This window comes from Bufo bufo, chromosome 1 (assembly GCF_905171765.1).
Source record: "Bufo bufo chromosome 1, aBufBuf1.1, whole genome shotgun sequence".
Taxonomy (NCBI): domain Eukaryota; kingdom Metazoa; phylum Chordata; class Amphibia; order Anura; family Bufonidae; genus Bufo; species Bufo bufo.
The window spans coordinates 65,925,671-65,997,759 of NC_053389.1; the positions used below are offsets into that span (position 1 = coordinate 65,925,671).

General features: G+C 45.9%; 2 protein-coding genes across 4 annotated transcripts in view; one reads left to right on the forward strand and one right to left on the reverse strand.

Annotated features, from left to right (window-relative positions):
* Positions 1–214: 214 nt before the first annotated feature.
* Positions 215–46,792, reverse strand: UBE4A (ubiquitination factor E4A). 3 transcript variants are annotated; one of them, XM_040425579.1, is made up of 20 exons: positions 46,692–46,792; positions 40,539–40,708; positions 38,111–38,284; positions 33,027–33,139; positions 32,194–32,346; positions 31,944–32,103; positions 23,608–23,810; positions 22,111–22,302; positions 21,193–21,526; positions 19,325–19,451; positions 17,600–17,907; positions 15,880–16,012; positions 6,879–7,066; positions 6,686–6,786; positions 6,475–6,588; positions 6,163–6,337; positions 5,329–5,509; positions 5,079–5,226; positions 2,616–2,773; positions 215–1,192 (listed from the first exon to the last, which is right to left on the reverse strand). In XM_040425579.1, exons 1-20 carry the CDS (start codon positions 46,784–46,786, stop codon positions 1,054–1,056), a joined length of 3,366 nt encoding a protein of 1,121 aa, XP_040281513.1. In that variant the 5' UTR covers positions 46,787–46,792; the 3' UTR covers positions 215–1,053. The 3 variants fall into 3 exon arrangements, with proteins under 3 accessions (XP_040281513.1, XP_040281522.1, XP_040281531.1); XM_040425588.1 differs by having other exon boundaries at positions 1,054–1,192; positions 46,664–46,721; XM_040425597.1 differs by lacking the exon at positions 46,692–46,792 and adding an exon at positions 42,563–42,694 and having other exon boundaries at positions 1,054–1,192.
* A 21,250-nt stretch (positions 46,793–68,042) lies between these two features.
* LOC120996009 (T-cell surface glycoprotein CD3 gamma chain-like) overlaps positions 68,043–72,089 on the forward strand; it is a 13,149-nt gene continuing 9,102 nt past the window's right edge. Inside the window, exons 1-3 of the mRNA XM_040425612.1 lie at positions 68,043–68,199; positions 68,538–68,558; positions 72,054–72,089. The exon at positions 72,054–72,089 is cut by the window's right edge and continues 147 nt beyond it. Of these exons, the coding sequence (XP_040281546.1) occupies positions 68,139–68,199; positions 68,538–68,558; positions 72,054–72,089 (118 nt within the window). The 5' untranslated portion in view covers positions 68,043–68,138. The remainder of the gene's footprint in view (positions 68,200–68,537; positions 68,559–72,053) is intronic.

Sequence of the window (72,089 nt, forward strand, 5' to 3'; positions counted from 1 at the left end):
AACGCTCATTCGCTCAATCTGCCAGTCTAAATGTGCCGCCGATCACCCGATAAAAAAGCGAAATGCTCGTTCATCGGGTGATCCTGACATTCGTGCAGGCACCAATCATCGTTTCTGGGCAGCAGATCGCACTCTCTAAACAGAGATCTGCTGCCCAGGGATAGTGTTGAGCGAGCTTGTGTTTTCAAGTTCAGCAATTGCTAGGGAGGCTCGTCCCCATGACCCCCCCAAATGTTTTAATCGGGGCGACGGGCAGATGCAGCGGCGGCCGTGCCGGTATGAGAAGCGACGCGGGTGCCCGGGAGCAAAGTAAGTACAACCTTTGTGAGGGGCCCGGGCATGTGGGGGGCTTATAGAACTTGGATAACCCCTTTAAGATACTCACAAGGCTAAAGCTTAACCCTTTATGACAAAAATTGCTGACATTTTGTAATATAGACCAACAAAAAAAATATATATTTTTATTCGGTAAATTGCAACTGCAAAAAAACAAATTGCCCCAGAAGGTGTTTGTAGACTCTAAATGTGTCTCAATGTACAGGCTCAGTCTTACCGCATAGGTGACAAACCATTCACGTGAAGTCGCCATAGTTGAACTTGATTTCACAGCAAGAAAAGGCAGAGATCTGTGGTTGGACAACACTGAATTTTTTTAAAAAAAAGCTTGCCTACCTCTGCTGTAAACGTGTAAAATAAAATATCTCCAAGAATTACATAAATTACATAGTTGAGGATATGCCTGTAAATGAAAGTGCTGGATCGTATAAGGTGGGGATGTATCTACTGTGCTAGTCTTACAAACATTCCCAAATTACAAGAGCAGGCAATAGTCAAAATGACTCCTCAAGACCACTTTGTAGTTAAATATATGTTACATGGGAGAAACTGCCACATTATCCCCTGTAGCTGCTTCCTCCAAATCTTCTCCTCAGCTCAGCCCCCAATTCTCTCCCCATATAATCCGGCTGCGCAGCAGGGGAAGCGCGAGAGCAGGTTCTGAACTATTCTGCTATTAAAGCGATGGGTACCGCACATTTTAGTTTATAAGTCAGTCTATAACGCTTTATTTCTGTTGTCTTCACTCTGCTGCTTCCGCTCAGACAGCCACGTTAAGATCTTCTCCTTCAGTTCACGATTTGGTTTAATTTGATCCATAGTCAGAGGGCTGCGATTAAATGGGTCGGTTTGGTCACTGCAAAAAAAATTAAATAAATAAATGATAAAAATTAAGATAAAAAAATAAGATAAAAATTCTATCTATACACATATCAGACATACAGTACATGTATCTTGCATAAAGGGAACATTGTCTTCAGAAAATGACCTATTTAAATTACTTTATGGTTGTTTTTTTTTGTTTTTATCATTTTTAATGATGTTATTTTAAATTTTCCATGTCAATTGTTATATTTAAACTAAAGCTAAAAATCCTGCAGTTTTTGCACTGGCCATTATGTCTAATAATTGGCACAAATTATTTGTCTGTACAGATCACTTTACTGCAGTTACCTGCTTATCTGCCATTCTAATCCTGCCTGGAATTATATCACCTATGTGTATAGATAAGACAGGATCCACCATTCACAGTAGGTGATATCACATCTTACCTACTCCTCCCTGACAGGTCACAGAGCATGCCTAGAAATCTCCCAGAGGACAGTGATTGGCTGCAGCGGTATATGGAACGTTACTGCTGCAGCCTGGGGAAGATAACAGAGCAGTAGTACTGAATTATCTAACTGTTTAACCATTTTAACAAACCTATGCCTATATACTAGGCTTAAAGGGGTTATCCAATGGATTATACGGTACTTACCTGCTCCCCGGCACTTGTGTCGCTCCGGATCCCTGCATGGCCGCCGCTGCATCTCCGTGACGGTGACCTGCCTTAAGGGGGCTCGCCCCCTCGTGGCCTGCTATTGGCTGCTCCCCCCCCGTCGCCGGATGTTTTGAGTCGAGCAACGGGGAGATGCGGAGCAGATAAGTATAATCCATACAAGGCAGTCTCCATTAGGAGAAATATACCTTAATATATACAGCAAAGGAGACTTCTGAAAAATCTCTTTCAAAGCCCACAAGGAAGTGGAGGGCAACAGGATAAAGCTACTTTCACACTGGCGTTTTGGTTTCCGTTTGTGAGATCCGTTCAGGGCTCTCACAAGAGGTCCAAAACTAATCAGTTTGCATTCTAATGCATTCTGAATGGAAAAGGATCTGCTCAGAATGCGTCAGTTCAGTCTCCATTACGCCAGTCTCCATCCGTCTGATGAAACTGAGACAATCTGGCACAATAAAAAACGTATCCGTACTCCATTGACTTTCAATGGTGTTCAAGACGGATCCATCTTGGCTATGTTGAAGATAATACAAACTGATCGGATGCAGACGTTTGTATTATCTGAACGGATCCGCACCAAATGCGAGTGTGAAAGTAGCCTAAAATAAGTTTCCTCACTGACCACAGTGTATGTTAAAAAGGGGCCTCTGACTGCCAGCCTTGGTCACCTATAATATAGATGCTTTCATTTAATTGAGCAATTATATGTGTCCCCACATATCTGTTTCACACATTTTCCACCATGTATCCAGACATGATCGTCTGCTACCTAAGTTACCTAAGTAGATGTCGAGCAATGGTTGACCTGTCCACAGTCACACGAGAGGAGGGTAGAATAACAGGGTCGGACATGACGGTACTCATTATAGGGTCCAGAAACTCATCAGGGGCATCGGCGTAAGTCTCTTCTTCTCGTTGCTGCTGGTCCGCTAAGGACTGAATGCAGAAAATTATTTACAGTTATCTCGGCAAAGTTCAGTGCGTTGTAAGATTTACAAATTATTTGTGAGATAATTTAGTCTGCAAAAGGAATCCTCAAGAGGCCAAACACACAATACATTTCTGCTTCAGAATTTTATTCTTTGAAATATGCGAATCTTATGGTAAATTGCGTAACAGTTATGGACGCACGCTAAAATAATAATAATAATAATAATAATAATAATAAGGGGTTGGCCCTTCTCATACATTGGGAGCATATTGCTTAGATATGCCCCCAATGTCTGATAGGTGCAAGTCCCAGAGGTGGGCACCCATCTCTAGAGAAAAAAAAAAAGGACTGCACATGCGCGGTAGCGCTCCATTCATTTCTATGGGAGTGCTGATAATGGCAGCGTGCTGGCACGGCTGTTTCCGTCAGCCCCATAGAGGTGAAAGGAGCAGTGGCCACGTTTGTGCAGTGCGCTTCCTATTTATTTTTATGGGACTTCGGAAAATAGTTGCGGGTGCTCTTTTGAGTGCTCTTTTCTAGAGATAGGTGCGGGTCCCAGAGGGGGACATTGGGGCCATATCCCAGCGATAGGGCCCCAATGTATGAGATGGGCCAACCCCTTTAATGGCTGGCTGCAGGATCAAGCAACGACAGAAAATAAAGAAATACACTACTGTGGCATCATCATAAAAGAGAATGATGACATCATCACAATGAAACACAGCAGAGGAATAACGACAAAGCTACTGAGACATCATCACAACCGAGCTCAGCCAAGGAACAAAGTCAAACCTGCTGTGATACCATTAAAATAGAATAAAGCCTAAGGACAAACCCCACCGTGAAATTACCATAATGGAAGGCAGCCCGGGACAAAGACAAACATACTGCGGCAGTAACATAATAAAACAGTTTAGGAATAAAGACAAACACCATAGTGACATTGTCATAAGCCTAAGAATAAAGACGTACACTATAGTGATACCATCACAATGAAATTCTGCCTATGACTGAAAAACTTTCATAAAGGAACACAGCCCAACTAGTGTGATATAGTGAACAAACGCTATTGTGACATCATAATGCAAAACAGCCGAGGAATAAAGAGAATCACGATTGCGGCATAGTCATAGTGCAATACAGAGAAACCCTATTGTGACATCACCATACTAAACACAGCCTAACGATAAAGACAAACAAGACTGTGACATCATCACAATGGAACACAGCCTAGGAGTGAAGACAAACACTGGTGACATCACCACAATGAAATTTTGCCTAGGAATGCAGACAAAAACAATTGTGACATCCTCGCCATGTAGCACTGCCTAAGACAGACAAACTCTAGTGTGAAATCATAATGACCAAAAAGACACCAAAACATGTGGCAGTTATTTGCACTAACAACTTCTAAACAAATAAAAAAACTCCAAAAAAAAACAAAACATAAAAAAGGAAAAATAAGGTGCCGATCTACAGTACACTGAAAAGCAATGTCAAGCAGATAGTCTCCAGGCTGTTTTGCAACTGTAGAGGAAAAAGGAGAAGAACGGGTACAGGGAAACCAAAAGTTCCCTGTGGCTGCTGTTCCTGGCAGCATCTACATTTCTGTTCCCAAAGAAAGCAGTTAAAGGAGTTATCCAACCCCTATAATGACCCCCCCCCCAAGGCCCCGGCACCTCATATAGATTATATTTACCTCGTCCCCGGCCCCCGCATTGCTTCTGATCCCCACGTGGCCGGTGCTGCATCTCCCTGTAGCGCAGATCAAAACATACGGGGGGAGGGTTTGGTGGGGCAGCCAATAGCAAGTCACGACGGGGATGAGCCTCCCTAGCATCGTGGGTGATGCTAGGGAGGCTCAACCTCATCATGGCCTGCTATTGGCTGTTGCCGCCGCCGCCGCCGCCGCCCCCCCGTATGTTTTGATCTGCGCGGGGAGCAGGAGCGACCCGGTTGCCGGGGAGTGCGGTAAGTATAACCTATATGAGGTGCCCGGGCATTGGGGAAGTCATTATAGGGGTTGGATAATCTCTCTAAGGACAAACTACTTCTGGTCCAAAACCAACAGTACTGCACTTAAGAAGTATTACGCACTTTTAGCTTAGGCATGCTTCACATATACGCGGTGATTGAGCTCAGTTTCCCTCCAGTTTGGTACAGAAAACGACGGAGGGAAACTGAGCCAAAACTGATTCCACAGTTTTCTATGGGATCTCTCGTATACATCTGGTGCATCAGTTGTGATGTAAAATAGCGCTGGTCTCAGTATATAGACACCGGAACCAGGGAACTAAGTGCTTATCTCACCTTAATCTTTTCAGCCATGTTTGTGAATGCAACAATCATATTTCCTGGCTTATTAATTTTCTTTAGCACTCGCACAGTTTGAGCAAAAAGCATTGGCGAGTAGGAGCGACCGTCCTTTGGCACCAAGGCACAGAAGTTCTCTTCGTCTCTGGAACAGAGAGAATACGTATTTGATACGACTGTAGCTGTATGAGGTCTCGCCCTAACACTATAGCAGTAATCCTTAACTGTTCTGCTGTGACATATTTACCCCAAGTTCAAGTAGATGGTGCAGATATCGGAAACGAGCTGCTGAGGCTTGAAGTCAAATTCGCTGAAGTCTTTGACCTTCAAAGCTCCCATCTTAGGGCCCACTAAATGCTGGAGGAAGTAGTTAAGCATTGAGATGATCCGTTCTGAGAGAAATGATTGGATGAATAACGAACGAATGTCTGAGAAGAGAATAAAATATATATATTCTAGGTAAAATCTCAAAACATTCAGGCCAAATCCATGGCAAAAACTACATCAAAATCTTACATGTGTTTTTGCCATGGAAATGGCTGTGGATTTCCACTGCAAAGAATGACATGGAATGGCCTAGGACAGTGGTGGCGAACCTATGGCACGGGTGCCAGAGGCAGCGCACTGAATGTAGGCAGGTTATTATAGCTAAATGATAAGGTACATGGAAGATATACTATACTGGACTGTAGTATTCAGGTTAAATTGCCGTGTGGAAACGTTGTGATAAATAAGTGGGTCTTGCGTTGCAGTTTGGGCACTCGGTCTCTAAAAGGTTCGCCATCACTGACCTAGGAGGAGGCCGCAGCACTCACGGAGCGATGTCCTCTTCTAACAGTTGATTGACGGGGGTCTCGAGTGTTGGACCTCCGCCGATCTAATGTTGATGACCTGTCCAGAGGACAGGTCATCAATATTAATTCCCAGATAACCCCTTTAAGAATGGGGCCATCACAGACAAAAAGGAAAAATCCCCTTTGTTTAAGGATCATACAAACACTCTACCATGACACAGGTCATGTGTCAGGTTCCGATTAGAAGCAAATAAATGACATGAAAGAAATGTCAGGTGCACCATTACCTGAGGTGAGGAAAGCCAAGGTTCCAATTGTCTCATTTGACATAATATTGTGAAATCGGGCTAACTGGCCGAACATGAGCAGATTGGACTCCTTCTCCCGTCGGTTGTCGGCGCTCAGCCCGTCCCACTCTCCCTGGTCCCTCTCTATCTCCAGAACTTTAATTTTGCTTAGGTACTGCACAACAGAGAAAGAAAGAAATATTCAGCAAAATGACAGGGGCTTTAAATATGTTGTCTCCAAGGACTGATCAGACAAAGCAGTCCTTGGAGACAACACTGAGCTGGTGCCACACACCAAGGCTTGTTTCTTACCTGGATGGCCTCATCTAGTAAAAATACAGCGTCGTTCATCAACAAATTTAGGAAGCGCAAGAAGAGAGGTGGATTTACAGCCTCAAGGTTTTCAGCAGCGTAATCTGCCAGTTTCTGTAGGGCACAAATTAATAAGATTCACGTAGGACATTTCATACGGGAACGGATACAGATTTACAACTCACTACCGAGGATCTAAACCGCCACTAACCTTTATGGCCTCTCGATAGGTGTCTTGCCCCCACATGTATCTCAAGATAGGATACATAGGACGTCGATAGTTGAATTTCTGCTCAAACTGATGTGGGTCACCTTAAGATACACGGTTTTGTAGATTAGGAGATGTTGCATCTAGACATGCATGTCTCTTCACTAAAATGGATCGGAACTGTTCAACCACCTACCAGTAAACTCTATGTCCACAAACACCTTTATAAGAGCCTCTGCCAGACGTGGTGCGTGTCGGTAAGAACAAAAGATTCTCTGACGGTGGTAGACGCTGGAAATAAGTGGATTTTGAGTTTGCTCCAAATGAGGCATGACCGCCTCCAGGACTTCTGCCAGCTTGGCACGCAAGTGAGGGTTTTTCATCCTAAAGAGCAAGACATGAAATTTATACTGCAATCGTTAATTAGTCATTTAAGAGGGTTGTCTTTGATTTCATGAAACTTGAGAAAATGCAAGAAAAAGAAAGAAAATCGATAACTACCTGTTAAATTCCCTGCTGCTCCAGCGCAACCACTCTGGTGGTCTCTGCCGGTCTTGCAGCAATTATGTCAGATACATCATTTGAGTAAAAAACAGAAATAGTCTCTCAAAACGTTGTAGGGTACTTATCGGCGCTGCAGATCCCCCGCGAGACGTGGGTCAAGTTCACATAGAGTTCAAGTGGTTAAGTAATGGTGGTCGCGCTGCCCAGTACATAGAGGTCCGTCGGGTCAAAGGTATATCGGATATCCAAGCTTTTCACAATGCAGCCACACAATAAAATTCAGGGGTCGATGCACCGAAGGACATCCAAACCGCTGTAATGAAAATTTGGCGCAAAATAGTGAAGTTCCACAAGGATATATTTCCCAAGGATTTTTTAATATACTCACAAGAAAGTAAATTATAAAAGCATATAACCAAATAGTGGTTCCTCGTGTGGGGTGCTACACGAGGAACCACTATTTGGTTATATGCTTTTATAATATATCCTTTTGGAACTATTTTGCGCCATTACATGCGGTTTGGATGTCCTTCGGTGCATCGACCCCCGAATTTTATTGTGTGGCTGCATTGTGAAAAGCTTGGATATCCGATATACCTTTGACCCGGCGGACCTCTATCTACTGGGACCACAAGATACATCATTCACAGGACTAGTATTATATATATATATATATATATATATATATATATATATATATATATATATATATTATATATTTGTTAAAATCCTGGGTGACCCCTTTAATAGAATAAATTCCCTTTTTTTTTTATTATATATATATATAATCAAACAAAAAACAGTAGCAGCACACCACTATATGCGCCAAGACTAAGTGAACAGGTAGATGTGTGAACAGGGTCAAATACATGACGCCATATAGTTACTGCAAAGCAGTGAAGAAGCTCTTAGCGCATATTATTGATCAAACATATGTCGGGCCCACCTACCAGACGGCAAGGTCGCTTCTCATCAGGTGGGACCTACTCTAACACGGAATGTCCAGCTCCATTGTTTCTCTGATTAAAAGCACCAAGGGGTGGGGGATGGGCGGGGAGTGCTAAGTTCCACAGAGGATGCCTAGTCCTCTATACTATATATCAAAAAACGGAACAACACCTCCTAAGACAAATCGCAGGTGCAAGCTACCCGGCATAATACAGCAAACAAAAAACAGTAGCAGCACACCACTATATGCGCTAAGACTTACCTGTTCACTTAGTCTTAGTGCATATAGTGGTTAGCTGCTACTGTATTTTGTTTGCTGTATTATGCCGGGTAGCTTGCACCTGCAATTTGTCTTAGGAGGTGTTGTTCCGTTTTTTGATATATATATATATATATATATATATATATATATAATATATATTATATATACATTATATATACACACACACACATATAAACACAATTTTAGGGCTATAGGGCTCAATTTAGACAACAACAAAAAACAGAAACAAGTATTTTACAGTTTATGACCCCAGTAATGTAAGGGAGTAAAAGGCTCAGTGCCAGCTTACCCAATGATTTAGGGTAGTGGACGAGTTAGTACTACCTTTCCTGATGGTCTATGGTAGTCAAGCAGTTAAAAGAAGTCTGTCACTGGGAAATTCACTGATAAACCTTGTAGGGCTAGCGCAGCTGAGTGTAATGATACTTTTTCACTTAGAGATCCATTACTTCATTCTAGAGAAAAAGTATTTTTATTGCTTTTGCAAAGGAGTAGTTAGGAGCACGAAGGGCGTGCCCACGTCACTCTGTGCACCCTTGCTCCTCCTGCTTCTTCTGCCAGCCCCTCTTCCTCCTTGATTGACAGGGTCAGGTTTGTGCATAGTCATCTCGCCTGGCCCCGTCAATCAAGGAGAGGGAGGGGCTAGCAGAGGAAGCAGGAGGAGCAATGGTGCACGAAGTGGCTTGGTGCACCTAAGTACTCACTTGCATAAGGAATAAAAGGAGATTTTTGTGAAACTCACCTGTAAAATCTTTTTCTCGTAATTTCCATTGGGGGACACAGACCATGGGTATAGCTTAGAGATATTACTAGGAGGGACACTATGCAAAAAAAGAAGCTCCTCCTCCTCGGGCTATACCCCCAGGCACCTCCAGGAGAACTTCAGTCGTTGCAAAAGCAGTAGGAGAAGGAGAACGGAAACAAAACATTATGGAAACCATCACACAGCACACCCTAAGGCGTAAACCAAAAAAGGGGGCGGGAGCTGTGTCCCCCAATGGAAATTACGAGAAAAAGATTTTACAGGTGAGTTTCACAAAAATCTCCTTTTCTCGTTCATTCCATTGGGGGACACAGACCATGGGACGTCCCAAAGCAGTCCATGGGGTGGGAAAAAAGAACAAATCCAACACCGCCAGGAATAAACGTCCAGTAGTCAAACCGGAACCACAGCCTGCAATACCCTGCGCCCAAGAGCAGCATCAGCCGAGGCCAGAGAGTGTAACTGATAAAACTTTGTGAAAGTATGTAAGGACGACCAAGTGGCCGCCTTACACAACTGGGAAACGGATGCGCGATTGCGTCTAGCCCAGGAAGCACCCACTGCCCTTGTGGAGTGAGCGGTAATCCGCGACGGCGGAACGTGGCTGCGAGCGCGATATGCCGCAGCAATAGCGGAACGGATCCACCGCGCCACGGTGACCTTGGAAGCCGCCAGGCCCTTACGGGACCCTTCAGGAATCACAAAGAGAGAGTCTGAACGCCGGAAGGAAGCGGTAGCCCCCAGGTACACCTTCAGGGCCCTGACGACGTCCAGGGAGTGGAGAGCGCATTCCTTGGGGTTCACCGGAGAAGGACAAAAAGAGGGCAGGACAAGATCCTCGTTAAGGTGGAAGGGAGAAACCACCTTGGGCAAAAAAGAAGGCACCGGTCTGAGCACCACCTTATCCTGGTGAAAGACCAGAAAAGGTTCCCGGCAGGAAAGTGCGGCCAGCTCCGAAACTCGCCTGATGGAGGTTATGGCCACCAGAAAAACTACCTTCCAGGTGAGTAAAACCAGAGAGATCTCCCTCAGAGGTTCAAAAGGCGCCGCCTGAAGGGCGCGCAGAACCAAGTTGAGATCCCAGGGGGGCAAGGGAGGCACATACTGAGGAACCGAATGCGCCACCCCCTGCAGGAAGGTTTTTACAGGTCTCAAAAAGGCAATGGACCTCTGAAAAAAGATAGCCAAAGCAGAAACCTGACCCTTTAAAGAACTGAGCGACAGACCCATGTCGAGGCCGGACTGGAGAAAAGACAGCACCACTGGGACAGAGAAACGTAGGGGCGAGTAGCCCGATTTCTCACAAAACACCAGGAAGGCCTTCCAGGTGCGATAATAGATTCGTGAAGAAGCCGGCTTTCGAGCCCTGATCATGGTTCTTACCACCGCATCAGAGAAGCCTCTCTTCCTCAGGATGGCGGTCTCAATAGCCATGCCGTTAAACGCAGCTGCCGTGAATTCTGGTGGAAGAGCGGCCCCTGAGACAAGAGATCCTCTCTGTCGGGCAGAGGCCACGGGACGTCCGCCAACATACGAGCGACGCTGGAGAACCAGGCGCGACGAGGCCAATCCGGAGCGACGAGAATGGTTGGTATCCCCTCCGCCTCGATCTTGCGCAGCACCTTCGGCAACAGAGGAATCGGAGGGAAGACGTAAAGGAGGCTGAACCGCTGCCATGGAAATACCAGCGCGTCCACCCCGTCCGCCCGTGGGTCTCGAGCGCGGGCAAGATACACCGGCACCTTGTGGTTGAGCCGGGAAGCCATCAAATCTACGTCCGGACGGCCCCATCGGTGGCAGATGTCCTCGAACACCTCCGGATGGAGAGACCACTCTCCCGGATCCACCTTGGTGCGACTCAGAAAATCCGCCGTCCAATTGTCGACTCCCGGGATGTACACTGCCGACAATACCGGAACATGAGACTCCGCCCATAAGAGGATCCTCGCTACTTCCCGCATTACTGCCCGACTGCGAGTCCCGCCCTGATGGTTGACATAAGCCACAGCCGTGGCATTGTCCGACTGAACCCGCACCGGGCGAGTCGCCAGGAGAGGAGTCCAATGGGAGAGGGAGTGGAAAATCGCCCTCAATTCCAAAACGTTTATGGGGAGACGGGATTCCTCCGTCGACCAGACACCCTGAACTGTGAGGTTCCGGAGAACACCTCCCCAACCGATGAGGCTGGCGTCGGTGGTGACTATCGTCCAGGAGAACGGAAGGAAGGACTTTCCTGACGATAGGTTCAGGGGAGACTGCCACCAAGGGAGAGACGCTCGAACTTGCCGGGACAGACGAACAGGAGTGTCTAGACCCCGAGGGTTCTTGTTCCAGAGGGCAAGGATCATCTGTTGTAGCGGACGAGTGTGAAATTGGGCGTACGGAATCGCCTCGAAAGAGGAGACCATAAGGCCCAGCACCCGCATGCACTCCCGAATGGTGGGACGTGGAGAGCGTAGAAGGAGCACCATTGCCAGACGAATCTGGGAAGCCTTGGAATCTGGAAGAAACACCCGAGAAATCGAGGTGTCCAAGATCATCCCCAGGAACGAGAGTCTCTGGGAGGGGTGCAGAGAGGACTTGGGGAGATTGATCAGCCATCCGAACCGTTCCAGGGATTGAACCGTGATTCGGATGCTGTCCTCGGCCTGTGGAAGAGACGGAGCTTTTATCAAGATGTCGTCTAGGTATGGTAACAAAGAGATGCCCCTGGTGCGAAGAAGCGCCATGAGAGGCGCCAGAATCTTCGTAAAAACTCGAGGGGCGGTTGCCAACCCAAAAGGTAGGGCGACGAACTGGAAATGACGCCCCCCTATGGCAAAGCGCAGAAAGCGATGGTGGGACTCTGCAATAGGGACGTGCAAGTAGGCGTCTTGAATGTCCACAGACGCGAGAAATTCTCCTGGAAGCAGAGAAGCAATAACGGAGCGAAGGGACTCCATGCGAAACTTCCGCACCCGTAGAAACTTGTTGAGAAGTTTTAGATCCCAGATTGGACGCACTGACCCCTCTTTCTTTGGAACAACGAACAGGTTTGAGTAAAAACCTGTCCCTTGCTCTTCTGGGGGAACGGGGGAAATGACACCACGGTCCAGAAGAGAGGAGACCGCAAAAAAGAGGTCCGAGGCCCTGGCTGGATCCCCCGGAACGCGAGAAGGGAAAAAACGTTCCGGCGGGCTGGACGCGAACTCCAACTTGTAGCCGGACGTCACCACTTCCGGAGCCCAGGCGTCCTGAACGTGAGCCCTCCAGACCTGTTGAAAGGAGAGCAGACGGCCCCCCACCACGAGGGGTGGGGGCACCCCTTCATGCGGAGGGTTGCTTGGGAGCAGGAGGACGGGCTGACTGCGCCCGAGGCCGCCAAGAAGGCTGGGGCTTGAAGAAAGGCTTCTTGCGGGAGTCCTGGGACCCCCCTGCCGATGAGGACGACGGCGTCCTGGCAGTGGAGAAGCGACGAAAGGACTGGCCCCGGAAACCTGAAGGCCGAGACCGAAAGGGACGCTTGGTCCTGGGCTGGGGTAGATGAGTGCTCTTGCCCCCTGTTGCGGCAGAAATGAATTCATCTAGTTGAGCCCCAAAGAGCCTGGACCCTTCAAAGGGAAGGTTAGCGAGGGATCGCTTGGATGAGGCATCAGCATCCCACACCTTCAGCCAGACCTCCCTGCGCTGAATGACAGAGAGGGCCGAAATACGGGCAAAGAGGGAGCCGATGTCCATTGAAGCCTCACAGAGATATTTAGACGCTTGAGACATCTGGATGATAAAATCCAGAGTATCTGCAGAGGCGTCCTGCTCTGACAGATCCTGGTGGTGGCGCTGCAACCACGTTGTAAGGGCTCTGGCGACCCAAGCCGACGCAAAGGCCGGTCGCAGGGAAGCGCCCGCCAGCGAGAAGATGGACTTGGAAAGTGAATCCAAACGTCTGTCCACCGCATCCTGCAGAGAGGAACCGTCTAGGACGGGAAGGGCCGTGTTCTTGGCTAACCTGGCCACCGGAGGATCTACCTTAGGGGAAGAAGTCCACTTTTCCACTGTGTCAGCTGGAAAAGGATAAAGCGTATCCATACGCTTGGTGGCCGAAAATTTTTGATTAGGTCGATCCCAAGCTTTTGATAGGACCGCAGTGAATTCCTCGTGAATAGGGAACACGGCGGACTCCTGTTTCTTGGGTGGAAAAAGGGAGAACTCCCGACTAGTGGAGGGAGGAGAATCCCCTTGTATATTAAAAGTGTCACGGACAGCTGCCACCAACTCGGTTACCATGGTGGAAAGCTTAGGCAGGGGTTCCCGCTCCGTGACTTCGTCCGATCCGGACAATTCCCCATCGGATTTGCACTCCCTGCGAGGGGGAGAGTCAACCGGGCATGCCTCAAGGCGAGGGGGAGAAGCGGAGTCATCCGAGGAGGAATGCTGCCGCTCACGCTGCCTTTTAGAAGTCAGACGCCCTCTGTGAGAGTCGCTGAGAGGGGATGGAGTGGTGGATGCCACTGGATTAGTAGCCGCCATGCGCTCCATGAAGGACATGGCTGCCTTGGCAACTAAGGCCAGATCAGCTGCCGCATTAGACATGGCGGAGGCCCAGGCGGGTACCGCTGTATCCGCAGGGGCAGAGGGAGGATCGGGCTGAGCAAGAGAAGGAGGCTGATCCTGTCCGGGAGCAGGGCATGAGTCACAGGAACCAGTGACAGAAAAAGGCCTAAGGCATATTTTACATGACTCCAGTGGAGCCTGAGAGGAAGCCTTGGAAGGCTTAGGGGCCCCAGGTTTAGGCATGATGGTATTCCAAAAAAGATTTCCTACCAGGTTGCTGCAATTCCTACCACCCAGGCAACAGCAGAAGTCTCCGGTCACCGAGAAAACTGAGGAGCTGCACGGCCGCAATCCAGCAGAGTCTCCGGCGTAGGGAGAGACAGAGCTGGACGCCGAGGCTCCGCCCCCTTGGACGCGTCATTGCGGCGCGAAATAAGCGCGCGCGCATTTCAAATACACCCCTTCGCCAGATACGGCGCAGCGGGGGTTAATATCGGGAGGAGCAGGCCGGCGGGAGCTGCAGAGAGCGCAGCGGCCATAAGATAAAATACACTCCCTCAGTGCCAAGATTGCCGCCGATGCGGCCATAGTCTGAGCTGCAGGCAGGTATCAGTGGAATCACCAGCCCTCCCCAGAAAGGCCCCCTCCCAACGGGAAAAAATGCCCCCAGCCGGTCCTTCTCTAGCTCACCTCAGGTCACAGAGCGCCAGACAGACGACATGAAGGGGAGGGGGGGAGGGGGGGAAAGGAGGGAGATTGAAGCAGGCAATACTTATCTGCACAGCATGCTCCCTCGATGTCCAGACCAGCAGGGATTCACCTCTTCAGACGTCTGACTCCAATCAAGGAGAGCAGTGCTCTGGTGGAGGGTAGGCAGCAGGTGTCCCAGCAGCTGGTGGGATGCCAGAGCTAACATGTCGAGTCTGGATCCACTTTTCTTCTGTGGGGGAATGGGAGGTAGCCAGGAACCTTCAGAAGACCGTGGCAGACCCTCCACAGGGGCCAGGAAAGCGCAATGCTGACCTGCGTCCCCATCTGAAACCAGAAAAAAAATAACAAACAGGAGAAGAATAAATGTCAACCTCCTTGAACGGACACTAAGCAAAGACTGAAGTTCTCCTGGAGGTGCCTGGGGGTATAGCCCGAGGAGGAGGAGCTTCTTTTTTTGCATAGTGTCCCTCCTAGTAATATCTCTAAGCTATACCCATGGTCTGTGTCCCCCAATGGAATGAACGAGAAAAGGAGATTTTTGTGAAACTCACCTGTAAAATCTTTTTCTCGTAATTTCCATTGGGGGACACAGCTCCCGCCCCCTTTTTTGGTTTACGCCTTAGGGTGTGCTGTGTGATGGTTTCCATAATGTTTTGTTTCCGTTCTCCTTCTCCTACTGCTTTTGCAACGACTGAAGTTCTCCTGGAGGTGCCTGGGGGTATAGCCCGAGGAGGAGGAGCTTCTTTTTTTGCATAGTGTCCCTCCTAGTAATATCTCTAAGCTATACCCATGGTCTGTGTCCCCCAATGGAATGAACGAGAAAAGTACTTTTTCTCCAGAATAAAGCAGCAGATTGCTAAGTGAGAGGTATCATTACATTCCACTGAGCTAGTCCTACAAGACATTGTGTCTGGTTTATCAGTGAATTTCCTGGTGACTTCCCTTGTGATCTAGTGCAGTGGAGGGGTTAACGACACCATCCATAATGCTCATCTCTTTTAGCGTTGCTTCCTGCACTGCAATGATCATACAGGTCTAGGCAAAAACAGAGCTGCACACTTCTCTCTTTAATCCCTAGTTTAGATCAATAGCATTAAAGCGACCCTCCGGTCAAAATGACAGGCATTCTTTGAGACCCTCCTCTTTTGCTCTCATGGACACAGGGTGGGCATATCTCAGACTACCCAAGAATACTCTGCATAGAAAAGTTTGAGACTGTCAGCCATTTTGTGAGGATACACATTGGGGGGGAGGGGGGTTCCAGAGAACACATAAACAGTGGCAGGATTGTTCATGAACAGGGCACCAGGTATGACTAGTTGACTACACATGTGCAATGTATCGAAAATTTAACTTTTGGGCCGCTTTATGTATTTAACTAGTATTTTCTGGAAGTTGATGACTCTTCACTCCCCGTGGATTCAACAGTGCCACCATGCAATGTTTGCCACCACTTACCTTTCAACGCTGCCTGTAAACACAGTTATAAAATCCAGTATCTGTTCCAGAGATTCTGCAGCAGTCTCTAAAACGTCGTCTGCAAACCGTCTCAGGAAGATGAAAAAGTCTCCCAGGTTATCGGCAAAGAATTCTGTAAATGAAATAGTAGTGAGGAAATATATGTATCAAAGCACGCCACGTCGTGTGCATTCAGATTCTGGTTACATAGCCTGTAAAAGAACACTGAACATAGAAAATCCACAGAAAAGAACAAGCCCCTTGTATTGCTAGAATATGTCCCCATTGTCTGATAGGGGCAGGTCCCGCACCTATACCAAACGCTCCCCCCAACAGAAGTGAATGGGAGCGAACCATGCTTGCACGGCCACCGCTCCCACTCATTTCTATGGGGCCGACGGAAATAGCAGAGCCAGCGCTCGGCTATTTTCGGCAGCCCCATAGAAATGAATGGACGGCAGCCGCGCATGCGCGGTGCGCCCTCTGGAACTTTGCCGACTGCCTTTACAAGATCGGTGCGGATCTCACCGCTGGGACCCACACCTATCAGACAATGGGGGCATACCCTATCGACATGCCCCCATTGTCGGAGATGGGAATTCCCCTTTAATTTTCCCCTTTCCTCTGATCCTATTTGATATTATATAACAATTGAAACGGAGAAATCAACCAAAAAAAAAAGATCCGCCGTGTCCTCTACTCCTCACAATCTTGTGTCTGGCTGTTAGACAACTGGCTGCAGCAGAAGCCTCCCCACTATTTCTGCAATAGGACACGGAGATTCACGATCCCTGCCACCTTGGCTAAGACCCATTCTTAGCTGTTTATTAGCCAAAGATGCAGGAAATGAATGGTATTCTCTGCACAACGTCTAGAAGACTGTTTTGGGAACATGCACAGAACCCTGTAGATTGAAAAACAGTGGGGGCTCAATTTTATCATTTATTTCTAGGTTTAGTATTCCTTTAAACTGAAGTGCCACCTCTGACTAACACCCACATAGTACTCTTCATTCCCATTTCACTTATTTTAGTTCAGTACATAACAACTCGTGTAGTGGTATGAAAGATCTAGAATGGGTGTTACCCATTATAACATGTATATACCTTGCAATAAATAGATTGCAATATTTAAAAGGAACTTTCCTACCACATATCACTAGGAGATGCCACAACTTTCTGAAAAGTAAGGGGCTGACTGCTAGGACCCCGACCAATCCTGAGAATGAAGTTATTTAAGCTCTTCAGTTCCTTCATTGACTTTCCCCCCCCACAGTGATGCCTTTGGCTGCCCGTTGTGCCTGCAACTGCAACCCAGCTCTTAGAAAGAAGCACCACGGAGCATCGGACAATAAAAAGAAAAATCTTATGAGTGAATCATTACCATAAGCAGGACTGCTGATAATAAAAGCTCCTTAAAGGGGTTGTCCGGTTTTCTCATATTGTTGACCTATTCTTAGGATAGATGATCAATATCAGATCAATCGGGTGAAATTGTGGAAAGCCTGCTGAATTTATGCACTGAAATATGCAGCAAAATAGACATGATTTGGTGCAGATTTTGCCCAGATGCTCTGCATATTTCCCAGCAGACCGCCACATGTGACCGCACCCTATATCCACAGAGCACAAAACAGTTCACGCTGTAATGGCTGCATGGTGCCTATATTAGATGGTGAAGAATTTCCATGAACATCTCCTATCAATATATGCATTGGTACCTGGTATGTATGCGAGGGCACTGTGTTGCACATCAGGGATGGGAAAGGTGAGCGACACTGGTTCTGTGCCTCGATTGCCCAAAGCAATCTGTACTAAGAGAAGTGCTGTGGAGACCTGAAGCTGCAGGCAGCTCTGTAGCGTTTGAGGTTCGCTTAGTGCCGCTTTCAAGCAGAGATAGATGGTCATGAGGCGTTCAAACTGTTCCCGTAGGTTCTCGGCGGTGGGGCTGCCACTTTGCTGGGCATCTCGCCATGCTCCTTGTAGTCTGTGTAAGCTCTGGTTTACCTTCACCATTTGTTCATGCAACCTAGAAAGAGATTTTTGTTTAAATAATGACATGAATGTGATTACGTGTATGCTCTCAATAAAAACGGATCCGCCATAGCAAGAAAACCCTGTTTAATATCGTGTACTGTGCAGCTACCCTGCCCTATATACAGGAGTCTGTAATGCCCTGCGTGATCCGACACCTTTTTGTCAGAGCCACCATTACACTATCCAGTAGTTTGCTTTACAGTAGCTTTTCTGTGGGATCAGACCAGATGGGCTAGCCTTCACTCCCCACATCATCAATAAGCCTTTAGCACCCATAAGGCCGACACCAGTCGCCTTTTCGTGGAGAACTTTTGGTAGGTACTAACTTTCCGACAAGACCTCCCGTATTGGAGATGCAATGACCTAGTCGTCTGTCCATCACAATCCTTACACCTGCCATTTTTCTTAATTCCAACACAGATGGGCAAGATTAATCAAAAGTGGTGCAAAGGAAAACTGGCTTATTTGTCCACAGCAACCAATCGGATTTCACCTTTTATTTTTCAGAGCTCCTTTGGAAAATGAAATAAACAATCTGATTGGTTTCTATGGGCAACTAAGCCAGTTTTCCATTGCACCACTTTTGATAATCTCCCACTAGGAACTGCCTAATATATCCCACCCCTGACAGGCGCCATTGTTCAATCAATCGATGTTATTCTCTTCACCTGTCAGTGGTTTTAATGTCACGGCTGATCGGGGTGTATAAAAAGTGTGGTGCCATCTTGGAATCCACAGAGAAAATCTAGTAATGACAAGACATAAATCGACTAAGGCTACTTTCACACTCGCGTTTTTAGGCGGATCCGTCATGGATCTGCAAAAACTGATCCGTTACAATAATACAACTGTCTGCATTCGTCATGAAAGGATCCGTTTGTATTATCTGTAACATAGCCAAGACGGATCCGTCATGAACTCCATTGAAAGTCAATGGGAGACTGATCCGTTTTCTATTGTGCCAGAGAAAACGGATCCGTCCCCATTGACTTACATTGTGTGCCAGGACGGATCCGTCTTGCTCTGCACCACATGGCGGACAGAAAAACGCTGCAGGCAGCATTTGGGTGTCCGCCTCCAGAACGGAATGGAGACTGATCGGAGGCAAACTGATGCATTCTGAGCGGATCCTTTTCCATTCAGAATGCATTAGGGCAAAACTGATCCGTTTTGGACCTCTGGTGAGAGCCTTGAACGGATCTCACAAACGGAAAGCCAAAACGCCAGTGTAAAAGTAGCCTTACTTTGTACGATGCAAGATTTCTATACAAGTCCTGCAGACTCTGATAATGTCCCCTATCATACCCGTATAGTCCTGTGTTGTTAGGCAAGCCTGGGGGACCTCAGCGCTGCACGCTCATAACTGAGATAAGCCAAGGCTGTCAACATACAAATGAAGGTTGAGATACCTGTGAAAGCCTAGATGAAGGGTGTACTGTGTCAGTACCAGGTTTTCTGTCACCAAGTTAAAGTTCTGAGGGAAGTCTGGTTGCTGGTCATCGGCAGGTGGAATAAGACAAGTCTCTTTGTCCAGACCTGGAGGTAAACATATGAAAATTCAAAACCATAGTTAGTGGTTTTACCACTATACCCATCGTCAATACCTGATCAGTGGGGGTCTGACTCCCAGCATTCCCATTGATCAGCTGTGATGGCTGCGGCCTCTTTATAATAAACCAAGCTCAGCGCTGTACATTATATAGCGGCCCATTCACTTGAAAGGCACTAACAGAAAGGCCTTGTGACCGATAGACGTGACATTATAGGCAAAAGAAGGGACTGCACAGATAAACTGAGCACTACAGCTGGTCAGTGGGGTGCCGGGAGTCAGACCGCCGTCCGCTGATCAGATATTAAAGGGATATTCCGGTTAAATCTATTCACAGGATAGGAGTTAACAATTTAATCAGTTGAGGCCCGATTGCTGGAAACCGCATTGTTCAAGAGAATGGGGGCACCACACCCCATGGGGCCTTCTGAAATGAACGGAGCAGCAGGTAACGCTGCTGTACTCGGCCATCTGTAGCAGTCCCATAGAGAATGAATGAAGCAGCAAGGCACAAGCTTGATCTTTCCCTGTTCATTTCAGGGGCCCCGCAGGGTACAGGGCTGTGCTCTCATGTTCAGTGGAGGTTCCAGCAGTCGCACACCCACCCATTTAATAGTTACATAAGATAGGGGATAACTTGATATAACTGAAATACTCCCCGAGGATAGGTTATCAATACTTCAGTCCCAATAAACCCATTGAAATAATGAACAGCGGGTGTCTATACAGCAACTGGGAAGTTTTGGCTATTTTGCTTGTGGGACAAAGGAGCACTAGTTAGGCTACTTTCACACTAGCGTTCGGGGCTCCGCTTGTGAGTTCCATTTGAAGGGGCTCACAAGCGGCCCCGAACGGATCCGTCCAGCCCTAATGCATTCTGAATGGATGCGGATCCGCTCAGAATGCATCAGTCTGGCTCCGTTTGTCCTCCGTTCCGCTCAGCAGGCGGACACCTGAACGCAGCTTGCAGCGTTCGGGTGTCCGCCTGGCCGTGCGGAGGCAAACGGATCCGTCCAGACTTACAATGTAAGTCAATGGGGACGGATCCGTTTGAAGTTGACACAGTATGGCTCAATTTTCAAACGGATCCGTCTCCCATTGACTTTCAATGTAAAGTCAAAACGGATCCGTTTGCATTATCATGAACAAAAAAAAAAAATTTGTTTTTTTTTTGTTCATGGTAATGCAAACGGATCCGTTCTGAACGGATCTAAGCGTTTGCATTATAGGTGCGGATCCGTCTGGGCACATACCAGACGGATCCGACCTAAACGCAGGTGTGAAAGTAGCCTTAGAAAATTTTCTAAGTTTTAATGCAGACGCATCCGTTCTGAACGGATGCGAACGTCTGCATTATCGGAGCGGATCCGTCTGATGAAACATCAGACGGATCCGCTCCGAACGCTAGTGTGAAAGTAGCCTAATTCTGCATCTCAGATTAGTTTAGGGGGGCAGCTCGTTTAACCAGAGAGCGGTACTGCTACATAGAGTGCTGAATACATCCATGCATAGACAGCCCTTTCAGCTATGGACATGAGTAATTCATTTCTAAAAAGTTCCCGAGAAATCGGCTTCTTGGGAACATAATGCTAATATTACAGCAAACAAAACTGACATGCTGAGGTTTTATATGACTAGGACACAAGTAATAAAAGGTTTGGAAATATCTGGGTAAAAAGTACAGGTAGAGAGAATGTAAATGTTGGCTTAAGTGAGTTTTCTTCGCACCCTTCATGTGTATGTTCCGACTCCTTTGCTCTTCTTCATTAATCTCTCGAAGAGCGCAGTAAGTGGGGTTGAAGGTCAACAAGCGAGCCGACTTTGGTTTACAGAAAGGCTGGCACAGCCGTAGAAGGGCAGCGCCCAGGTTCAGAAAGAAGCTGTCCGAAGCATAGGTCTGCAAGAAGATTTCAGGAACTTGGTTGGCCCAGATTTTAGCACGGCCTGCGTTGGCATGTAGACAGTTCCCCAGCCAGGACAAGATGAGATGCTTGGTATCTGGAGATAACTGGAGAAGGTTCTTCAAAAGCTGGTAAATTTTCTCATGGAATTGAGCCATGAACTAGACACGAAAAATAAAATTAAAATGCATTAGTGATACAGGCAGTTCATTGGACAGCTTAAATCTAGCCAGCATGGCCTTATGCAGCTTGCATTTACCTTTCCAAAGGTTCCCCCCCTGACACAACCAGCTGTTTTAGCAATATCTAGTAAAAGAACTATTACCCAAGGTAAGTATGGCGGTTTCACACAGATGGAGCCAATGCTATCACGCTTGTGCAGCGAAGCAAAGTATGCTGTCCTCGATTTCAACTGTGCATGTGCCCAAAGCTGCCATACTTATTTTGGGCACTTGCATCCATCTCTAAACCGGGAGTCACACGACCACCATCTCACCTGGTGCTGGTACACCTTGCTTCATTGCACATGCGCAATGAAGCGAGATGTACTTCCCCTTAATTTCATCTTTGCCACAGGCATGTGCCCAAAGCTGGGATACGATAAGTTTTTCAACTACATAAAGACAAGACAGCTGGCTGCCATGGAGAATTTTAAAAGAGCTAGACCCCAGCTGCATGGTTTAGAGGCTCCAATCTAATGACAGGTTCTCTTCAATTTAGGGCCTCAAACCTTGACTTACTCTACCTGATGTATATTGGATTCCTGCACTTTAATCTCCTGTGGACTAGAGCGTGAAGGATTCAGAAAGTAGCCGTGATTTTCTACTACTCCTGGGGTACGCAGAAGGCAGGAAATACTAAGGATCTCCCCCAGCAACGTCTTTTGATACTGGTGTCCATTTGACGGATCTTGAGGTTGAATATACGCCACAAAAACCTGGAAAATATAACAGCAGTAAAAGTAAGAAAGCCCATAGTCGTGTTAAGAGGGGTGTTGATTTACAAAAAATTTTTTTCCCCAAGGCTGTAATTGTGATAAAAAAAACCCACTAATATATAAAAGAAGGTATAATCCATTCACCCCCACCGCTTCCAATGCCACCGCTCTGACATTCCCTGCTGGCTGCAGTTATGATGTACCTGCATACTCCAAGTGACAGCTGCAGTCACTGGCTTCCATGGTCACGTGCCAAATAATGCCGAGGCCAGTGATGGTCTGCAGGGGTGTCATAGGTATATGGGCACATCATTGCTGCAAGAGAAGGTGAGCTCATGGCTGCAGAGACAGGGAGGAATGGACCAGCGGAAGAAGTAGGCGAGTATGCGTTCTTTTATTATTTTATCGCAATTGCTGGCTTGAGGGAAAGTCAAACAAACCCTTTAAAGGGGTTGTCTCACCGGGAACATTGCTGTTTTGCTGACATATTGCACTGCTGGGACCCGCACCTATCTCTAGAACGAAGCTCCCACACAAAACAAGGGCGGCGAGTAGGACCCGCACCTATCTGACATTGGTGGCATATCCTAGTAATATGCCACTAATTTTTCCTGCACTGAGTCATGGTGTAAAAGTGTAATGTGAGCGTTACCAAGATAAAAGGCTTATGGGGGGGGGGTATTTAGGCTGTTTTGCCATGGTGCCAGATATAGATAGATATATATATATAGATATATATATATATATATATATATATATATATATATAAATATAAAAGCATTACAAACACTGGAAAGAATTTATAAATAGAGTTTTTGGAGGTAAAAATAAATAAATAAATAAAATAAAAGTGCGCCATTTTTGAGACTTTACACACCTTCTGAAAAAAGGGTGAGAAAGTGGCCATAGCTAGCTAGGCGAGTGGGTTTATGCAAGATTTAAGAATTGTGGAGGACAATTATCAGACTGGCATGTTGTATGGAGGTCTTGTTTCCTCCTGTCCTGCTGGGGCCAAATTTATGCAGAGCCACAGGCCTTTCATATATTTGGAGCATCCTCCCGCCTTGCCGTGCGACACATATAGATTTAAAGGGGTGATCCTATGACTAAAGTGAAAAATGAAAATCAGACATCATATGGTACAGGACAATCTCTTCCTAACAAAGCTAGAGCCAGCATATGCAGTGCGCCCTCTGTCACTTTGCAAGCACCTATCAGATATTGGGGCATATCCTAGCGATATGCCCCCAATGTCCAAGATGGGAAAACCTCTTGAATGCATCACTTTCAAGTAAAATGAATCACCTTTGCAATGTCCTTCTGACGAGTGCAATAGAGGAGGAGATCAAGGTAAGTGTAGAGCAACATCTGGCACAGATCCAAGTCCTTCACACGTTTCAGGATCACATCAAACACAGGATAAAAAACTTCACTGAAGGAGTGCACCTCCTCATCAGCCAAGAGGGCTTCAATGACCTCCTCCAAAAACTCCACTACCTCGTCAAAGTCTGAAACAGAAGCATTGAACAGGCGTAGGTGTAAGTGCAGGGCAGCCGAAGGGGTTTCCAGGAGATATTTCTTAGAAAGTTGGGAATAACTGAAGCAGTAACGCAGAAATAAACATATATGACAGTTTTTCTTATTGTTAAAGGGGGTGATTTGGTGATGAGTCCAGTCCCCAGCCTGTAAACTTCCAGATGAGGGTGACGTGTACCACTGCAGCCAGTCAGTGGCCACAGCAGTGATGTGTCCCTGCTGGTTCACAACCTGTCTGAGGACATATCACCACTGAGGGCAGTGAATGGCTGCAGCGGCACACATAACCTCATCTGGAAGCATCTCTGAATAGAGCCTTGTTTCTGTAACCGAGCAGTGGGAAGTAGGCGAGTGGATTTCTTAATTCAGGCGAGGCCCATTCCAGAGCCTAATTAAAAGTGAGGTAAAGCTGGAAACCCACTTTAAGGGGATATTCCTTTCCTAGACATTCACTGCAGGATTTATCACGAGATATACCATAAATGTCTGACAGATGCACCTCTCTCCAGAATGGGGTCCCCTCAGACCCTTAAATTCAGGTGGAGAATGAGTCAAAACAAGTCTGCAGAAATGTCTGTGGAAGGAATGAGCGAACTTCTGTTTTCAATTTCGGCGTACAACGTTCGGGTTCAGATTATCTAAGAATTCCGTTATGGATTTCCGCTACCACGGACCATAAGTTATGCTCTCTGATAGCGAAATCCATAATGGAATTCTTAGATAACCCGAACCTTGTACGCTGAACTTGAAAATAAAAGTTCACTCAACACTAGTCTGTGGCTCTCTCTATTCACTTTCATGGGAGTTACAGAAACAGACGAGCATACTTGCTCACCCTATAGAAGTGAGTCCAGCCACCTTTTTATTAACTGTCTGGAACCACCTTAGCCAGGCAGGATGAGGGTTGCACAATCCCCAGCCTGGAGCTAGGTGCAGGTTCCAGAGATGGGACCTGTATGTTTCACAAATTTATGGCATATAGTTATGCTGGCAAAGTTGAATCCAACTTGTGACCAAAAATCCAGCAGACAGAGAATATTACCGTATTTTTCGCTTTATAACACGCACTTTCCCCCCCCCCCCCAAAAGTGAGGGGAAAATGGCTGTGCATCTTATAAAGCGGATACTTCGCTGGCCGCTATCTTGCACAGCGCGGCCAGCGAAGTATCAGTGTGGAGGCGGGGACACTCATGGCGGGGCCCGGTGCAGTGACTCTACTCTAATACACCGGGCCCCGCACCTGTTAAGTACATTCAATCTGAATGGGTCCGCAATTACTGTAGTACCGTATGTATAGCATTAAGGCGGCGCAGACCGGCAGCTCCCTCGGTCATGTGCCTCCTGCCGCAGCTCCCTCCTCATGCGCGCCGCCTGCCCCGCCTGCCTCAGCTCCCTCCTCATGCGCCACCTGCCTCAGCTCCCTCCTCATGCGGGAGCTGAGGCAGGCGGCGCATGAGGAGGGAGCTGAGGCAGGCGGCGCATGAGGAGGGAGCTGAGGCAGGCGGCGCATGAGGAGGGAGCTGAGGCAGGCGGCGCATGAGGAGGGAGCTGAGGCAGGCGGCGCATGAGGAGGGAGCTGAGGCAGGAGGCGCATGAGGAGGGAGCTGAGGCAGGCGGCGCATGAGGAGGGAGCTGAGGCAGGCGGCGCATGAGGAGGGAGCTGAGGCAGGCGGCGCATGAGGAGGGAGCTGAGGCAGGCGGCGCATGAGGAGGGAGCTGAGGCAGGCGGCGCATGACCGAGGGAGCTGAGGCAGGCGGCGCATGACCGAGGGAGCTGAGGCAGGCGGCGCATGACCGAGGGAGCTGAGGCAGGCGGCGCATGACCGAGGGAGCTGAGGCAGGCGGCGCATGACCGAGGGAGCTGAGGCAGGCGGCACATGACCGAGGGAGCTGAGGCAGGCGGCACATGACCGAGGGAGCTGAGGCAGGCGGCACATGACCGAGGGAGCTGAGGCAGGCGGCACATGACCGAGGGAGCTGAGGCAGGCGGCACATGACCGAGGGAGCTGAGGCAGGCGGCACATGACCGAGGGAGCTGCCGGTCTGTGCCGTCTTAATGCTATACATACGGTATTACAGTAAGTACAGTACAGTAATTGCGGACCCATTCGGATTGAATGTACTTAACAGCTGCGGGGTCCGGTGTATTAGAGTAGAATCACTGCATCAGGCCCCGCCATGAGTGTCTCCGCCTCCTCCCTCCACACTGATGCATCTGATGGGGGATCTGTAGATGAAACTTATGGGGATCTGTGGATGAAATAAGTGTCATCCACAGAGCCCCATAAGTGTCAATTATATATTTATTTTAATCGATTATATAAGAAACATATACAAATTCAAATCATCAAAAAATTCCTAGTACATTTAACAACAATATAATAGCGTTTTTCCCCGAAATACCCACCCTCCACCCTTTGGAGAAAGAGAGAGAGAGAGAGAGAGAAAGAAAAAGAGGAGAAAAAAAAACCAAAACACATCCGGCCCTAGTACAGCCATTTTTTCCATATTTTATCAGTTTTTCCTAGTCTCTCACTATATCTCTCAGACACCCGTTTCTGTTTGATCACGTTAGTAACTGCTTCTTGCCACTGTCCCACTGTGGGGGGGGGATCTCCGTTTACCAACTTCCGAAGTATAAGGAGTCTGGTTTGAAATAGTACTTGGCCTAAAACCAATCGTATCTCTTTATTTAATTTAAGATGTTCTGTAGCCCCTAATATACAAACTACTGGGTCTCCAAAAACTTGAACATCCAAAAATACTGATATAATTTCTGCGATCTCTTTCCAATAACCAAAAAGTTTAGGGCATCTCCAAAAACAATGTATTAGATCTGCCTTCTCTCCCTTACATTTTGGGCACTTATCAGAAGTTCTTACCCCCATTTTCTTTAGGACCCAAGGAGATCGATGTAACCTATGAACTATAAAAAAACTTAGAAATTTTATGTGAGTCCCTTTCCGACACCATAATATAGCTTCTAAGGGCATTCTTCCATTTTTCTTCTGTAAGAAACGGGAGCTCTTTTTCCCATTTTCCTCTTGCAAGTATTGTAATCCGTTTTTTTTTTTTCCTCCATCAAAATCCCATATCTTTTTGCTGTTGTTCCTCTTCTTTCTCCTACATTAGTAAATTTATCTATTCTATATTTATCTAAATACACCGGTATCTTGATAGCATTTTTGAGCTGAAAATATTTATAAATATCCTGTTGGGGGATCCCAAACTCCCATACCAAGGTGCCAAAATCCTTCAGTTTATCTTCCTCGAATATTTGACCTAGATATTTCACCCCCTTTTATCCCAGTCAATATAAGACCTAATCCTTTGCACTTCCTTTAGATTGGTATTTTTCCAAATAGGTGTATACGGCAAATAACCTTTAGTATCTAATATTTTTTTAACTTCCACCCATATATATTCCATTGAATTCAATATTCTATTTACTGTAATATTTTTACCTAAGGTTCCTGACTCCAAAACCTCTAAATGATTAATTTCCCCTCTCCACCCCATTTTCATTAATTCCTCCCTTCCCACTAAACCATTTAAACTTCCTTTTATCTGACTATATTGTGTTATTAAATAATAAAAAAAAACAATTAGGAACTGCTAATTCACCCTCTCTTACTGGGAGCTAAAGCACTTCTCTCTTTAACCTAGGAATGGCAGCTTTCCAGATAAAATCCCCCATTAAACCATCTAGTAACCTAAATATTTTCTTCGGCAACCTCATTGGGGCATTTTGTAAAACGTACAGTATTTTGGGGAGGAAAATCATTTTTATTAAATTCACCCGACCCTGAATTGACAAAGGTCATCTCTTCCAGATATGTATTTTTGTTCTAAGTTCTTTTATTAAGGGGAGTACATTCAATTTTTCATATTTTTCTATATTTCTAGAAATTTGTATCCCTAGATATTTAAAACTCTTGTGTTGCTCAAGCACATGCACCCTTGAGCTGTTCTGTAATTGCCCATTCCCTAATAACATCATATGGGATTTCTCCCAATTAATATTTAAACCAGAAAAAAAAAAAAAATTTGTCTATTATATCTATTACTTTATTAAAGAGGGCCTTTCACCAGAAGAAAGCCTCTAAACTGACTATACAGAAGTGTAGAGCGGCGCCCAGGGATCCCTTATGAGCTGAGCGCTGCGATTGGCCAGCGCTACAGCATAGGAGAAGACGACGCCGGCAGGATCAAGTGGGTGGAGCCTAACTACTTACATACCGGAGGCTATAACCGGAGAACGGAGCGGCGCCCGGGGATAACAGTAAGTGCAGCGGGATCCCTGGGCGCCGCTCTACACTTCTGTATAGTCAGTTTAGAGGCTTTCTTCTGGTGAAAGGTCCTCTTTAAACTCATCCCCAGTATTGTGCATAAATAGTAAAATATCATCGGCATACATTAGTAATTTTTCATTTTCTTCCCCATATTGAAAACCTTTAATCTCCCTATCATTTTTTATCATACATGTCAGGGGTTCTATTGCGATAGCAAATAATAATGGGGAGAGAGGGCATCCCTGTCTAGTGCCCCTATCGAGGGCAAAAGGCAGGGACAGGCTCCCATCCACCATCACCCTAGACCTCGGGTTGGAATATATAAGTTGTATCCATCTTATAAATCCCTCCCCTATACCAACCTTTTTCAAGACTGCCCATGAGTACTCCCACTCGATACAATCAAATGCCTTTTGGGCATCCAATGAGAGTATGGCTTTCTCACCGATTTCTGTTTAGTTAGCTTCAATATTAAGGTACAACTAGAGTTGTTGCGATACCAAATTTTTGATTCGGTTTCGATACCATGAAAAAGTATTGCGATACTCGATACCATTCGATACCACGCGAAAAAAATAAACAAAAAAAGCCACGTGCATTCCTCATTTTTAAAAATGGCGAATCGCGCAGTTTTTATTTTATTTTTTCTGTTCCGGCATTCACCACCTAGATTTTTTTTTTATATTTTAATAGTTTGGACTTTTCTGACGTGGCGATGTAATATGTTTATTTATATATTTTATATGTGAAATTGGGAAAAGGGGGGTGATTTATACTTCATATTTTAGTGTTTTTTTTTTTTTTTCACTTTTTATTTAATAACTATTTCCCCCCTTAGGGGCTAGAACCTGGGATCTTTCATCCCTTTTCCTATTCACCCTGATAGATCTCTATCAGGGTGAATAAGACTCCACACTGTCCCTGCTGCTCTGTGCTTTGTGCACACAGCATCAGGGATGTTACCATGGCAACCAGGGCTTCTGTAGCGTCCTGGCTGCCATGGTAACCGATCGGAGCCCCAGGCTTACACAGCTGGGGCTCCGATCAGAAGCTGCCACTGCACCACCAATGAGGGGGAGTGGAGAGGTCCCTGTGGCCACTGCCACCAATGATTTTAATACTGGAGGGTTGAGAGGGGCCGGCGCACTGTGCCACCAATGATTTTAATGGGATGGGGGGATTGAGGGGGGGGGGGGGCACACTGCACCACCAATGATTTTACCCCTTTATACAGGAGGCGGGTACTAGCAGATCAGCGGCAGTTAACTGCCGCTGATCGCAGCTCCCTGTCAGGGGCAGGGTGCCGGCAATGCGATTCTGCTGCCGGCACCCGCCTCCTGTATGTGTTAAAGACTGACTACTGTATATGAGTCCAGACTTTCACTATTAGGCCACACAGAGCGGCACCCAGCGATGTCTCAGCACTCACCATTTAGTCCTGGGCGCCGCTCCGTTCGCCCGCAGTGCCCCATTACTGTCTCCTCTCCTGCTCCACATGCTGCTGAGCTGATTACTATCGGAGCGATGGGAGGAGACATCAGCTTCACTAGTGGGCGTTCCTTCTCCCTGGCTGTAGCGCTGTCCAATCGCAGCGCAGGGAAAAGGAACGCCCACTAGTGAAGCTGATGTCTCCTCCCATCGCTCCGATAGTAATCCTATCATTGGTGGCGCAGTGCGCCCGCCCCTCCTCCGCCCCTCTCTTCTCATTGCCGCCCCTCCTCCACCCCCTCTCTTCTCATTGCCGCCCCTCCTCCGCCCCCTCTCTTCTCATTGCCGCCCCTCCTCCGCCCCTCTCTTCTCATTGCCGCCCCTCCTCCGCCCCTCTCTTCTCATTGCCGCCCCTCCTCCGCCCCTCTCTTCTCATTGCCGCCCCTCCTCCGCCCCTCTCTTCTCATTGCCGCCCCTCCTCCGCCCCTCTCTTCTCATTGGTGGCAGCGGCAGCAGCACAGGGGGAGGGAGGACAGCTTCCTTCTCCCCGTGCTGCTGAGAGAGAACATGAGCGCGCCGATAGCAGCGCGCTCATGTTCAGAGATACTAGACTGCGCAGCAGCGCAGCCCAGTATCGAAAAAACGGAAATCCCGGTATCGTATCGATACCGGGACAAAAGTATCGATTGGGTATCGAAATTTCGATACCCGCAACAACCCTAGGTACAACCTTCTTATATTTGAGTATATCGTTCTTCCTGGTATAAAACCTGTCTGATCTTCGTGAATTATACCTTTAATCACCTTAGAAAGCCTACCTGCCAAAACCTTTGCCAGAATTTTAACATCCGTATTTAACAAAGATATTGGTCTATATGAGCCGGGGTCTAGTTGTTCTTTACCCTTTTTTGGAATCCATGTAATAATTGCTTCTTTCATTGAATCTGGTAAATCATCTATTTTTTGGGCCTCACAGAGTGTCGCTCTTAACTCTGGTATTAGCACCTGCGCGAAGGTCTTATATATTTCAAAAGGAAGTCCATCGCACCCTGGTGCTTTTACTGGTTTCACCGTACCCAAAACCTCTTCTATTTCTAAGATAGATATTTATTTTTCCAGATATTCCTTTTGGGCTTTAGATATCTCAGTCAAGACAATCTGATCTAGGCATTGGTCCAAGTCTTTTTTTGTGTATTGTACCCTCGACTTATAAAGTTCTTAAAAGTAATCCACAAAAACTTTTTTAATTTCTTCAGGTGAACTAGCTATTTCATCCCGGTTGTCTCTAATCGCCCCTATCCATGATTTCCCTCTCTGATTTTTTACTATACCTGCTAAGATTTTCCCCACCTTTTCTCCCTCTGAGGCTAACCGAAACCCTTGAAAGAACAATTCTTTCCTAGTTTTCTCCATATAGTAAATTTTTTACTTTTCATGTTCCTCCTCCCATTTCTGCTTGTTATTTCCAGTGGGATTCGTTATACATACTAATCTTACTTCTTCTGAAATTTTTCTAATAGATCCCCTTTTTCTTTAGTAATTTTTTTTTCCAATAATTCACTCTTTTAAACAAAGATCCTCTTAAATATGCCTTGGCGGTATCCCAAACTATCAATCTATTGGCAGAGTTGTTATTCTCCTGGAAGAAATTTTTTAACTCCAGCAATATACTTTCTTTATCTGGAATGAACGATAACCAATAAGGGTTGAACTTAAACATTGGCAAGTTTTGCTTTCTGTTCAAGTCCAATTCCATTACCACAGCACTATGATCGGATAAGGCCATAGGCAAGTACTTTATCTTAATCCTATTTTGGGTCATTAAGTTTTTATTTCCCAAGCCCCATATGTGTCATCCACAGATCCCCCCATAACAGTGCGTCATCCACAGATCCCCCCATAACAGTGCGTCATCCACAGATCCCCCCATAACAGTGCGTCATCCACAGATCCCCCCATAACAGTGCGTCATCCACAGATCCCCCCATAACAGTGCGTCATCCACAGATCCCCCAATAACAGTGCGTCATCCACAGATCCCCCAATAACAGTGCGTCATCCACAGATCCTTCATAACAGTGCGGCATCCACAGATCCCTCATAACAGTGCGGTATCCACAGATCCCCCAATAACAGTGCGGTATCCACAGATCCCTCATAACAGTGCGGCATCCACAGACCACCATTAGTTCAAAACCTACCAAAAGCACACCTTTTGATTCAAATTTTTTTTCTTATTTTCCTCCTCAAAAACCTAGGTGCGTCTTAAAGCGAAAAATACGGTACTTCACTATTTGGCCAGTGCTGATCTCGTAATCACAGTCTGACATAGCTATAGAGCTAGTTTATGCTTCATATAAAAACTGCTATGTATCAATGACTTACTTGCTCCACGCAGACCTTCAAGCATGAGGTCTACAACCTGAGCTGGAACATCCTGACCTTGATATATCTCAGGGGTAAGCAAAACAGTACGAACATTTGAGACTGTTAATACTTTGCAGCGCACTGCATAAGGCAGTAGATTCTCTGGCACTTTAGTGACCTGGGGAGACAAATTTTCACGCATCTCAGGTAACAAAAACCAAAACGTAGCATGCATAGTATAACACCTCATGGCATAAACAGCACTTACCTCTTTCTTGGCTCTCTGGAAACAAGAAAATAGGAACGGAATTATATGCTTTTCCCCTGCGTCTCGTTCTGCAGACAAATTGGGAGCTCCCGAGGATGTCATGCAAATCATGTATTTCCCAGGTTCAGGGAGAAGAAGCCGCGTGAACACGGCCTGAAATCAGAACGGTAAAATCCATAAGAAACTATATCTCTTCTAATATTGTGAATACTTCTGTATTTGTTATCTTCTTTGTAACATGGAAAAGCATGTTTTGTTTTATTTGTTTAAAAATTTAATAAAAAGAATTTTACAAGAAACTACTGTTCGACCAAACAAACTACTGACATGCATGTAAGAAAAGACTTCAGGTCTGGGTCTTAAAGGGGTATTTTCATCCCAGACAATGGGGGCATATCGCTCGGATATACCTCCATTGTCTGATAGGTGCGGGTCCCACCTCTGGGACCCACACCTTCATCGAGAACGGATCCCTGAAAGTTGTGGAGGGCACACTGCGCATGCGCAGCCACCCTCGATTAATTTCTATGGGGACCCCGAAAACTGTCTAGGCTGCTTCCGTTAGCCCCATAGAAATGAATGTGAGCAGTGGCCGCGCAAGCGCAGTAAGCTCCTATTCACCTCTATGGAGAGAGTGCTTGGCGGTGGCAGGACCCTGGAAAACCTGGGGTCCTCCAGACACCAGCTTCCCTGATCCATTCTGGGACCCACACCTATCAGAAATTGGGGGCATATCCTAGCGATATGCCCCCATTATCTGAGAGGGGAATACCAATTTAAGAAATTTTTACTAATGTATTTGACATACGTTTGGGGTTTGTCATGTAACCTACCTGCTCTACATTATCCATATCCAACCAGTCCTGCCCATCGAGTTCAGAGCCGAGCTCCTCCAGATACACACAACGCTGCGGTATACCATTTCCACTCTTCAGACTGGGGTCACCTGTAGGATATAAAAACGTAATGACACTCATAAATGAGAGAAAAGCTTCCATATATACCGATTAAAGTGAACCCATCACTTAATTTTTCTAAACCAGCACCGCAGCTAGGGCTGAAACGATTACTCGATTCAATCGAGTAATTCGACACAAAAAAATCCTCAATGAAATTTTTTTTGCATCGAGGATTCGTTTGTGTCATGTGACCACAGAGCGAGAGTGAAGCGCTTGCTATTACTCACCGCTCCGTGGTCACCCACCGGCCCGCACCGTCCTCCGGACCTGACACATCGTAGGGTCATAGTGCGCGCTTACGTGCACTATGACCCGACGCTGTGTAACGTCAGAAGATGGAGGAGCGGTGGAGCGGCCCCCTACTGGAAAGTGAAGTACTGGCGCTGGGGACATGGCTAGGAGGGGGATATAGTGGTACTGGGGGCAAGCTGATGGTACTAGGGGAGGGCAGCTGATGGCACTAGGGGGGGGGGCAGCTGATGGCACTGGGGGGGGGGGGGCAGCTGATGGCACTGGGGGGGGGGGGGCAGCTGATGGCACTGGGGGGGGGGCAGCTGATGGCACTGGGGGGGGGCAGCTGATGGCACTGGGGGGGGGGGGGCAGCTGATGGCACTGGGGGTGGGAACCTGATGACATGGGTGAGCAGCGAGGATGATGAGTTTTTATAAAGAAAAACGTTCTTAGTTTTTTGTTATTAGAGTACTCGGCTAATAGTTGGATTAATCGATAGAATACTCAATTACAAAAATAGTTGATAGCTGCAGCCCTAACCGCAGCATTATATTTCAAGAGCCAAATGCAACTTTCTCCTCAATACTCATCTAGGCAGTGCCAGATTAAATAATCAAGGAGCCAAACACCCCTGATGTCCGGCAGGCCAGGATACGTCATGACAAGTCAGCTCCAGCGCAATGTGCAGATTAAGTCGGGGCCAGTACACCTAGCTTTAAAAGCGCATGCCACTGGCTTGTAATGACATATCTGGTTTCTTACTTCTCCACTACACTGTGACTTCTCCACGTCACATGGACACTTTCTCAGTACGATGGGCTTAGACAAATACAGTATGATCCACTTAACACTGGCTAAGTGTTGACTCTAGCAGGCTTGGATATATAAAGAAAAAAAAATACAATGCAGCAGCACTCTGCAAACACAAATAAAGTACAATAATGCCATAGATATAGAAAATATTCTGTGCTAATGCTATGCTTATTCTTGGCAAATACATTTTGTACAAAATTATTTGGGCAGTCTGAAACATTTGGCTGAATAGGAGCAGATAATATTGCCCGAAACACTTCAGAATTCATCCTGCTGCTTTTGTCAGCAGTCACATCATCAATAAATACAAGAGAACCAGTTCCATTGGCAGCCATACATGCCCTCGCCATGACAATACCACCACCATGCTTCACTGATGAGGTGGTATGCTTAGGATCATGAGCAGTTCCTTTCCTTCTCCATACTCTTCTCTTCCCATCACTCTGGTACAAGTTGATCTTGGTCTCAAGATGTTGTTCCAGAACTGTGAAGGCTTTTTTAGATGTCGTTTGGCAAACTCTAATCTGGCCTTCCTGTTTGAGGCTCACCAATGGTTTACATCTTGTGGTGAACCCTCTGTATTCACTCTGGTGAAGTCTTCTCTTGATTGTTGACTTTGACACACATACACCTACCTCCTGAAGAGTGTTCTTGATCTGGCCAACTGTTGTGAAGGGAGTTTTCTTCACCAGATAAAGAATTCTTTGGTCATCCACCAACCACAGTTGTTTTCCGTGGTCTTCCGGGTCTTTTGGTGTTGCTGAGCTCACCGGTGCGTTCCTTCTTTTTAACCGCTTTACGTCCGCCCATAGGATATAAACGTCCTATGGGTGGACGTCTATTTCTGAAAGCACGTTTTAGAACATCCTTTCAGAAATAGCAGCTGCACGCTAATCGTGCAGCTGCTGATCAGGTTGCCCGCTGTCAGTGACAGCAGGGCAACCCTAAGACAAGGCAGGGACAGTTCCCAGGTGTCCCTGCCTTCACGATCGCTGCAGACACAGCGCTCACCGAGCGCTGTGTCTGCAGAGAAGGAAGCGCTGAGCACTTCCTGTTCCGGGCCGGCGGTCATGTGACTGCCGTGACCGGAGAGTGCAGGGGCTGTGTGAGGTCTCTCAGAGACCTCGATCAGCCCTGCTCTGAGGCTGTACAGCGCTGGATTGCTGCTGTACAGCCTCTCTAGGGGTGTATTTGTCCTGTAACTGGGGCTACTATGTCAGCCCCAGTTACAGGAGAAATCAACAGTGGAAAAAAAAAAAAAAAAAAAAAAGTAAAGTAAATGTCCCCCAGAGGTCTTGTATGACCTTATGGGGGACGAAAAGTGTAATATAAAAAAAATAAAAATAAAAGGTTGAAAATAAAAAAAAGTTTCACATGTAAAAAAAAAAAAGTCCCCAAGTAAGGAATGAAAAAAAAAAGTTAAAAAAATAAAAAATAAAAAAAAGTATACATATTAGGTATTGCCGCGTCCATAAAAACCAGCTCTATAAAAATATCACATGACCTAACCCCTAGGGTGAACACCGTAAAAAAAAAAAAAAAAAATGTGTCAAAACAAGCAATTTTTGTCACCTTGCATCACAAAAGGTGCAACACCAAGTGATCAAAAACGCGTATGTCCCACAAAATAGTACCAATAAAACCGTCACCTCATCCCGCAAAAAATGAGCCCCTACATAAGAAAATCTCTCAAAAAAAAAAAAACTATAGCTCTCAGAACATGGACACATTAAAACATAATTTTTTTGTTTCAAAAATGCTATTATTGTGTAAAACTTTAATAAATGAGAAAAAGTATACATATTAGGTATCGCCACGTCCGTAACAATCTGCTCTATAAAAATGTCACTTGACTGAACCCCTCAGGTGAACGCTGTAAAAATAAATAAATGGAAACTGTGCTAAAACAACCAATTTTTTGATCACCTTGCCCCATAAAGTGTTATAATGAATCATCAAAAAATCATATGTACCCAAAAATAGTACTAATAAAACTGGCACCTTATCCCCTAGTTTCCAAAATGGGGTCACTTCTTGGGAGTTTCTACTGTAAGGGTGCATCAGGGGGCTTCAAATGGGACATGGCATCTAAAAACCATGTGGAGTTCCTTTTCTTCTGCGCCCTGCCGTGTGCCCATACAGCAGTTTATGACCACATGTGGGGTGTTTCTGTAAACCGCAGAATCTGGGTAATAAATATTGAGTTTTGTTTGGCTGTTAACCATCGATGTGTTATAGAAAAAAATTGATTAAAATGGAAAATCTGCCAAAAAAGTGAAATTTTAAAATTTGATCTCCATTTTCCTTTAATTCTTGTGGAACGCCTAAAGGGTTAACAAAATTTGTAAAATCGGTTTTGAATACCTTGAGGGGTGTAGTTTCTACAATAGGGTCATTTATGGGGGTATCCACTATGTAGGCCCCACAAAGTGACTTCAGACCTGAACTGGTCCTTAAAAAGTGGGTTTTGGCAATTTTCTTAAAAATTTGAAGAATTGCTTCTAAACTTCTAAGCCGTCTAACGTCCTAAAAAAATAAAATGACATTTCCAAAATGATGCCAACATAAAGTAGACATATGGGGAATGTTAAACAATAAATATTTTATGAGGTATCACTTTCTGTTTTAAAAGCAGAGAAATTGAAATTTAGAAAATTGCGAATTTTTTCAAATTTTTGGGTAAATTTGGGATTTTTTCATAAATAAAAGGTGAAATATTTTGACTCAAATTTATGACTATCATGAAGTACAATGTGTCACGAGAAAACAATCTCTGAATGACTTGGATAAATAAAGGCGTTCCAAAGTTATTACCACATAAAGTGAGATATGTCAGTTTTGCAAAATTTGGCCTGGTCAGTAAGGGGGCAAATGGCCCAGATGGCAAGTGGTTAAGAATGTTCCAAACAGTTGTTTTGGTCGCGCCTAATGTTTTTGCTATCTCTCTGATGGGTTTGTTGTGTTTTTTCAGCCTAATGATGGCTTGCTTCACTGATAGTGACATCTCTTTGGATCTCATCTTGAGAGTTGACAGCAACAGATTGCAAATGCAAATAGCACACTTGAAATGAACTCTGGACCTTTTATCTGCTCATTGTAATTGGGATAATGAGGGAATAACACACACCTGGCCATGGAACAGCTGAGAAGCCAATTGTCCCATTACTTTTGGTCCCTTAACAAGTGGGAGGCACATATGCAAACTGTTATTCCTACACCGTTCACCTGATTTGGATGTAAATACCCTCAAATTAAAGCTGACAGTCTGCAGTTAAAGCACATCTTGTTCGTTTCATTTCAAATCCATTGTGGTGGTGTATAGAGCCAAACATGTTAGAATTGTGTTGATGTCCCAATATTTATGGACCTGACTATCAGTGACTGACAGCTACATCTGTATACACAGTCATAAAGGGAAAGCTGTCAGTCACTGATAGTTCCGCCTCCTGGACTTCAAAATCCCGAATTAACAGGAAATTAAATGAATGAAATACAAGTTTTACTGAATCTTTTCCCATAAAACTATAAAATCGATCTGCTCAGCTCCTCCTGCTCTATAATATGGTGCCTGAAGATTACTTTGCATTTTTATGGTTCCCTTTAATGTTCCCTAAAGTTATGGTGCCTGATAAAAGAACAGGTCTAATGTCGTAACACTGCCTATGGTACACATCTGCTGGCAGCCTTCGATCACTGACCACGTGGATTCCCTAACAGGATCCGTCACGTTACAATGACTGTACCCCGAGGTGACCAGAGATTTTTTTCATATGCCTGTAGTACGTGTTGTAAAAAATTTCATTTTTACCACTGCTCCAATAACTTATACATTAAAACAATAAAATTACTAAAGGTCTAAGGAGTGGAGGACGTGACCCTGACAACCGTACTAAGCAAATCCATCGATACTCACCGTTATCCAAGGTGATGAGAAAGATTCTCTGGATCATGTGGTTTATATTCAGCTGCTCACAGATCTCCTGCTGGGAACGAAATGAGCGACTTATTTCCGCCACAGAGTCGTCGCAGTCATCCAGGCTTTCTGAAACGCTGTTGTCAGAATCGTCCTGACTTTCCCCTGCATCGTCTGCAAACAGAGAAGTGGGTATCTACTAGGTACTAGGTCAAGTTCTCAAGACGGGCTCCAATACAACATACAGCAAGAGGACGATCAGTGTGTAATGAATAATGCTGCACAGTGGGGATTTTATTAAGGCCCGCTTAAAGGCGTATTCTCATCACAGACAATGGGGACATATCGCTAGGATATGCCCCCCATTATCTTATAGGTGCCGGTCCCACCACTGGGACCTGCACCTATATAGGGAAAAGAGCCCCGCAAAGTGGTGGCTGGAGGACTCTGGCCGGCTCCCTATAGAAGTGAATGGGAGCGCACCGCCACATGACCAGCCACCGCTCCCATTCACTTCTATGGGCCCGACAGAAATAGCCGGCTATTTTCAGCAGCCCCATAGAAAATGAATGGAGGGCGGATGCGCATGTGCAGTGAGCCCTCCGGAACTTTCGGGGCTGCGTTCTTGATATAGGTGCGGGTCCCCCCGGCACCTATAAGACAATGGGGTCATATCCTAGCGATATGTCCCCATTGTCTGTGATGAGACAACCCCTTTATCATATATCTGGGCCCGGTTCCCCTCCGGCATGATGCAGAAAACCAAGGTGGGGAACTGAAGCCAGAATTTATCCCATAGTTTTCTACTTGATCGGACACATCCATCCATCACATCACTTATGATGCCGGACGTCCTGCTTCAGTGTATGGAAGCCGGAGCTGTGCACCGAACTGCAGTACACATATATACGTTGTGTCCGACACCCGTCTTGAAACGACTGCCCTGGCACAACTCATATGTTTAAGCCTAATCCTTCTGACAATGCACCTTCATACATTGGATTTTTCAGAATTTTTAAAGGGATTTCTTGGTGGGGAATCTTAATTCAAAACTTTGCCATATACATAAAGACTATGGACACCTTTGTGCTAATTTTTTTTTAAAACAGGTTTTACTTCCTAAATGCAAAACTGAGCAACTTTCTAATTAGTCTTTACCAACGATCTCTTATTTTGCTTCTGCAGAATGTGTGCAGAATCTGTCAGAGCACTGCTCCTGTTATCTGCCCGTCCTCTCCTTTTCTCATTGGTAGAGATGACACGGAGGGGGGAGGAGGTTTTAAATGGCAGATCAGAGACTAGAGAGGGGGGTAGATCATACAGGCTGTGTGGAGAGAGAAAGCAGAGCATCCATTGCAAACTCTGCAAGGTTAGGAGAACCACACACTCTTCAGCATCAGTGTAAGAGGAGATCCCTCATGAGACGCAGCCCTGGAATAAAACTGTAATGATATGAGAGCTATTGAAGACAGTAGCATCCTGGACACACAAATCTCACATCCAGTATGTGTGACTGGGAGGGACAGACATGTCCACATTAGAAAAGTCTTAAATAGAAGCAGGTTTCAAACTGCATATCAGGGGTCTGAAAATCAATTGCAGAGTGGAACTTTTTTTTGCACAATGTAAACTAAATACTGTAAAAAAAATAAAAATAAAATTAATGTCAAAGGTGTCCCTAGCCTTTAGCTGTGCAATGTTTTAACAGTTCCTCTTCTACAGAGTTCCTGGCAGGTCGTCTGCTTACACATACTGAAGATAAGTTAGGCTACTTTCACACTAGCGTTCGGGGCTCACAAGCGGCCCCGAACGCATCCGTACTGCCCTAATGCATTCTGAGTGGACGCGGATCCGCTCAGAATGCCTCAGTCTGGCAGCGTTCAGCCTCCGCTCCGCTCAGCAGGCGGACACCTGAACGCTGCTTGCAGCGTTCGGGTGTCCACCTGGCCGTGCTGGGGCAAGCGGATCCGTCCAGACTTACAATGTAGTTGACACAGTATGGCTCAATTTTGACACAGTATGGCTCAATTTTCAAACGGATCCGTCCCCCATTGACTTTCAATGTAAAGTCTGGACGGATCCGTCTGAAGCTACTTTCACACTTAGAATTTTTTCTACAATATAATGCAGACGGATCCGTTCTGAACGGATCCCAAGTCTGCATTATATGAGCGGATCCGTCTGGGCAGATATCAGACGGACCCGCTCTGAATGGTAGTGTGAAAGTAGCCTTATATGACCACCGCCTGCAACAGAGGCAACTGGTCACTGAGGTCACATGACAAGTCAGTATGGACTACACAAAATATTACTGTAAATAGAAGACAGTTTAAAATTTTTGCATTTTAAGGCTTATTTTTTATTATTGCATTTCAAGGCTGTTCCCCCCCCCGGCCAAAGGGCTTTAACCCCTCCTTATTGTACTTGCCAGTTTGCTGTCGCAGCTGCTCCTTTTGCCCAGCGGCAAACTGCTGAGCTTCTGCCAGTGACCCAAAGAGAGCAGCAAATGGGTTTGTTGAAATGCTGTTGTTGTTCTCTTGATCTGTCATTTTACTAAGCGGCAGGTTCCATGTAGTCCGCAATCTGGAAGAGTCCTGTCTGTCAAGATAGGACACAAACACGGTGAAAAAAATTGTTTTTGTTATAGATATATATTATATATCTATCTATATTCTATATTCCTTTCAGTGTTAGAAGCAAATTCTAATTTTCTACTTTGAGTCTGGTGATCGATAAACTGATTGACATACCCACCGCAAACGGACATCTCACTCCAAGAGGAGAGTCATTATTCTGGTCAGCTGGACCACAACATCTCTCATGTCTACATAAACTCAACCGGATCTGTGCTGATGAGATCCAAAAGAACAAAACAGATTTGTCTAAAGCTGCCCATGCACATATATTAGAAGGGTAGGCTAGGCCATCAATATCTGAAGGGTGGGAGGTCCGACACCCGCGATCCCCACCCATCAGCTGTTTCGGGGTGGCCTCAGAACTACACAGCTCCATCCAATGTGCAGCAGATGAAACTAATGACTGCAACGCTGCTCTCATTCAATTAAATCGGAGCAGTGCTACAGTAGATGGAGGTGTCCAGCATTTGGTCGCCTAAGGCTACTTTCACACTAGCGTTTTTCTTTTCCGGCATAGAGTTCCGTCACAGGGGCTCTATACCGGAAAAGAACTGATCAGTTTTATCCCCATGCATTCTGAACGGAGAGTAATCCGTTCAGTTTGCATCAGGATGTCTTCAGTTCAGTCGTTTTGACTGATCAGGCAAAAGAGAAAACCGCAGCATGCTACCGTTTTCTCTCCGGCGAAAAAAACTGAAGACTTGCCTGAACGCCGGATCCGGCATTTTTTCCCATAGGAATGAATTAGCGCTGGATCCGGCATTCAGAATACCGGAATGCCGGATCCGTCGTTCCGGCATGCGCATGCGCAGATCGGTAAAAATGTGAAAAAATGTACAAGACGGATCCGTCGGTCCGCATGACAAGCGGAGAGACGGATCCGTCCTTGCCATGCATTTGTGAGACAGATCCGCACCCGGATCCGTCTCACAAATGCTTTCAGTCAGCGGCAGATCGGCGGATCCGGCGGGCAGTTCCGACGACGGAACTGCCCGCCGGATCACACTGCCGCAAGTGTGAAAGTAGCCTAAATGGTGTTGTACGAGTCATTAATACTAACGACCTTTCCTTAGGATATGTCATCAGTATAAGGCCTCTTGCACACTACCGCATGTATATTGCGGTCCGCAAAAAATACGGATGACGTCAGTGTGCATTCCGTATTTTGCGGAACAGAACAGCTGCCCCTTCATAGAACAGTTCTATCCTTGTCCATAACGCGGACAATAATAGGACAAGTTCTATCTTTTAGCAGAACGGATATTCGGAAATACGGAAACAGAATGCACACGGAGTACATTCAGATTTTTTTTGCGGACCCATTGAAATGAATGGTTCTGCATACAGTCCGCAAAAAAAACAACAAAAAAACGGAACGGGCACGGAAAGAAAATACGTTTGTGTGCAAGAGGCCTAAGATTGTTGGGGGTCTGACTTCTCGCACCTCTGCCCATCAGCTATTTGAAGAGAGCGTGGTGCCACAGTGAGGCAAGGGAAGTCATGTTCATCGGTCACATGACCCAGGCGCAGCTCAGTTCCATTCAAGTGAATGGGGCTGAGCTGCAATACCAAGCACAGCCACTATACAATGTACGGCGCTGTGCTTGGTGAGCTGCGAGGAGGAAGCAGCGCCCAGCGAAGCGGCCTCTTCCAACTGCTGACTGGTGGGAAAATTCAGACCGTATTTGCAAGGTCCCCATTTTGGGGTGTGTATATATATATATATATATATATATATATATATATATATATATATATATATAATGTATTGAATATCCAGCACCAGCAGAGAGAGAGAGTGAACAGCGGCGCTCACCAGATTCCAAAGTCCAGCAATTAATTCTGCATTTAAAGCCAAACAAGCGCTCTAGGATGTTGGTCACATAACCGGCAGCGGCCGTGCTGCGCTTTGTCAGAACTTTGAAGACCTGAAGAGGGGGCAGCACATGTGAAGCGGCCGCTGCCAGTTATCTGACCCACATCCTAGAGCGCTTGTTTGGCTTTAAATGCAGAATTAAGTGCTGGACTTTGGAATCTGGTGAGTGCTGCTGTTCACTCTCTCTCTGCTGGTGCTGGATATCTGCTTAGAGACTATTTGGCTGAGCACCACCATATTGGACTGACTTGTGGCGCACAAAGCAGATTTTTTTTTGTTAAGGGGGGGGGGGGAGAATTGGGTGAGAGTAATAAGCAAATTATAAAAGGTTTTGGATGCCTTTTTTTTTTTTTTTATGTGAGTAGGGGGGTAAGAGAAATATCAAAGTGATAAAGATGTTGCATGTTTTACACCATAATGCCTATTGTGTCACAAAAGGTCACAGTGTAGCGTCGCCTGCATTGCAATCGCCACTGTCATGTCCCCCACTTGAGGATTCAGCCTCTGAGAGGTTCAAGGGGCGATTTCGGCAGAGTGTCAGCTTAGACATACAGCAGATATCCGCTGTGGATAACACAGATGCAGCCCCTGTGCCCGCGCCATTCCTGTGCCGTACACTGCCACCGCGTTATGCTACCGGCATAGTCCCAGTGCTGTAAATGTAGGCAGGATTTACAACAAGGGGTTAACATCATGTGACATTTGGCTGCCCAATAAATCAGATCTCCTGACCGACACTGCAAACGGTTTAATATTTACTTTGCAAGTTTTTCAAGACACAAAATCACAGACATAGATGATAGAAGGGGATTATTCCACTGACGTAGCAGAGCCCAATGTGTCGATGAATGATTAAATGTGCAATGTGGCAAGTGAGTCCGAAGCCTGCAGATTCATGTGAAAACACAGACAACACTGCGTGATATCAGCAAGAGCTGTGCCAAACAGCAAAATCAGCTCTGCTACATCTGGACGTAGAAATAAACTGATAAGCAAACGATAGTGTTTATAAACACATATTAGTAGTGTACATATACATACAGTATACGGCAGTCAGTCACTATATACAGTACACACAGCAGTCACTATTCACATAGTCACTATATACAGTACACGGCAGTCACTATATACATAGTCATATACATTACATAGCAGTCACTATATACAGTCATATACAGCAGTCACTATATACAGAACACACAGCAGTCACTATATACATAGTCATATACAGTACACAGCAGTCACTATATACAGTACACACAGCAGTCACTATATACATAGTCACTATATACATACAGTCATTTACAGTCTACGGCAGACACTATATACATACAGTCACTATATACAGTACACACAGCAGTCACTATATACATAGTCACTATATACAGTACACACAGCAGTCACTATATACATAGTCACTATATACAGTACACACAGCAGTCACTATATACAGTACACACAGCAGTCACTATATACAGTACACACAGCAGTCACTATATACATAGTCACTATATACAGTACACACAGCAGTCACTATATACATAGTCACTATATACAGTACACACAGCAGTCACTATATACAGTACACACAGCAGTCACTATATACAGTACACACAGCAGTCACTATATACAGTACACACAGCAGTCACTATATACATACAGTCACTATATACAGTACACACAGCAGTCACTATATACATACAGTCACTATATACAGTACACACAGCAGTCACTATATACATACAGTCACTATATACAGTACACACAGCAGTCACTATATACATACAGTCACTATATACAGTACACACAGCAGTCACTATATACATACAGTCACTATATACAGTACACACAGCAGTCACTATATACATACAGTCACTATATACAGTACACACAGCAGTCACTATATACATACAGTCACTATATACAGTACACACAGCAGTCACTATATACATACAGTCACTATATACAGTACACACAGCAGTCACTATATACATACAGTCACTATATACAGTACACACAGCAGTCACTATATACATACAATCACTATATACAGTACACAGCAGTCACTATATACAGTACACACAGCAGTCACTATATACAGTACACACAGCAGTCACTATATACAGTCATATACATTACACAGCAGTCAGTCACTATATACAGTACACACAGCAGTCACTATATACAGTCATATACATTACACAGCAGTCACTATATACAGTCATATACATTACACAGCAGTCAGTCACTATATACAGTACACACAGCAGTCACTATATACAGTACACACAGCAGTCACTATATACATAGTCACTATATACAGTACACACAGCAGTCACTATATACATACAGTCACTATATACAGTACACACAGCAGTCACTATATACATACAGTCACTATATACAGTACACACAGCAGTCACTATATACATACAGTCACTATATACAGTACACACAGCAGTCACTATATACATACAGTCACTATATACAGTACACACAGCAGTCACTATATACATACAGTCACTATATACAGTACACACAGCAGTCACTATATACATAGTCACTATATACAGTACACACAGCAGTCACTATATACATACAGTCACTATATACAGTACACACAGCAGTCACTATATACATACAGTCACTATATACAGTACACAGCAGTCACTATATACATACAGTAACTATATACAGTACACACAGCAGTCACTATATACATAGTCACTATATACAGTACACAGCAGTCACTATATACATACAGTCACTATATACAGTACACACAGCAGTCACTATATACATACAGTCACTATATACAGTACACACAGCAGTCACTATATACATACAGTCACTATATACAGTACACACAGCAGTCACTATATACATACAGTCACTATATACAGTACACACAGCAGTCACTATATACATACAGTCACTATATACAGTACACACAGCAGTCACTATATACAGTACACAGCAGTCACTATATACATACAGTCACTATATACAGTACACACAGCAGTCACTATATACATACAGTCACTATATACAGTACACACAGCAGTCACTATATTCATACAGTCACTATATACAGTACACACAGCAGTCACTATATACATACAGTCACTATATACAGTACACACAGCAGTCACTATATACATACAATCACTATATACAGTACACAGCAGTCACTATATACAGAACACACAGCAGTCACTATATACAGTACACACAGCAGTCACTATATACAGTACACACAGCAGTCACTATATACATACAGTCACTATATACAGTACACACAGCAGTCACTATATACAGTACACACAGCACAGCAGTCACTATATACAGTACACACAGCAGTCACTATATACAGAACACACAGCAGTCACTATATACAGTACACACAGCAGTCACTATATACATACAGTCATTATATACAGTACACACAGCAGTCACTATATACAGTACACACAGCACAGCAGTCACTATATACAGTACACACAGCAGTCACTATATACAGTCACTATATACAGTACACACAGCAGTCACTATATACAGTACACACAGCAGTCACTATATACATACAGTCACTATATACAGTACACAGCAGTCACTATATACAGTACACACAGCACAGCAGTCACTATATACAGTACACACAGCAGTCACTATATACAGTACACACAGCACAGCAGTCACTATATACAGTACACACAGCAGTCACTATATACAGTACACACAGCACAGCAGTCACTATATACAGTACACACAGCAGTCACTATATACAGTCACTATATACAGTACACACAGCACAGCAGTCACTATATACAGTACACACAGCAGTCACTATATACAGTCACTATATACAGTACACACAGCACAGCAGTCACTATATACAGTACACACAGCAGTCACTATATACAGTACACACAGCAGTCACTATATACATACAGTCACTATATACAGTACACAGCAGTCACTATATACAGTACACACAGCAGTCACTATATACAGTACACACAGCAGTCACTATATACATACAGACTGCGCTCTGGATCCTCTGACTCACCCGTCTAGTCTACCTTCTTGACACTTCCGCTTCCGCCCACAGCTGCAAAGGTATTGGAGAGAGATGCTGGTGTTGAACGGGTTAACGGAGATCATGTGATCTGGTTGTAAGGGGCGGAGCTTATAGCAGTACGCAGGCGCAGTACGCAGCGTGTAGAGCTGTGAAGATGACGTGGCTGACGTTTCCTCCGCTCTACGTCATCTTCACATTCACAGTGCTGCACGCGCCAACTGGGTCCCCCCGTTTTCCTGCCGCGTCGTCTGGACTATGCTCAATGCAAAATTTACTGATATGATGTTCTCTAGGAGGAGGATTCTATGGTGTTATTCAGCGGGATGCTCTGCACATGGGGACTAGTCGGAGGATGGTGGGAGAGATGTGCAGTACGGGGGGCGGACAGGATAGGGGATGTTATCCATATGCAATGAGTAATAACTTACGTTATGTATAATAGATAAAAATAAGACGAAGGACTGGAATCCGTACATGTTCCCACATCCCCCCTGTACACTCGTGTATATTACAGCATATCTCAGAATAATACAGTCATGCATTTAGCAAATAATACTTATATACGAGGACCAAATAATAGGTCCGCACCATGAGTATAGATAATGATCACTAGGGATGAGCGAATCGACTGAGCACTCCGTACAGTATTCAAAGTATTTTGTGAATGGACTTCGGATGTTTTGATTTGCTCATCCCTAAGGCCCCTTTCACACGGGCGAGTATTCCGCGCGGATGCGATGCGTGAGTTGAACGCATTGCACCTGCACTGAATACCAACCCATTCATTTCTATGGGGCTGTTCAGATGAGCGGTGATTTTCACGCATCACTTATGCGTTGCGTGAAAATCGCAGCATGCTCTATATTCTGCGTTTTTCACGCAACGCAGGCCCCATAGAAGTGAATGGGGTTGTGTGAAAATCGCAAGCAAGTGCGGATGCGGTGCAATTTTCACGCACGGTTGCTAGGAAACAATCAGGATGGAGACCCGATCATTATTATTTTCCCTTATAAGGCTACTTTCACACTAGAGTCTCACAAGCGGCCCCGAACGCATCCGTCCAGCTACCAATGCATTCTGAGTGGATGCGGATCCGCTCAGAATGCATCAGTCTGGCAGCGTTCAGCCTCCGCTCAGCAAGCGGACACCTCAACACTGCTTGCAGCGTTCGGGTGTCCGCCTGGCCGTGCGGAGGCAAACGGATCCGTCCAGACTTACAATGTAAGTCAATGGGGACGGATCCGTTTGAATTTGACACAATATGGCTCAATTTTCAAACGGATCCGTCCTTCATTGACTTTCAATGTAAAGTCTGGACGGATCCGTCTGAAGCTACTTTCGCACTTAGAATTTTTTCTACAATATAATGCAGATGGATTTTTCTACATTATATGAGCGGATCCGTCTGGGCAGACCCCAGACGGATCCGCTCTGAACGCAAGTGTGAAAGTAGCCTAACATGGTTATAAGGGAAAATAATAGCATTCTGAATACAGAATGCAAAGTAAAATAGGGCTGGAGGGGTTAAAAAAAAAATATTTAACTCACCTTAGTCCACTTGATCGCGTAGCCCGGCATCTCCTTCTGTCTCCTTTGTTGAACAGGACCTGTGGTGAGCATTAAGTACAGTTACAGGACCTTTGATGACGTCACTCCGGTCATCACATGGTACGTCACATGATCTTTTACCATGGTGATGAATCATGTGATGATCGGAGTGACGTCACCACAGGTCCTTTACCCAGGTCCTGAAGAAAGGAGACAGAAGGAGATGCCGGCTCCGCGGTCAAGTGGATTAAGGTGAGTTAAATTATTATTATTTTTTTTAACCCCTCCAGCGCTATTGTACTATGCATTCTGTATTCATTGATCCCAAGCCCGAACTTCTGTGAAGAAGTTCGGGTTTGGGTACCAAACATGCACGATTGTTTTGCACTCGCGCGGAAAAATCGCGGGTGTTCCCGCAACGCACCCGCACATTTTCCCGCAACGCCCGTGTGAAACCGGCCTAATGATAACATTGTCCGATCCATACAGCAGTCCTATACCAACTCTGCAGACTAACCATACTGTGCAGTGAATACAGCACAATCCAGTGGTTCCCAGGTGATGTCTTCTCTGATCGGATCATTTTCTCTTTATCTGACTCAGACCGCCATGATGACTTCTCCCGACCACATCTCCTCTCTGCAGTTTGCTGTCCCACTCATTCCACTATACAGTCAAGCTTCCTTCCCACAAATTTTTCACAAGATTGTATTTGGTGGCGTTTTATGGTCACACATTTTTTATAGGTATTTTATATTAGACTTTTTTTTCCTATACAAATAGCCTGAACAAAACACCAACCTACAGAGTGCTGCTTACAAAAAAAAAAGCTTATGGACCCAAGAATGCACCTAAATTGGGGAAATAAAGCCATAAAACGCAGTGATTATAATTCATGTGATAATTAATGGTTTTCTATGAAAAAAAAAAACTTGATAAAACCCTGGAAGAAATATGCGCCATGTTCCTTTTGGGGTCATTTTTTGCATTCCACTCATTTTGGTCTTGAAATCATTTTTTACAATTAGTCGTCATTAAAATATTGAACAGTTCGTTCTTCTACAGCTTTCCTTTTCAGCGCTTGTGCAAACTATGGCATTTTTCAGGATCGGGAGTCCTTACCTCTGATCTCCTGACAACTCATAAAACACTTTTATCAGTTTACAATTGGGTTAGCCTAAGGGCTCATGCACACGAATGTATTTTCTTTCCGTGTCTGTTCTGTTTTTTTTTCAGATCGTATGCGGAACTATTCACTTCAATGGGTCCGCAAAAAAAACGGAAGTTACTCAGTGTGCTTTCCGTTCCGCCAAAAAAATAGAACATGTCCTATTATTGTCCGCATTACGGACAAGGATAGGACTGTTCTATGAAGGGCCAGCTGTTCTGTTCTGCAAAATACGGAATGCACACGGATGTCATTCGTATTTTTTGCGGACCGCAAAATACATACTGCAATATGGTTCAAGAAAATCCAGCTCCACTTCGGTAAAGGAATTTATTTTGCTTGCGGTAACATCATATCCAGACAGTTACAAAGTCGTTGTCTACGCGTTTCGGGCTACTGAAGACAATTCACACCCTTACTCATGACACAATACAACATTAAAAAGTGGCAGTGTTTATAGAGGGACTGCACCTGTTTTCACTGATTGTAGTCACATGACTGCAGACACCCTCTAAAACATGCCACACCTATGAACAAGACTTCTCATGAGAAAAAAAGAAAAAAAACACAATGAACAAAAAAGCCTATACAAAAAGTGCACAATATATGCACTGGCTGTGGGAAACAAAATTAAAGGAGAGAGTTTTTCTCGTTCATTCCATTGGGGGACACAGACCATGGGTATAGCTTAGGATATTACTAGGAGGGACACTATGCAAAAAAAGAAGCTCCTCCTCCTCGGGCTATACCCCCAGGCACCTTCAGGAGAACTTCAGTCTTTGCTTAGTGTCCGTTCAAGGAGGTTGAGGCTTATTCTTCTCCTGTTTATTATTTTCTGTTTTCAGATGGGGACGCAGGTCAGCATTGCGCTTTCCTGGCCCCTGTGGAGTGTCTGCCACGGTCTTCTGAAGGTTCCTGGCTACCTCCCACTCCCCCACAGAAGAAAAGTGGATCCAGACTCGACATGTAGCTCTGGCATCCCACCAGCTGCTGGGACACCTGCTGCCTACCCTCCACCAGAGCACTGTTCTCCTAGAAGAAAATGGAAAAAATGCTCCAGCACCACGGTGGACTGGCTTGGGTCCGCTCCGTGCACCGCTGTGCAGGACGTTGAGGTGAGCTGGCTATAACCTTTCCTATACTACACTGTTCTCCTAGTTTGGAGTCAGATGTCTGAAGAGGTGAATCCCTGCTGGTCCGGACATCGAGGGAGCATGCTGAGCAGATAAGTATTGCCTGCTTCTATCTCCCTCCTCTCCCCCCCCTCTTCATGTCGTCTGTCTGGCGCTCTGAGGCCTGGGTGAGCTAGAGAAGGACCTGCTGAGGGCAGCTTTGGGTGGGTGCCTTCAGGGAAGGGCTGGTGAGGAGTCCGCTGTGTAGATCCTCCGGTGACAATATATGTTTTCCCTACCTGCCTACAGCTTGCGGCAACCTGGTATCGGCAGAGGCAGGACGCCGCTGCAGCTAGTGTACTGTATTCACTTAGACTATGGCCGCTGCGCTCTCTGCAGCTCCCGCCGGACCGCTCCTCCATATGTTAACCCCCGCTGCGCCGTATCAGGCGAAGGGGTGTATTTTAAAACTCTCGCGCGCGCTTATTTCGCGCCGCAAGGGGGCGGAGCCTCGGCGTTCCGCTCTGTCTTTCCCTACGCCGGAGACTGCTGGATTGCGGCCGTGCAGCTCCTCAGTTCTTGGTGACCGGAGACTTCTGCTGTTGCCTGGGTGGTAGGAATTGCAGCAACCTGGTAGGAAATCTGTTACATTTGGAATCCATCATGCCTAAACCTGGGGCCCCTAAGTCTTCCAAGGCTTCCTCTCAGGCTCCACTGGGGTCATGTAAGGTGTGCCTTATGCCTTTTTCTGTCACTGGTTCCTGTGACTCATGCCCTGCTCCTGGACAGGATCAGTCTCCTTCTCTAGCTCAGCCCGGTCCTCCCTCTGCCCCTGCGGTACCCGCATGGGCTTCTGCCATGTCTAATGCGGCTGCTGATCTGGCCTTAGTTGCCAAGGCAGCCATGTCCTTCATGGAGCGCATGGCAGCTACTACTCCAGTGGCATCCACCACTCCATCTCCTCTCAGTGACTCTCACAGAGGGCGTCTGACTTCTAAGAGGCAGCGTGAGCGGCAGCATTCCTCCTCGGATGACTCCGCTTCTCCCCCCCGCCTTGAGGCATGCCCGGTTGACTCTCCCCCTCTCAGGTAGCGCAAATCCGATGGGGAATTGTCCGGATCGGACGAAGTCACGGAGCGGGAACCCTTGCCTAAGCTTTCCACCATGGTATCCGAATTGGTGGCAGCTGTCCGTGACACTTTTAATATACAAGGGGATTCTCCTCCCTCCACTAGTCGGGAGTTCTCCCTTTTTCCACCCAAAAAGCAAGAGTCCGCTGTGTTCCCTGTTCATGAGGAATTCACTGGGGTCATATCAAAAGCTTGGGATCGACCTAATCAAAAATTTTCGGCCACCAAGCGCATGGAAACGCTTTACCCTTTTCCAGCTGACTCAGTGGAAAAGTGGACTTCTTCCCCTAAGGTAGATCCTCCGGTGGCCAGGTTAGCCAAGAACACGGCCCTTCCCGTCCTAGACGGTTCCTCTCTGCAGGATGCGGTGGACAGACGTCTGGATTCACTTTCCAAGTCCATCTTCTCCCTGGCGGGCGCTTCCCTGCGACCGGCCTTTGCGTCGGCTTGGGTCGCCAGAGCCCTTACGACGTGGTTACAGCGCCACCACCAGGATCTGGATTTTATCATTCAGATGTCTCAGGCTTCTAAATATCTCTGTGAGGCTTCAATGGACATCGGCTCTCTCTTTGCCCGTATTTCGGCCCTCTCGGTCATTCAGCGCAGGGAGGTATGGTTGAAGGTGTGGGATGCTGATGCCTCATCCAAGCGTTCCCTCGCTAACCTTCCCTTTGAAGGGTCCAGGCTCTTTGGGGCTCAACTAGATGAATTCATCTCTGCCGCAACTGGGGGCAAGAGCACTCATCTACCTCAGCCCAGGACCAAGCGTCCCTTTCGGTCTCGGCCTTCAGGTTTCCTGGGCCAGTCCTTTCGTCGCTTCTCCACTGCCAGGACGCCGGCGTCCTCGTCAGCAGGGGGATCCCAGGACTCCCGCAAAAAAACTTTCTTCAAGCCCCAGCCCTCTTGGCGAACTCGGGCGCAGTCAGCCCGTCCTCCTGCTCCCAAGCAACCCGCCGCATGAAGGAGTTTGCGTCCAGCCCGCCGGAACGTTTTTTTCCCTTCTCGCGTTACGGGGGATCCGGCCAGGGCCTCGGACCTCTTTTTTGCGGTCTCCTCTCTTCTGGACCGTGGTGTCATTTCTCCCGTTCCCCTGGAAGAGCAAGGGACAGGTTTCTACTCAAACCTGTTCGTTGTTCCAAAGAAGGAGGGGTCGGTGCGTCCAATCCTGGATCTGAAACTTCTCAACAAGTTTCTACGGGTGCGGAAGTTTCGCATGGAGTCCCTTCGCTCCGTTATTGCTTCTCTGCTTCCAGGAGAATTTCTCGCGTCTGTGGACATTCAAGACGCCTACTTACTTGTCCCTATTGCAGAGTCCCACCATCGCTTTCTGCGCTTTGCCATAGGGGGGCGTCATTACCAGTTCGTCGCCCTACCTTTTGGGTTGGCAACCGCCCCTCGAGTTTTTACAAAGATTCTGGCGCCTCTCATGGCGCTTCTTCGCACCAGGGGCATCTCTTTGTTACCCTACCTAGACGACATCTTAATAAAAGCTCTGTCTCTTCCACAGGCCGAGGACAGCGTCCGAATTACTGTTCAATCCCTGGAACGGTTCGGGTGGCTGATCAATCTCCCCAAGTCCTCTCTGCACCCCTCCCAGAGACTCTCGTTCCTGGGGATGATCTTGGACACCTCGATTTCTCGGGTGTTTCTTCCGGATTCCAAGTCTTCCCAGATTCGACTGGCAGTGGTGCTCCTTCTACGCTCTCCACGTCCCACCATTCGGGAGTGCATGCGGGTTCTGGGCCTTATGGTCTCCTCTTTCGAGGCGATCCCGTACGCCCAATTTCACACTCGTCCGCTACAACAGATGATCCTTGCCCTCTGGAACAAGACCTCTCGGGGTCTAGACACTCCTGTTTGCCTGTCCCGGCAAGTTCGAGCGTCTCTCCCTTGGTGGCAGTCTTCCCTGAACCTATCGTCAGGAAAGTCCTTCCTTCCGTTCTCCTGGACGATAGTCACCACCGACGCCAGCCTCATCGGTTGGGGAGGGGTTCTCCGGAACCTCACGGTTCAGGGTGTCTGGTCGACGGAGGAATCCCGTCTACCGATAAATGTTTTGGAATTAAGGGCGATTTTCCACTCCCTCTCCCACTGGACTCCTCTCCTTGCAACTCGCCCGGTGCGTGTTCAGTCGGACAATGCCACGGCTTTGGCTTATGTCAATCATCAGGGCGGGACCCGCAGTCGGGCAGTAATGCGGGAAGTAGCGAGGATCCTCTTATGGGCGGAGTCTCATGTTCCAGTATTGTCGGCAGTGTACATCCCGGGAGTCGACAATTGGACGGCGGATTTTCTGAGTCGCACCAAGGTGGATCCGGGAGAGTGGTCTCTCCATCCGGAGGTGTTCGAGGACATCTGCCACCGATGGGGCCGTCCGGACGTAGATTTGATGGCTTCCCGGCTCAACCACAAGGTGCCAGTGTATCTAGCCCGCGCTCGAAATCCGCGGGCGGGCGGGGTGGACGCGCTGGTATCTCCATGGCAGCGGTTCAGCCTCCTTTACGTATTCCCTCCGATTCCTCTGTTGCCGAAGGTGCTGCGCAAGATCGAGGCGGAGGGGATACCAACCATTCTCATCGCCCCGGATTGGCCTCGCCGCGCTTGGTTCTCCAGCGTCGCTCGTATGTTGGCCGACGTTCCGTGGCCTCTTCCCGACAGAGCCTCTCTAGGGGTGCATTTGTCCTGTAACTGGGGCTACTATGTCAGCCCCAGTTACAGGAGAAATCAACAGTGAAAAAAAAAAAAAAGTGAAGCAAATGTCCCCCAGAGGTCTTGTATGACCTTATGGGGGACGAAAAGTGAAAAATAAAAATAAAAGGTTAAAAATAAAAAAAAAGTCCCCAAGTAAGGAATGAAAAAAAAGGTTAAAAATAGAAAAAATAAAAAAAGTATACATATTAGGTATTGCCGCGTCCGTAAAAACCAGCTCTATAAAAATATCACATGACCTAACCCCTCGGGTGAACACCGTAAAAAAAAAAAAACTGTGTCAAAACAAGCAATTTTTGTCACCTTGCATCACAAAAGGTGCAACACCAAGTGATCAAAAACGCGTATGTCCCACAAAATAGTACCAATAAAACCGTCACCTCATGCCGCAAAAAATGAGCCCCTACATAAGAAAATCTCTCAAAAAATAAAAAAACTATAGCTCTCAGAACATGGACACATTAAAACATAATTTTTTTGTTTCAAAAATGCTATTATTGTGTAAAACTTTAATAAATGAGAAAAAGTATACATATTAGGTATCGCCACGTCCGTAACGATCTGCTCTATAAAAATGTCACTTGACTTAACCCCTCAGGTGAACGCTGTAAAAATAAATAAATAGAAACTGTGCTAAAACAACCAATTTTTTGGTCACCTTGCCCCATAAAGTGTTATAATGAATGATCAAAAAATCATATGTACCCAAAAATAGTGCTAATAAAACTGGCACCTTATCCCCTAGTTTCCAAAATGGGATCACTTCTTGGGAGTTTCTACTGTAAGGGTGCATCAGGGGGCTTCAAATGGGACATGGCATCTAAAAACCATGTGGAGTTCCTTTTCTTCTGCGCCCTGCCGTGTGCCCATACAGCAGTTTATGACCACATGTGGGGTGTTTCTGTAAACCGCAGAATCTGGGTAATAAATATTGAGTTTTGTTTGGCTGCTAACCATCGATGTGTTAAAGAAAAAAATTGATTAAAATGGAAAATCTGCCAAAAAAGGGAAATTTAAAAATTTGATCTCCATTTTCCTTTAATTCTTGTGGAACGCCTAAAGGGTTAACAAAGTTTGTAAAATCGGTTTTGAATACCTTGAGGGGTGTAGTTTCTACAATGGGGTCATTTATGGGGCCCCACAAAGTGACTTCAGACCTGAACTGGTCCTTATAAAGTGGGTTTTGGCAATTTTCTTATAAATTTGAAGAATTGCTTCTAAACTTCTAAGCCTTCTAACGTCCAAAAAAAATAAAATGACATTTCCAAAATGATGCCAACATAAAGTAGACATATGGGGAATGTTAAATAATAAATATTTTATGAGGTATCACTTTCTGTTTTAAAAGCAGAGAAATTGAAATTTAGAAAATTGCGAATTTTTCAAATTTTTGGGTAAATATGGGATTTTTTCATAAATAAAGGTGAAATATTTTGACTCAAATTTATAATTATCATGAAGTACAATGTGTCACGAGAAAACAATCTCTGAATGACTTGGATAAATAAAGGCGTTCCAAAGTTATTACCACATAAAGTGAGATATGTCAGTTTTGCAAAATTTGGCCTGGTCAGGAAGGGGGCAAATGGCCCAGATGGCAAGTGGTTAAAGTTTTTTAGCTTTTTTGAGGGACGGCTGTGAAGTGCAGGAACAATAACATGATGGATTTATTGTTGCAAGATTAGGTCTAGACGTCTAGACATCAGGTTGCCGCGTGTTCAATGCGAAAATCCAAAAGGATTCTCTTATTTAATAATTTTCTTTTGTAATCCCCTCCTCTTTTTGGCAAAAAAAAAACTTTCTATACCCTGTACCACTAGATCTGCAATGAGCAGGACACTGGTTCAGTGGGGATGCTATGCAGTGGGTCACTTTATATGTGTAGTAGTTTGTGACACCAATTGCAGCTTGCGCAGGGACTGTAGCAGGGCCCTTTAAAATGTTATAGCTCACGTACCAGGTGAGGAATGCCAGAGGGGGATAATGTCTCTGTGTAGCAGATATGGTAGTGTCAACGGTGTCTCCTACCTTGGTACGGCTGGACTCCGGTATCCTGGCTCACATGCAATAAATTGAGTATGGTCAGTAGGAGTAATTGAGGAATAATTGAGATCCAAACAGGTAATGGGATCCAACTTGTCTTTACTTAGTGGTTTGCAGCTTTGATCCATACAATTACAGCAATAGTCAAGGGTCCCAGCAGGTATTGGCAATATGTGGCAGGAATTTATATGTATTCTGCTTCTTATACATACGCCTAGTAGAGTCTGGCAGGTATCTATCTTCTGCTCTCTCTGTAGTCTGCTTTGTTTGGGTCTGACTAGCTGAAGAGGTATTTAGCTTCTCTTTGTCTTTGGATCTGTACTTACAGGACTGCTCGTAGGGTATGGTGTTCCTGGAGATCTATAGTTCTGTATATGGCTGCTTTCTTTGTCCACCAGCTGAGATAGGTGACTCAGGCTGGGAAGGGTGATCTTGGGCCTTCCTCCCCATGAGGCAGGATGTGGGAACATTCCACTCCTCAAAGAGTGAGGGGAGCTAGGTTGGAATGAACTATTCCAATCTAGCAATACTAAACTGGCTAAGATCCTGTTACATACTGCTGCCACCTGCTGGTGTACATTGAAATGACAGCTAATATACAAAACAGGCATAGAAATACATATAATGGCAATGCACAGGTAGATTACACTAGATGACAATACACATATACACCTAACATTATGAAGCAGGGTGAAAGAAGTTTAGTGACATACTTCAGGATGTTACAGATCCGATGTGTCTCCACCATGGCAGACCCCAAAATGCAGACTAGCTGCAGATATACTGTGGGATACCAGCTCACTATGTCTACGGTAGGAATGTATCCGCGTGCTCGGTGTCCTGGTTTTTCAACCTCCTTGTTCAGGTACATAGAAAATGAGTAAAATTAGACTCCAGCACTCACTTTTTTTCGAAGTATCAAGTTCTCCATTTATTCAAGTTACACACGGATAGTACAGGGCTCAAGATCTCTCTTGGTACAGGCTGTTTTTGACGCGTTTCGAAAAGTCTTATTCGTAAAAGTGGAGTGCACTTGGCGCTCTCAGGTTTAAATAAGAAGTCAAGTGTGTTTGATAGACGCTATAATTTCTCCCACCTGTGACTATGCACTGGGTGGAGAGAAAGAATAGCACGGGGCAGTCATAGTTACTCCCCTTTGCACAACACTTATTTCAAATAGTTGCCACCTGGAGCGTCAAAATCATGATGATTTTGACGCTCCAGGTGGCAACTATTTGAAATAAGTGTTGTGCAAAGGGGAGTAACTATGACTGCCCCGTGCTATTCTTTCTCTCCACCCAGTGCATAGTCACAGGTGGGAGAAATTATAGCGTCTATCAAACACACTTGACTTCTTATTTAAACCTGAGAGCGCCAAGTGCACTCCACTTTTACGAATAAGACTTTTCGAAACGCGTCAAAAACAGCCTGTACCAAGAGAGATCTTGAGCCCTGTACTATCCGTGTGTAACTTGAATAAATGGAGAACTTGATACTTCGAAAAAAAGTGAGTGCTGGAGTCTAATTTTACTCATTTTCTAGCTGCAGATATATTGCGGCTGCCATGGTGGGGCACATCGGAAATGTGCCTGCGTATTCTGGTTTTTATGGCATTAGTGGTGTAACCTACATATTGCAGTTTGCATTTTCTGCATGTGATTAAATAAACTGTTGCAATTAAGGTATGTTTTCATTTGAAAAATCCTGCCAGTTGAAGCTGAAACAAAGGTATTAGAAATCGACATGCGGGTGCAACATATGCACCTATAATGTCCGCATCTATAGCTTCCTTTGGTCGTGAGCCAGACAGGCTGCGGTTTTTTCCTGTCCTGATACAGGCTAGGACTGACATAGTTAGCTATAGTGGGTGCTCTTCTGGCTGCACATTTAACCCCATCTGCAACTATGTCCGTCCATTCTCTATCATATGCCAGGACAGGAAAATGCCTTTTTACAATGTGGCAGATCTGTGTGAACTCTGTGCTGTATTGTGTAACAAACAGATTTCTTTTGTTGTTTCCATTACTTTTGAAGTTTTTAGTTTTGTTTCTGTTGGCAACCACAGCACTGAGTTCCCTACCCCTAGACACACTCTCCTGCTCTGGATGGACCAGAGACCCTCTTTCAATCTCGGACACCTGCCGCAAAATACATACGGTTGTGTGCATGAGGCCTTAAGGCTATATTCACATGACAGTGAAAAGAAATTATTCTTAAAAACGGACACACTGTCAGTTTTTCATGTTGATTTTGCATCAGTGTGTTCATCCATTTTCTGGCCATCTGTCGTTTTTAACGGCTGACTTGTATCAGTTCTGAACGACCATTAAAAAAACATGAATTTAAACTTTTTTTTTGTTTTTTTTTTAATCCCAATACCTGCAGTGGCCTCATTATATATAATGCCCCACTGTAGTGCCCCCTGTACATATAATGGCCCTCTTAATGCCCCCAGTATCTATAATACTCCCCATAGTAATAGTTATGTCCTCATAGTAATAATGCCCCCCACATCACCCCCCGTCAGTGCCAGCAAAACCCGTCTTAGACTTGTTTCGGACTTGCATTGACAGATCCGGCAGGCTGTTCTGGCCAGGAACAGCCTGCTGGATCTGGCATTGCCGGAATGCCGTCCGGCCCCTTTAACTATAATCGGGTTTGACAGAAATCCGAAAATTTGCCAAATACCGATTTGCGGCGATTGTTGCCCGGCCGATTTCTGGCATTTTACGCCGGAACAACCTGCCGGAAGGCTGTACTGGTAGTGTAAAACAAGCCTTAAAGGCCATTAAAAGCGGGTGCCCTGTAAAAAAAAAAAAAGAGGGCCATTCAAGGATTAAAATAAAGCAACACATACTCACCTCATCTTCTTGCATGTGCAGGGACTCTCCCTTTCCTCACTGGATGCACCAGGACCTGACGCTCCCAGCATCAGGTCCTTCTACCTCTAGTAAGGAGCGAGTGTCAGTGTACATGCATTCGGATGAGGTGACTATTTATTTTTATTTTAACCCCTTAATGGCCCTGTTTTTTAGGGTGTTTCTTTTTTTAATGGTCCTTAGACAGCCATGTGAATAGCCCCATAAACTTTAATCGCCTCTGAAAAAGGCAGTTTTTCACTGTCGTGTGAATAGACTCTAATTTAGTGTTTATGAGCTGTCAGGAGTTCAGAGATCAAGGCTATAGAACGCCGCTGACAGCGGCTCCCTGACGGATTCAGCATAATGCCTTATTCACACGTCAGTGTTTGGTCAGTGATTTTCATCAGTGACTGTGAACCAGGACTGGAGCCTCCAGAGATAAGGTATAAGGGAAAGATCTGCACCTGTTCTGTGTTTAGAGCCGGACATCGTTTTGGGTCGAAATCACTGACCAAACACTCACTGAGTGAATAAGCTCCCATTCACATGGCCATGGTGTTGCCTATCCCGAAAAACACGGTTGCCATCCTTGTGAACTCCGCTTCTTGGTGCGTACCTCTTCCGTGAGCTTTCCAGACTGTGTCTCCACTCAAGCTAGGACATGTCCTTTCTTTTGCTAAATCATCCATGTCATGGACCCATTGAAGGCAATTGGTCAGATGCGGAGTGCACGCGGCTAGTGCCCGTGTTTTGCGGATCTGCAGTTTGCGGTTCACAACATGGCTGTGTGAATGGGGTCTAAAACAGAAAGCCTGCTAGTCTGCAAATGCACTTAAAGTAAAATCTGTAGAAGAAAATCGGTTGTAAATCTTTAATAAAGAACTAAAGCGAAAAAAAGTAGACCAAAATGAGTAAAACTGCAGTGACAGAAAAATGCTCCCAAAAGTGTCCTTCGAATCTTTCAGTTCCCATTGTCTGAACACTGGCTTGATGTCAAGTTGAAACCAGGTGTCATGGTCTCTCCCGTAACAGGGGTCAGAAGATCTAAGAGACTGGCTGCACGTGATGTGATCTGACAGCCTCTTTGGTTTTACTTGTTTCTGTGTTGTTGCTGGTTATGACCACACCTCTTGTCTCAGGTGTAGTTTAGGGTCAGATTGGGCTCTAGGTTCCTGCGTATGAACATTCCTACCATCGAGGTCTGTTCATACTGATACTAAGGTTACGGCCACAGGGTGAGAGATGTGCTCATAGGGTAAATAATTCAAGATACAACATCTTCCTTTAAAAACAGGTGGATACAATAAACTCACCTGTTTTTGGTTGCACCGAAATCAGGTGCAACCGTATTGAAGGTAGGCTGTGAGATTTGTAGGTAACAGGTTGGTGCTGCCAGATACGTCAGGAAACCCTTGGGGTGAAGGCCAGGTCGCCACTCGGCTACAGTCTTGCACGTGGCACATGTGGAAGGGACGCGCAGGCAGGGGCGTCCCTTTCAAATGTGCCACGTGCAAGACTGTAGCGAGAACGCTCCAACAAACTGCTACACTAACTCTATCCACAATTGAAACAAGGCACCGACACGCGCCATTTTTAGAAGGAACCAGGCAGTATACACCCAGCTGCACTTAAACTAGGGTGACACAGACTTGATAAAGGGGTCGAGACAACCCCGAAACGCGTTGTCTCGTAATAAACTTTGTTGTATCCTGCATCGGGTTGTGGTAATGCGCCTTACGATCGTCTATTAGCTGGATCACTTTATCGTGACAAGCTGAGATACGTTTTCCATACTGATAGTAGTCAGGGCTCAGTTTAGGAATTCACTAGGAAGTGACCTTTCCCTAGTTTCCAGGCCTAGTACCTCTTCCCTCCTGGGTTCGGTGTGGACTTTACCACCCACACCGCACCGTGACACCAGGTGTCAGGATATGACGGCAATGTAGCATGCACACACAGGGATAGTGTAGCCCTAAAACCCCCCAGACCCACTCTCCCTTCCTACTTACACGGTTATCCTGCACAGTTACCCCCCAACTGGTCGACGGCCCCTGTACTATGTACTATACAATAAGAGTAGTCGTACAGTACCTGGGTCAAAAGCCAGTCAATCAATGAAGTGCCAAGAATGCTAGAAGTCAACCAGGAGGGCATTACAAGACCAAATCGGCAGAAGCCAGAAAACATAGTCACAATACCAGATCCTGAAGTCACAGCCAAAATAAATGCAATACCAACAAGGAACAGCAGGGGGAGGAACAGAAATTCCTCAGCACCTGCCCGCTCAGGAGCCAGACTAAGGGCTCATGCACATGACCGTATGTAGAAAAATATGTTTCTGTGCATGAGCCCTAAGGCCTCATGCACACGGCCGTTTTCTTTTGCGGTCCGCAAAAACGGGTTCTAAAGTTCCGTGATCCGTGTGCGTTTTTTCTTCCGTGGGTCTTCCTTGATTTTTGGAGGATCCACGGACATGAAGGAAAAAGTCGTTTTGGTGTACGCCTAGCTGTGCGGAGCCAAACGGATCCGTCCTGACTTACAATGCAAGTCAATAGGGACGGATCCGTTTGACGTTGACACAATATGGATCCGTCCCCCATTGACTTTCAATGTAAAGTCAGGAGTCCCTATTATACCATCGGATCAGGGTTTTCTCCAATCCGATGGTATATTTTAACTTGAAGTGTCCCCATCACCTTGGGAACGTCTCTATGTTAAAATATACCATCAGATTTTAGTTATATCATGAAAACTCAGATCCGACAGTATATTCTAACACAGAGGCGTTCCCATAGTGATGGGGACGCTTCAAGTTAGAATATACTAAGAACTGTGTACATGACTGCCCCCTGCTGCCTGGCAGCACCCGATCTCTTACAGGGAGCTGTGATCTGCACAATTAACCCCTCAGGTGCCGCACCTGAGGGGTTAATTGTGCGTATCATAGCCCCCTGTAAGAGATCAGGTGCTGCCAGGCAGGAGGGGGCAGACCCCCGTCCCTCCCAAGTTTTAAATTCATTGGTGGCCAGTGCGGCCCCCCCTCCCTCCCCTGTATTACATTAATTGGTGGCCAGTGCGGCCCCCCTCCCTCCCCTGTATTAAATTCATTGGTGGCCAATGCGGCCTCTCCTCTCCCCCCCTTCCTAATTAAAATCCCCCCCCATCATTGGTGGCAGCGATTGGAGTCCCAGTTTAATCGCTGGGGCTCCGATCAGTAAACATGGCAACCAGGACGCTACTGCAGTCCTGCCTGCCTTGGTTACTTAACAATTTTAGAAGCATTATACTTACCTTTGCTGTCTGTGGCCAGTCGGGCGCTCCTCCTACTGGTAAGTGAAAGGTCTGTGCGGTGCATTGCCAGGACTGCAGTAGCGTCCTGGTTGCCATGGTTACCAATCAAAGTCTCAGCGATTAAACTGGGACTCCTATCGGAACTCTCCGCTGCCACCAATGATGGGGAGGGGGATTTTAATTAGGAGGGGGGGAGAGGGGAGGCCGCACTGGCCACAAATGAATGTAATTCAGGGGAGGGAGGGGGGGCCGCACTGGCCACCAATGAATTTAATACAGGGGAGGGAGGGGGGGCCGCACTGGCCACCAATGAATGTAATACAGGGGAGGGAGGGGGGGCGCACTGGCCACCAATGAATGTAATACAGGGGAGGGAGGGGGGCCGCACTGGCCACCAATGAATGTAATACAGGGGAGGGAGGGGGGGCGCACTGGCCACCAATTAATTTAATACAGGGGAGGGAGGGAGTGGGGCCGCACTGGCCACCGATAAATGTAATACAGGGGAGGGAGGGAGGGAAAGTCAATGGGTCCGCAGAAAATCACGGAAAACGGACACGGATGCACACAACGGTCGTGTGCATGAGACCTTAGGCTGAGTTCACAATTCAGTTATTTAGAGCCAAAACCAGGTGTGGCTCAAAAACACTGAAGAGGTGCAAATAAAATCATGATACCTTATCTCTGTGGAGACTGCAAGCGCTGCTGCAACATTGCCAGACCAGCGGCAGCTGTAGATGACTTTCGTAAATGTGCACACACGCGGCGCACCTTCACCAGTAGTTCAGGCAAATTGGGGTACGTTTTGAGAAACCGCTGAACCACTAAGTTGAACACGTGGGCTAGGCATGGGATGTGTGTGAGCTTGCCGAGCTCCAAAGCCGCCACCAAGTTACGGCCATTGTTAGACACAACCATGCCTGGTTCTAGATTGAGTGGCGAGAGCCACAGCTCAGTCTGGTCCCTTATACCCTGCCACAGCTCTGCGGCCGTGTGCTGTTTGTCACCTAAGCAAATTAGTTTCAGCATGGCCTGTTACCGCTTCCCCACTGCAGTGCTACACTGCTTCCAGCTACTGACTGATGGCTGACTGGTGCTGCAAGATGAGAATTCAGAGGTGGAAGTGGAGGAGGAGAAGGGGGGGTTTCAGCCACTAATGTAGGCGGTGGCAGAAATCCTGATGGAAGCAGGGCCCGCAATCCTTGGCGTCGGTAGCACCTGTGCCATTCCAGGGTACGACTCGCTCCCGACCTCCACAACTTTTACCCAGTGTGCCGTCAGGGAATTGTAGCGTCTCTGGCCAAAAGCAATTGTCCATGTGTCAGTTGTTAAGTGGACCTTCCCAATAACTGCGTTGGTCAGGGCATGGGTGATGTTACGGGACACATGCTGGTGTAAGGCGGGGACGGCACATCGGGAAAAATAGTGGCGGCCGGGGACTGAATAACGAGGGACAGCCTCAGTGTGCCTAAGCCTAAATGGCAACATTTCCAGGGCCAGCAATTTGGAAAGGTGCGCATTTAGTGCTATGGCCTGTGGGTGGGTGGTTGGGTATTTTCGTTCAAAGGCCTGGGGTATGGACATCTGTACGCTGTGCTGGGACACAGAAGTGGATGTGCTTGCTGATGGTGCTTGTGAAGGTCCAGGTGCAGGGCGGGAGGCATCCTGGCCTGCGTCTTGGACAGGGGATTGGCAAGCACGTAACACAGGGGAAGAGGAGGCAGTGGTGTGACTGATTGTGGACCCAGGCGTTCGGCCCACCTATTAGGGTGCTTTAATGCCATGTGGTGGATCATGCTAGTGGTGGTGAGGTTGCTAGTGTTTACGACCCTGCTCATTTTGGTACGGCACAGGTTGAAAATGACAAGTCTTTTATCTTCCACACTTTCCTCAAAAAAGCGCCAGACTGCGGAACACCTAGCCCTTGGCAAAGGAGATTGCCGCAAGGGGGTGCTCCGGGGAACAGTTGCGGGCCTGTTTGGTGTGGCTGCCTTCTCCCTTTTTCCACCCCACTGCCTCTTCCAGCCTGTTGCAATGCTGCGGATCCCTCCCCCTCTGTACTGCTGTCCTCGCTCAGCTTGCCACCTTCCCAGGTTGGGTCAGTGATTTCATCGTCCACCAGCTCCTCTTCCACTTCCTTACTCTAGTCATCCTCCTGACTTGTTGACCTAACAAGAACCTCACTTATTGACAACTGTGTCTCATCCTCATCATCAACCTTTTTAGACACTAATTGCCGTTGACTTATTGGCAACTGTGTCTCATCATCATCCACCTCGTGAAACACTAATTGCCATTCCCCACCGTCATCTTCTTCTGACTGTGGATGCTCAAGAGTTTGGGAATCAGTGCAGAAGATCTTCTAATGTCCCTCTTCAAGCGGGTTTGGTGAGAGGCCCAAATCAAGGAATGGCGCTAAAAAGAGCTCCTCGGAATATCCGAGTGTGGGATCACTTGTTTGCCAAGACTCTCCATGGTGGGAGGAAAGAGGATCAGGGTGAGGATTCTGTTGACCAGACTCTTGGCTACTGAGGCTGGACTTTGTGGAAGACAGGGTAGTGCTTAACCGACTGGAAGCATTATCTGCTGCAATCCAACCGACTACGTGGTAGCACTGGTGTGACGTCGCGAGTGGTGTCCTGCGCCGCCCTGCAAACTGAGACATGAAGCTAGGTATCGTGGATGAGTGTGTTTCTTGTGCTCTGGCAGCAGGCACAGTTTAACCGCGCCCAGGGCCACAGCTTCTGCGTGCACCATCAGCAGCACTGCCACTTCCCCACCCCTTACTGCTCGCCTTCAGCATATTAAATGGTATATATGCTTGCAAGTATGTCACACTTACAGTAGCGCAGGTTTTGTAAGTGTATACGCAAATAAATTAGACTGAATGTCACAGATATTTAGGATGCGCAAACGTTATACAGGAGATGTAGCGCAGGTAATGTCGCTGTCACCAGTGGCGAAAAAATTTGGCAAAATGTCACAGATATTTAGGATGCGCAAACGATACACAGGAAATGTAGCGCAAGTAATGTCGCTGACACCAGCGGCTAAACAATTGCGCTGAATTTCACAGCACAAATGTAACACAACAGATGTACTGTAGCAAAGGTTGTGTCACTGTTGTGACCAAACAATTTTGCGCTATTTAGCGCAGGTTGCGCTAATAATATATATGGCAGCCAGATAAAACAATAGTCCTTAAAAGGACTTTTGGGTCTCTAACACCTTTCACCAGTAAAACCTGCCTAAAAAAAACAACAACTCCTGTCCCTTCACTATCTGTCCCTTCACTATCTGTCCCCTCTGCTCTCCAGCTCTCCCTGACTAAGACTGAGCCGAATCACGTGTCATCGGGTGCTATATAGCACCCGATGACGCGTTCCGGCCAGCCAATTACTTTAATGCCAGGACCAACATGGATACGGCATTACAGTGAGTGCCAGTACCCCCGCGCACGTTTATTGGCTGCGTAGCTCAAGTAAAAAAGTGTTCAGCCGAGCATGCTCGCCCAACACTTTTGATAACCTATCCTGGGTATAGGTCATCATCAATATATATTACTGGATAACCCCTCTAAACTGACAGTCAAGATGACTCTCATTCCCATGGCCACCCAGAGCATTATATGGTCATGAGTCACTGTCTAGAACACCTGTAAAATAAAGGCAACGTGTATACAGTATCTAAAGTACTATACACATATGTACCAAGCAGGAAGAAATAAATACATCACTGAGCAATCTCTGAAATAACCAATACGGAGCACCAATCAGCAGGATCAACCCTATTGAATCTGATATACTACCTGCTAGGGTTGATGTTGCTGATTAAATATCCGAGTCTTCTCTCACACGGCCTTCTTCTCTTCAATCAGCTGATAGGTGGGGGTGCCGCGTGTCACCCCCCCCCACCGATCTGATATTGATGGCCTATCCTGAGGAAAGGTCATCAATAAAAATAATTTGGATAAACCCTTCAAAATAATAATAATCTTTATTTATATAGCGCCAACATATTCCGCAGTGCATAAAGAATACAATACCTCATCCACTTGCACACACGGGGACACTCGCTCCTCACTGGAGGCTGCAGGACCTGATGCCCCCAGCATGGTGATGTCACATGATCACACTGGGAACACCAGGTTTGCTGACTGCAGTGAGGAGCAAGTGTCCCCGTGTGTGCAAGTGGATGAGGCTTTTGTTTTCCACAAAAGCAGAATGGGGGGCACTAAGAGAGGAATTATTCCTATTGGGGGACACAAAGGGTAGCATTAATCTTACTGAGGAGCGCAAATGGGGCATTAATCATACTGGAGGGCACTAGAGGGGGCATTTATCATACTGAGAAACGCAAAGGGGGCATTAATCATACTGAGGAGCACAAAGGGGGCATTAATCATCCTGGGGGCACTAGAGGGGGCATTAATTATCCTGGGAGCACTGATGGGGGCATTAATCATACTAGGGGACACTAATGGGGTTATTAATAATCCTGGGGGGCACTAATGAAGGTATTAATCATACTGGCGAGTACTAAACTGAGGCATTAGTCATACTGGGGGCACTAATGGAGGCATTAATTATACTTGTGGGCAGTAAAGGGGGGCATTAATCATCCTTGGGGCACTAATGGGGACATTATTCATACTAGGGGGCAGTAATGGGGCCATTAATCATCCTGGGGGGCACTAATGGAGACATTAATCATAATGGGGGACAGTAATGGGGGCATTAATCATACTAGGGGGCTCTAATGGAGACATTAATCATAATGGGGGACAGTAATGGGGGCATTGATCATACTAGGGGGCTCTAATGTAGGCATTAATCATACTGGGGGCACTAATGGAGGCATTAATCATACTGGTGGGCACTAAAGGGGGCATTAATCATACTGGGGGCATTAATGGGGGCATTTATTATACTAGGAGCACTATGGGAGCCATTTAATGTCCTGGGAGAACTATTGGGGCATTATGTATATTGTGAGGGCACTGCAGGGGGTTAGGATGTTTAAAAAAAAAAGCAAAAAAAAACTATGAAATGTATCCATTTTTAATGCCCATTTTAAAAACAGAAACACTGATGCAAATTGGCCATGAAAAACTGACAGTGTATCTGTTTTTAATGGCCTTGTGCGAATGTACCCTTACCCTCAAAATCGTACAGCCATGGGTGGGCAGGTTTCCCATCCACATGTGCATTGGAACACAGTTTATCTTATGACTACTAAACTGACGGGCCCTGCGACCACCTGAGTTCATACTGAAGCAAACAAAGACCAACCTAGAACCTTACAGCGACTTTAGGTCTGTTGTGCTGAGGACGATACTGCTGTTGCATCCAAGATAACGACGGTAAAATACTGTTGTGCTACCACCTCATGAAACCGGAATATAACGTAATAAATCCAGAGAACCACTTTATATGTGAACACGTGACAAGCAGAGGAGCTCACAGGAAGACGGCGGCTTCTGCTGCCTTCTCTCAGTTTCCTGCACCTAAAGCTGGAGAGACGCGTTCACTGCTGGTCACTGACGTCGGCGAGAACCCAGCAGACACATCATTATGGTCCCCTCTCATCTCTGGCTAGTTGTTGCCTTGCTCGTTAAGGGCGTCTTTTCAGAAGGTATGTAGAGGAGGGGGAAATATTGCCAAAATATTTCAGATAGTCAACAAACTTGGATGCAGCTACACATATCAGAGTATGTATGAGGGTCAATTCACACGCGGCTGACTTGTTGCAGAAATGTTTTGCAATGGAAAATCAGTTCCATTCCTCCGAAGGTTATTTCTGCATGGATTTCTGCAAGCCCATTGCAGATGACTGGGTGAATAGGAGAAATCTACCCAGTGTGAATTCACCCCACTAACCATAGGGGAAATACTGCAATGATCAGTTGTCATGACTTTTATTTTATTTATTTTTTCTTTCTGTCTTTCCTGGAAATATCCGTCATATCAAAGATAAAGACAAACCCAAGGCAGGTAAGTTAACCTCTGCTTACGTAGCTTCTTAGAAATTATGTTGGACTTTAAAGGGTATGTTCACACACTGCTGTGCGTCTGACAACTGCGCTCCGATGTGATGCGCTTTAGAAACCAGTATAGACACCGTGGTACAATTGGGTGCAAAACGGGGGCTCTGCTGCACTATAAGTGTCTGTTATCACACAACGCCTGGGTGATGCTATAGATCGGGATATAGGGGTTCACGGGGACGTTAATATTGATTGCCTGCCCGCAGGATAGGTCAACAATATCAGATCAGTGGGAGTCCGACTCCGATCAGCTGTTATGCGGTAAATCCCAAACCGGAACTACACCGCTCCATCCCCTGGTGCTGGAGCTACTGCAGAAGAGCGGATCAGCGGGACCCTCACCAATCTGATACTGATGACCCTTTTAAACCTTATTTTTACGTTTGTTAATATACAGTCGTGGCCAAAAGTTTTGAGAATGACACAAATATTAGTTTTCACAAAGTTTGCTGCTAAACTGCTTTTAGATCTTTGTTTCAGTTGTTTCTGTGATGTAGTGAAATATAATTACACGCACTTCATACGTTTCAAAGGCTTTTATCGACAATTACATGACATTTATGCAAAGAGTCAGTATTTGCAGTGTTGGCCCTTCTTTTTCAGGACCTCTGCAATTCGACTGGGCATGCTCTCAATCAACTTCTGGGCCAATTCCTGACTGATAGCAACCCATTCTTTAATAATCACTTCTTGGAGTTTGTCAGAATTAGTGGGTTTTTGTTTGTCCACCCGCCTCTTGAGGATTGACCACAAGTTCTCAATGGGATTAAGATCTGGGGAGTTTCCAGGCCATGGACCCAAAATGTCAATGTTCTGGTCCCCGAGCCACTTAGTTATCACTTTTGCCTTATGGTACGGTGCTCCATCGTGCTGGAAAATGCATTGTTCTTCACCAAACTGTTGTTGGAAGAAGTTGCTGTTGGAGGGTGTTTTGGTACCATTCTTTATTCATGGCTGTGTTTTTGGGCAAAATTGTGAGTAAGCCCACTCCCTTGGATGAGAAGCAACCCCACACATGAATGGTCTCAGGATGCTTTACTGTTGGCATGACACAGGACTGATGGTAGAGCTCACCTTTTCTTCTCAGGACAAGCCTTTTTCCAGATGCCCCAAACAATCGGAAAGAGGCTTCATCGGAGAATATGACTTTGCCCCAGTCCTCAGCAGTCCATTCACCATACTTTCTGCAGAAGATCAATCTGTCCCTGATGTTTTTTTTGGAGAGAAGTGGCTTCTTTGCTGCCCTTCTTGACACCAGGCCATCTTCCAAAAGTCTTCGCCTCACTGTGCGTGCAGATGCGCTCACACCTGCCTGCTGCCATTCCTGAGCAAGCTCTGCACTGGTGGCACTCCGATCCCGCAGCTGAATCCTCTTTAGGAGACGATCCTGGTGCTTGCTGGACTTTCTTGGACGCCCTGAAGCCTTCTTAACAAGAATTGAACCTCTTTCCTTGAAGTTCTTGATGATCCTATAAATTGTTGATTGAGGTGCAATCTTAGTAGCCACAATATCCTTGCCTGTGAAGCCATTTTTATGCAACGCAATGATGGCTGCACGCGTTTCTTTGCAAGTCACCATGGTTAACAATGGAAGAACAATGATTTCAAGCATCACCCTCCTTTTAACATGTCAAGTCTGCCATTTTAACCCAATCAGCCTGACATAATGATCTCCAGCCTTGTGCTCGTCAACATTCTCACCTGAGTTAACAAGACGTTTACTGAAAGGATCTCAGCAGGTCCTTTAATGACAGCAATGAAATGCAGTGGAAAGTTTTTTTTGGGATTAAGTTAATTTTCATGGCAAAGAAGGACTATGCAATTCATCTGATCACTCTTCATAACATTCTGGAGTATATGCAAATTGCTATTATAAAAACTTAAGCAGCAACTTTTCCAATATTTATGTAATTCTCAAAACTTTTGGCCACGACTGTACAAGAATTCTCTGGGAATAAATATGTAACTGAATCAACATCTGGTAATTATACGCAGCATGGGGTCAGAGGTCATTATACCCAGCATGGGGTCAAATGTGTTGATTCCATTATCCTAATTGGAGGCCAAGGCGAAGGAATTCAAACACCTCAGAGGGGCACTTAAAACTTGTGGGTATCCAGTTTGGGCCTCAAAACAGAAGGAAGGAGAAGAAAAAGCACCAAGACTATTAGTGAGGGCGAGAAGCATGACAGAAGCAAGAATATGGTTATCCCATATGTAGCTGGGGTGTCTGAGAAACTCAAAAGGATTTTTAATAAACATCACATCCCTGTCTGCTTTAAACCCAGCAACACACTGAGGCAACAACTGGTTCACCCCAAAGACCCAACGCCTAAACACAAGATGGACAACATTGTGCACACAGTCTAGTGCAATGAGGAATGCTCAGAACTGTATATCGGCGAAACAAAACAACAACTACATCAGCGTATGGCTCAGCATAGAAGAGCCAAAACCTCTGGTCAAGATTCAGCCGTGTATTTACATCTAAAAGAAACAGGACTAGTTTTGTAGTATAGGGGATTATTCATATGGACCAGTTTTGTAGTATAGGCGGTTAGTAACGTGGACCAGTTTTGTAGTATAGGGGGTTATTCACATGGACTAGTTATGTAGTATAGGGGGTTATTCACATGCACCAGTTTTGTAGTATAGGAGGTTATTCACATGGACTAGTTTTGTAGTATAGGGGGTTATTAACATGGGCTAGTTATGTAGTATAGGGGGTTATTCACATGCACCAGTTTTGTAGTATAGGGGGTTATTAACATGGACTAGTTATGTAGTATAGGGGGTTATTAACATGCACCAGTTTTGTAGTATAAGGGGTTATTCACATGCACCAGTTTTGTAGTATAGGGGGTTATTCACATGGACTAGTTATGTAGTATAGGGGGTTATTCACATGCACCAGTTTTGTAGTATAGGGGGTTATTCACATGGACCAGTGTTGTAGTATAGGGGGTTATTCACATGGTCAAGTTTTGTAGTATAGGAGGTTATTCACATGGACCAGTTTTGTAGTATAAGGGGTTATTAACATGGATTAGTTATGTAGTATAGGGGGTTATTCACATGCGCCAGTTTTGTAGTATAGGGGGTTATTCACATGGACCGGTTTTGTAGTATAGGGGGTTATTCACATGGACCAGTTTTGTAGTATAGGGGGTTATTCACATGGTCAAGTTTTGTAGTATAGGAGGTTATTCACATGCACCAGTTTTGTAGTATAGGAGGTTATTCACATGCACCAGTTTTGTAGTATAGGAGGTTATTCACATGCACCAGTTTTGTAGTATCGGGGGTTATTCACATGCACCAGTTTTATAGCGATTCTATTGTATTAGTACATGTTATTGATATGTTATTGATGAAATCATCAGTATCGATCTCCTTTAGGTGTTTGGAGTTTTTTTTGTCTACAGTCTATTTTCTTTGCCAGTTGAGAGAGATGACAGTCTGTACCTGATAAGCGTCA

Coding starts and splice junctions, on each gene's coding strand:
- UBE4A (XM_040425579.1), bottom strand. CDS start 46,786: ATGATCTCCGTTAACCCGTTCAACACCAGCATCTCTCTCCAATACCTT. Junction 5,510..6,162: donor CTTGGCTTTCCTCACCTCAG/GTAATGGTGCAC, acceptor TTCTCTTCTCAG/ACATTCGTTCGTTATTCATC. Junction 2,774..5,078: donor ACATGGCTGAAAAGATTAAG/GTGAGATAAGCA, acceptor TTCTGCATTCAG/TCCTTAGCGGACCAGCAGCA.